Genomic DNA, 56,700 nt, shown 5'->3' on the forward strand with positions numbered 1-56,700 from the left:
GCCATTAGGATGTACACATGATGCTCATCAAGGGGTGCAGCTGTCTCCATACTGGAAGTGCAAGCTACAGGGAGTGAAATCCTGGTCCCACTGAAGTCAATTGGTGTTTTGGCATTGACTTCAGTGGGGCCAGGATGTCAGCCCGGCTCTCTGATAATTTGCAATTCAACTCTCCTCCTCTCCTAGCCAACATCCCCCTCCCCACAATGGCCCCTTGTAGCTAGCAGAGGCTAGGGCAGAGGCTGGGGAAAGCCAAAATACAGCCTGTCAGAGACTTGGAAATTGGAGAGTGCTGGAGAGCAGAAATAACTGGCTGACCTGAGATGTTCCATCGCTTTTTCCTGGAGATAGTTAGGTTATGAGAAATAAGGGGAATGGCTGTTTTTGTTTTTGTGTGCTATTCCAGAGAGGTTCTGAAAGTGTGTGTAGTATAATATATTGTAGAGTTTGTGGGGACTAGAGGCTAGATGACACTACTGGGCCAGTTTTGGCCCAGTTGCCTCCTGCTTGATATTTGGTACAGCCTGAACCAAAGGGGAATTGGTGAGGGGGAGATATTGCTGTGCTGTTTGTATCTAACCTGAAATACAGGAGGTCTCCCACCCCAGGCCTAAATCTTGTATAGTGTGTCCATCTTGTATGTCAGTCTTGAAAGGGAGTTAAGATGGGAATGGTGTTAAGATGGGTACTACAGTACACATTGCTCTGCTATATTGGATATATTTTGGTTTTGAAATTTCTGGTTGATTATTTTCTTACCTTTTGATCTTGGGGGACGTTGCTGGTTATGTAACTGGATTATGTCAGTCGAGTCTCTGTAGGATTCTGTGGAAATTATGCAATTCCTATGAGCAACTACTACGTTGTGAAGGATAACACTAACTAGACTGGTATTTGGTTTGGAATGTTTCTCAGGATATAGCATTCTACAACTATTCCTAGGTTATACCAAAAAAAAATACTCTCCAGAGAACTTTAGGGAAAGATATTCAAAAGTGGCACAGGATTTTGGGGCATCAATTTTTGGGTGACTGATTTGAGACACCTTAAAGGAGCCTGATTTTCAGAAAGAACCAAGATTCCATTCTCTTAAAATCAGCATGTGTTGGAGGTTGAGCACCTGAGTATGTAGTCACCCCAATTCATAACTCACTTTTGAGTATTTTAGGATGATTAGAGTATATGTTATCCAGCCTTTCTGCCTTATTCTGCCACCAATGCTATTACCTTTTATGGCTTTCAATATAAGGAATTGTATGTGGTTCAGGGTCAAAGTGAGGAAGACAGCAAATACATTGGTCACCTAGTTTTGTGGTGACAGAAATTTCTGTTTTTATGCTGCAGTAGTTCAGATAATCTTCCTCTTTTCTATGGATGTTGCAAACCCCTTACGTTGCCCCAGCAACTTCCACTGAGGATCCTGCATAAATATTTTTCTTGTAGCATCTGTTGCTGGGACACAAATAGAGCAGGGACTTTAACTAATGCTCTGGCCCTGACAAACAAATTACCAAGTTAGGTGCCAACCTTGTCTTCGGTGCAAAGTGATTGGCTTGGCTTTGAGTGGTCAGTTGATCACAGGTAAGGTGAATGGCTTTCCTGTTACCCTTGTACTGCACTAAGTACATGCAGCTACAAAACAGAATAAACAAAGCTATTTTGAATGGACAACAACCTGATCAATGCTATTAAGTCACACAGCTATGATGCAGAATTTTACTCCACAAGTTGGGCCTGGATTTGCAAAAGAGCGGTAGATGGATAATTTACAGTCACCCACACTTCAGTTAGAGAAGAAACCACAAGATTTTAACATTACTAGAAAGAGAAATATAGAAGTCCAGGACTAGAAGGTGAAGCAGCGATATGTTACTAACATTCTGTTGAGGGTGCCTAAAATGTCTGTGAAGCTCCCTGGGTAAACACTCTCCCTACCGCAAACCCCATTGATTCTGTATGCTTCCCTCCAAAAATTCATCAATTCCACATTCATTCCCATATCTCTCAAATCCATCAGTTTCATATTCTTATCCCCCTCAAAATTCTGTACTCATTCATTCTGTATTCTTTCTCTCCTAACCCAGCAATGCTTTGTAACCCAATGGTCAATGTGCGTTATGTGTCCTTTCTGTTCCTGATCTGCAGAGGATGTGCATCTTTTACAGCCCCCAGCCCTCAAGCCTAGAACCTTAGCTCACACCGTAGAAATTCATGGGTTTTTAAGCTCTGGAGATCCTTGTTTCAATCCCTGGAGTTGGCAAGATGGCAGCAGGCAGGTGTCTGTGTGTCCCTAACCTCTGACTGCCAGAACTGGGGACTGTACCACAGGGGATGGATCACTTGATAATTGCCCTGATCTGTTCGTTCCCTCTGAGGCATCTCGCACTGGCCACTGTTGGAAGACAGGCTACTGTAGATGGGCCATTGTCTGTCCCAGTATGGCCGTTCTTACAACTGTGGGGTAGTTGGGCAGGTGTGTAATGGGATGGGTTGAGTGGTCAGTTGGGACATGGATCTCCTTTGGCTCTTTAGGTGAGCAGGTGAACCCCTGATTATTGGCAGATTTCCCTGGGGGGCTGGCATCAGGAAGAGAAGCAAATCTTGCCTAGCTGGGTGATGGGAGGCAAGGAGGAAAACAGGGATCCAAGCTCCCTCTCAGTACTTTGGCTCTTTAAGCTCCAGGCTGGGGCTGTGCAAGTAGGCACCACTGAGAGGAGGCCTGGGTATGCAGTGATTGTAAGACTCGCTTAGTGCAGCAGCAGCTTGACTACATTGTGCATTCCTTGTGCTCCTAGTGAGGCAGGTGCAGGATGGAGGAAGGGTGGTCACACAGGCGCCGTCTTTCTCTGGGCGCTGGGGGTGCTCAACCCCACGCTCCGCCCTCAGCCTGCCCCCATTCCCCAAGCCCCTACCCCTGCCCTGCCTCTTCCCACCCCTGCTCGGCCCCAGGACCCACCCCCACCCCACCCCACCCCTTCCCTCAAGCCCCCGAGGTTCTCCTTTGTGGGAGCAAATCACAAGCGTTGATAGGCCTCCTCCAGTTCATCAGTATGGGGAAGTATGATCTTTCTGTTGTTAGCAGGGCAATCCAGTCACCACGTACAAGCAGGAGAATAAAAATAGTCACTGAAAAAAGGATTAGGACTTAAATTAAAAAAAGAAACACAAAAAAATCCCCAAATAAAACAGCCAACTCTGCCTTTTTGTTCCTGGGTCTTACATAGCACACAGCTTGGTGGGACCCAAGACTCAGGGTCTTTGTTCCTTGGCACCATTTAGGCTAAAGGAGGTGACGTTGAGACACTCCTTTTAGTGATTGTATTGGTTGACTGCAGAACGTCCCCCAAATTCCTTGTGGCTGACCAAACTCAGAATATACCTGTATATAGTAAATGCCACTCTGTTGCCCTATTTCCAACGTAAGCAATTCTGCTGCAAACTCAATTTCTAACCCACCATGTGAATATAGCAAAGGTAGAAGTGTTATTTTCTTTAAAACAAAAGGGTCACTAGACATTTTAATGAACCTACTTTGTGAAGAATCCAAGCTTAATTCTAGAGGCCGAAGTATTTCTAGATGCATAATTGGTGATTTTTGTTAAATAGCTTAACATTCGGGCATTTTCTTTATATCTGAATAAAATGCAGGGAATAATACCATTCTTCCATATTTTCTTCAGTTTTGCTACTAAAACCCCCTGAAGGGTGGAGGAAGAGAAATCCAGGCCAAAGGAAATTTACAGATCAGGGTCTGCCCCTTAATACACATAGATCAGCAACAAATTCATTTCCAGTAATTAATCTACATCAAGGAACTGCTAAGACTCCTTAGTAACAAGTCATTATGCTTTGTCAGGAACAAGTTCCTGGAAATTCAAGCTTATGCTAGTCCTGTCATTTAATAGGAACTTTATCTTTAATATATCCCATCTGTGGCACTTAAATGTTTGCTTTATTTATTTATAGAATTTCTTTAAATAAACAATGTCTGAAAAGCCTTGATTAACTAATTCATGGTGAGAGGGTCAGATATAAATAGCATAAACAGCCCAAGAGGTACTTGAATTAATAATTCTTAGTAAGAAGAGAACAGGAAACTGAGGGAGAACTTCATGGTAGGATACAAGAACAATCTCCAAGGCACTCTGCGAGGAGGCTTTGGTGTCACTGGAGGATTGGGCTCACAGAAAGAAGTCCAAACTGTTGCACATAGAAAAAAGCCTTTCAGATTTGATGGTCTCTGATTTAATTTTTTTAGAGGTTTCAGTCAGCAGCCTCCTTTCTGTGGTCTTGGTCTCCTACCTTCAGTTTGCCAGGGAGGTGAGTACTTGTGTGCTTATTCAGTGGCTTGTTCAGACTCTCTCCTGTGGATGTGCATTGTGCAGGTTCCATGTGTGGTCTCTCTGCTCTAGGAATTCAGTCTCACCTCCACCTCTTTTTCATGGGGACCCATTCAATCCAAATCTGGCATCAGCCAACATAATAGAACACCTTATGGGGGGATGGAAGGACAGATACTCCATCCTCGTCCTAACTCTCACCTCCCTCCACTCCTCCTTGCTGTCTAACCTGTTGGGATGGCAGCGACAGGCTGGCCCAGTTTCTTCTGGACAGAGTAGCTGCTCTCATTTTCATTTTGACTGTCCTGCATCCACCAGCTGTGGGCCTGTGGCTTTACAGCAGACCTATGGCCTTGCAGCCTCCCCTCTGGAGGCAGCCCTGGAGCAGCAAGACAAGGCTTTTGTGAACAAGGAACCAGCCAGAGTTTTGTTGCTGATTTTTTTATTTCCTTTCTGCAATGTTTATTGTGTTCGAGATGACAGACCCTATCCCTAAGGAACTATCCCCAAGCAGGAGTTTGCAGGTTCACATTTGTTTGTCAGTTATATGCCGCTAATGTTAAACATGTGTAAGCAGAGTCAGGATGAGCTCTACCCTGACATCTGGTGGTGAATTATGGCGAGTGTGGAAAAGAACTCCAGGGGCTGATCTTGTTTGCATAGGCACACCCACCCGCCTGGCATGAGACAACAGCAACTGAAAGTGGTTACTTTGGATGGGGTGGGATCCCCAGTTTCTGTTATTGGGGCAGGAGGAATAAAGTGGTGTTACTCTGATTATGTGAATCAAGGACAATGAAACTGTTTTATGACAGAGGGTCTCACCATTACCTAAGTAGCACTCGCTACACAAGGAACATGGGTTCCAAAACCCACTGAACTGAGAGTGGATGGGGACAGATATTTGTACCTGATGGTATGGGCCCCCTTTGATAGCCTGAAACACCAATTGCACCATCTCCTTTCTCCACTGTTGAATAGCAGAACTAATTTTGATTCTATTGAGAGTCTATTTACAGACTCTGCTATTCAGAATTCACTTTGGACCAATGGTGCACCAGCACCGGGGCTCTCCTACTACAAGCTGAAAGAGCTAAAGTTACTAAGAGCTGAGATCACTGAGTGCTGTGTTAACCAGTGGGGGAGCCTGAAGCTATATTGCTAAGCGGTTGGCAGAGCGGAGCAGTTTGCGGTCCACGGAATGGTGAGTGGAGCAGTTTGCGGGACGGATGGTGGAGCGGCGCAGTTTGTGGAACGGTTGGAGCGGCCCACGGAACGGCGAGCGGAGCTGAGCAGTTTGCGGGGTGGCTGGAGGAGCAGAGTGGAGTGGAGTGGCTGGTAGAGTGGAGCCATTCGTGGGGTGGCAGGAGCGGCTCACGGGGCAGCTGGTGGAGTGGAGCAGCTCGTGGTGAAGGCTGCAGCGGAACCCCACGGAGAGGCAGGCAGTCGGCCTCGGATCACGTAAGGTGCCACTTAACACCCTGTGTGTCCCCTTTTCTCCCCCCCTTTCCACCCAGGCTGGGGGGGGGGGGGGTAAAACCCTGCAGATAAACTTTTGAACTCTGGGGCTACACTGACCAGGGGCAGAGACTTTTGGGTTGTTGGACTTTTGGGACTTTGGGTTGTTGGACTTTTGGGATTCTTGGGTTGCTGGTCTCAAGAAACTTTTGGGGTGTTGGACTTCGAGGACTCTTGGTGATTTTTGGGTTGCTGGATTCAAGAACCAAAGGGAAAGGACACAGCCCAATTTGCTGGGGTGGGTCTTTTGCTCCTGGTTTGTGTTATGAATCCTGTTTGTGGTGTTTTTCCAATTTAATGCTGATGTCGTTTACCTCATGTTATTAAACATTTTCTGCTATACTCAGACTCCGTGCTTGCAAGAGGGGAAGTATTGCCTCTTAGAGGCGCCCAGGGGGTGGTATGTAATTGTCCCAGGTCACTGGGTGGGGGTTCGAGCCGGTTTTGCATTGCGTTATTGAAACGGAACCCCTAGATACAGAACCCGGCCCTTGTTGCTGCCAACTCAGATGGGTGTACACATGTAACTACAGGGTTGTTCTCAAGGCAGGCTCTAGGTTTTTTGCTGCCCCAAGCAAAAAATTTTTTGGCTCCCCCCCAGCCCACCAGTGCCCCCCCACACCTCCTGCCTCCCCAGCAGTGGGTTCTCTCTTCCCCCACCCACCCACACCCCCTGCCGCCCCAGCACTGGGCTCCCCATCCCCAAATGTGGGATCCGCTACCAGCACATGGCAGCCGAGCCCTGGCCCAGCCGCGACTGTCCCCATGTGGGTGGAGCTGCTGGGCGGCACGGAGCGGGAGTACTTCCAGGTGGCGGTGTGGCTGCAGGGCTGCGTCGAGAACACGGCCCCCTCCCTGGGATTTGCGGCGTTGCTGGTGGCCGAGGTGGATCAGTTCATGCTCACTGCCCTCACCCCTGACGTGCTGGCAGCCCAGGACCTGGAGAGCCCCCGGACCTGCTGCTCTTCAGCCTCACTGCGCCCTGGCCCAGCCCCAGTGGGTGGGAAGGCGAGGATCTCCGGCTGTGGTGCTACCTGCTCAACACCGACAAGCCCAGCCGGCCACTCACCTCCTCACACACTCCAGGAGCCCCTTGCTGCCGCAGCCCGGGCTCAGCTCCAGGGGACCCCGCTTCCTTCCCTCCCCGCTCCTCACACACTCTGGGAGCCCCTCTTGCCACCGCAGCCCGGGTCCTGGAGCCGAGCCCAGGCTGCGGTGGTGAGAGGGGCTCCAGGAGTGTGTGAGGAGCCGGGGAGGGAGGGAAGCGGGGCCCGGGATGCAGGGGGGAGGAGGAGTCCTGCTGCCGCTCCGAGTCTCCCCAGGGCGGCGTGGCGTTTCCCCCCTGAGTGGGCTGTGCAGGGTGCTGCCGGGCTGTGCAGGGGGCGCGGATCCTGGCTCGCGCGCTGACAGGGCCAGTGGCTTTTTGCCGCCCCAAGCGAAAAAAAAAAGGTGGGGGGGGCGGGGCGGCGGAGTGCTGCTCCTTAGAAAGTGCCACCCCAAGCACATGCTTGGAGGGCTGGTGCCTAGAGCTGGCCGTGGTTGTTCTATAAAAGATGTCAGGGAGCTGGCTGAGCTAACCTTGTAGTCTGTCACTAGTAAGCCCGCTGCAGCTCTAGAGTGCAGTAGTTTAGAAATAATAAAAGCTAATTGTTGTTCAATTGTTATAAGACAGCTAATTTACTATGTGTATGCATTGACCCAGCTGGTGAGGCCGTGCACTCAACTTGATGGCATTTCTCTGTCTGTGTGTCTAATGCAATTTTAAATGTCACCTCTGATCAATTCCAAAATGTCAGGGAATGTTCTAGGCATCAATGGGCAGAACTCTATTACTTTCGGGGGGAAACTGGAAAACCTAAAGCGGGGAAAATGGGGAACATATGGAGGCCTTGTCATCTGTTTAGCCAAGCCATGGCTGCAAGCTCTTCTGCAATAGTCTACTACTCAAACACCTTCCAGCATAACAGCAGTCCCATCTCTTCACTGCTCGTCCGCTCAGTAGAATTTAACATGTTGACACCCTGAATGATTTATCGCCCTGACAAACAATAATGGTGTGTTTGGAGAAATGGGGTGTGGAGAATATGGGGGAAGGGCAAACGGGGATGAAGGGGTACACATATAGCCCCTGGCAAAAGGAGAGAGATTGGGGGACCCTGGTATGGGGAGAAGGGAGAAATGGGAGGAAAGAAGGGAATGGGGAACACATAGAGCCCATGCCATGGGGAGAAGAAGGGAATGGAGAGCATGGAGGGAAGTGGGAATGGGGTGCACACTGGCATGAGGAGGACCATGGGGAATCCTAGTATAAGGGAAAAGGGATGTGGGAGGGGGGCACAAAGAGACTCTGGCATGGAGAGAAAAGGGGAATGGGAGATACAGAGCTGCAGGCAGGAGGGAGGAAATGGGAGAGTTGCAGAGAGTCCCTGTAATAGAGGAGTTGGGAGGGGGCACACAAGGAGGTTGGGGGGTGGAAAGGAAGGAGGCCCTGCTGTGTGCAAGGAGCCTAGTCCTTACAAGCTCCGACGTGTGCGATTCCCCCAGGTTATTTTGACTTGTATCTAAAAAACAATCACCAGTCCTAGTCTCTAGGCATACGTGAAAAATACAATCCCATAATAAACCAATCCAACTGTTTATTTTCCCTCCAAACTAAAAAATAGCTAGCTAATGAGGAAAATAAGCCTAAGCAATACCCAACTTCATCCACAAATGCAAACCTTTAGCACATACCTCTCCATAAGGCCCAAGTTAATAGACCGTGAACTAGGCCTTGTAGGTCAACAAGTTCAGGCTACTGCAGTTCAAGGTGGATAATATGTTCCAGCACTGAGGCCCCCATCACCGTGGTAGTATGGCAAGACAGGTTCTAAGTAATTTAATGTTGTATAGGCCACCAATGCCCTAAACTACCGAGAAATCAACAGGCAGTGCAGATAATGAAGCACAGATGTCACGTTCTCCCAGCAAGATGACCTGCTTGATAAGTAAGCCATGAGCTTCAGTTTCTGATCATTGATGTAACTGATACATCTGCCCAGTGCTGAGGTGCATCAGCACTTGTAAAGTCCCTAGTAACATGTCAGCGACAGTGATAGCCAATGGAAGCTAGTCTAAAAGACCTCTAGTCTCTGTCTGTGTACAGTTGTGCTTCGCAATAGTCCCCAGACAGTAGTCCCTTCTCTTGGGCCTAACACCTGGTCAGAGCACGCTGACCACTTCTCAGACTAATTCCCAGTGTGTAGGGCAGTTTGCAATAGCCTTCTTCAGGCTCCAGGCCTTTAGGAGCCTGAGCTAGCTGCTCACTGTTTGCTCTGACTTGTGACTGCAGGACCCCTGCCCAGTCCCTGTTGCTTCCAACAAGTTCTGCACAGTTCTGAATTTGGCTGTGAGTGTCAGCCATTGCAGCCATGCTACACTTGTGGCTGTCTCCTGCTGCAGTCTGTGCCCCTGCTTGGCCTCCTGCTTGCCATGTAGCTCCTCAAAGCAGCTTCCCATGCAGTCAGCTTCTCTGCTTTGCTGCCAGCTCACCGTGCAGCCCTTGCCTTCTCCCACGGCAAGGTCACTTCCAGGGTCAGGGTTTTTGCAATCATTTCTGCACCATGCCCTATTGGCTCCAGGTGGGGGGATGTGCCTATATGTCTGCTCTGGAGGGTCATAGATCAGCAGAGAAGGCATTGACGAGGGAATAGTAGTTACCTGCTTAGCAAATTCATCACAACTGGTGTAGGCCCATGCAGAGTGCATTGCAGTAGCCTAGCTTTGCGGTGACAAAGCATGGATGAGAGTAGAAAGAAATGGCTGTACTCTCTTAGCCAGAGGGAGATGGACAGAAATGTTCCTGGTCATTGCTGGGGTAGGAACATTTACTAGCAGCTGGCGATCCAACAATATTCCCCAGCTGTGGACTCTTGTAGGAAAAAGGGAGGCACACATGCTGTAAGATGGACTATATGGGCCAAAGGTATTAATGTAACCTAGTCACTGTTCAACATTAAACAGTTTTATACAAGTTTTGGGGTTTGGCATACACAGACTGCAGACTGCTTAATGCCATGGCAAACACACCATTAAACGTCCTTTTAAATCTTCTATTAAAGATACAGAAAAGAAGGAAAAATAGTTACAACATTTTAAATGTAAAATATTAAATAAGCCTTTCATTTTAACAACATCCCTCGTTCCCTTTCCCTTTTGGGGGGTGTTATAGAAGGACACGCCCCATTTGACCATCTCAAAGATAGCATGGTAAAGATAAGTGAGTAAAGATTGGCTGGAGCAGTCACTGGTACTGTTAAAGTCTGATCCTGTTTCCTAGAAGACAAAACGAGACAGACACACACAAAGGGGGAGAGAAATGAACAGCAAAGACAGAAATGTAGCTTTTGTCTCTGGTGTTGACTCTGAGGCTATGTCTACACTACCGTGGTAAGCTACGCAACTCCAGGTACATGAATAACGTAGCTGGATTCAATGTACCTTAGGTCGAGTTACCGTGGGGTCTACACCACGGGGGGTCGACGGGAGAAACTCTCCCATCAACTTACCTTACTCTTCTTGTCGTGGGTTGAGTACAGTGATCGACTGGAGAGCAATCTGCTGTCAATTTGGCGGGTCTTCACTAGACCTGCTAAATCGACCACCGGTGGATCAATCTCAGAGCGTTGATCCTGGCTGTAGTGTAGACCTGCCCTGAGTTGCAGTCTCACTGCTGGAGAAACACGGGCATAGCACATGGTCTTATCAGCCACTGTGAGATCTGGTACAGTTGTACCAGCATCAGGCTGTTAAGGGCTTTGCTTTTAGTTGCCTGTTTCTGGTCACTGGCTTGCAGCAGTGTTGAAAAATATGTATTCTTGGCCTGCTAAGCCAGACTCTTATTAGATAGAAGGGAAAAAGGAGAGAGACAGGAAAGAGAAGAAATAAGGTGGGGCAAGAAAAGGACACATGGGAGGAGTAGTGGGACAGTCTTACATTCCACGCGGTGTTCGGGATTCGGCCAGTAGAGGTGGTGGAGTCATCTGGCATGATGTTGAAGCTTGTTCTAGTAGCCAATGTTCTTCCCCAAAGGAATAGCCCATCCTGTCTTTATTTTGCCCACCAATTAGGCTAACTTTCTCACTCACCAATTTTGGGTCATTGATTTCTGGTTCCACACTTTTCTTGTTTACCAAGCATGAGCTCTACACAGTCCTTGAGTTACTTCAGTACGCCTTTTTGGTTGGACTAATTCAGTCTTTCTGTCTCCCTTTCATACCTTTTCCCATCAACATTTGTTTTTATAGGTTCTTGTGACATCTTATGAACTTTCATGTATGTTTTACGGTAGGACCAATTTGTAGGCCCAATTATCACAACACGCCTGCCTCCAGCCTACTAGCATCACCTTTGTTTTATCTGCATTGAGCCTCAACTCACTAGTTCCCAAGAGTCTCAGACCCTGGGTAGAGCATTCAACAACAGTGACTGGATGGGATGAAATAGAGATACAGAGATGAAGGTGATCGGAACACAGAAAGCATCACAGCCACACTTCCTCACTAACTCTCTCAGAGGCTTCTCTCATGTACACACATTGATCAGAAAAGCAAACAAAATGGAAGCTTATGGAGCTCCACATGTGGCTGCCTTCTGGGCTAATGAACAACTGTCCAAGGCTATCCTTTTAGTGTGTTCAGAAAGAAAGGAATGAAACCACACATATGCAGGCCAATTCCCTCTTGTCACAGTGCTTAAGTGACACAATAATACTTCATAATCAATGGTACTGAAGGCAGCTGACAGATCTAACATCAGCATAAAGCTCTATGAGATTTTTTTCCATGTTTCTGCACAGTTTTAATAAAACTGTATTTTGGATTGTCTTGTTGCTTATGGAGTCAGGCTGTATGTAGAAGAGAATGGGTAGAGCTGAACCCAGCTATATACCACCTAGAATGCTCTCAGGCCTTTATGGAATTAGTTCAGAGGCTGCCTGGCAGAGCAGGGACCAACCAAGTCCTGTGTTGGCTGTGCTTGGGCCTGCATGGAATGGTTTCATGATGGGAGGGAGGCAGGTGGAGATGAGTCCAGCAGACCACTGTTTTGGCTGCTCTTGGGGCTGCCTGTAGTCAATCAGTGAGTGGCTTGACAAGTGACAGAAACAGTGATCTGAGCTTTTAAAGCCATCACTGAAGGGTTGGGCTGAAGCGTTGTGGGATTGGATTAGAAGGATTAATTGTTCAGTTGTAGCTGTTACCTCAGCACTTACTGTCTGTAGTGGCAGTGCAATGACGCAGAGAGCCAGGGTGGACGGTGTGATGGTTAGCCTTGTTCAGAGCCAGAGCAACAATGCCAGCAGTGGTGGTAAGAGGTGTAATAATGGCAGTGTACATATGGTGTGTTACTTCCGCAGTGGTTGCAATGTCATAACTTTCTGGTGTATACACGTCCTGTGTTGTTGGATTGTTTGTTTGGTAGTGAGAAAGAAAGTACAGCATAATTCCTGAATAAGTTCTTTAGAGGGCAGTCCAGTAGGAAAGTATCTTTTCCCTCAGGGTTTGTAAGATCTCGTACCCAAGATGCACCTTCAACTTTGCCCCTCTCTGAGAGGGAGATAGTCCTGGGGCCTTGGTCTGACAGCCCTGGGTGTGGTTCTGGTACTTTGGAAGCAGCTCAACACTCATGCAGAGGCTCTCAGCATTGTCTCATTGCTGTTTCACTGCTTTGGTGGCCTGCATCTTCTCCTTGGCAGTTTCTGCTCTTGTGGGTAACATAGTATAACACCATCCCACTTCCATTCTCCAGCTGCTCCCACAAACCTTGTTCCCTGCTCTCTCTCAGTTATTGTTGGTCCAGCTCCTCTGGCTACCTTCTAGACTGCTCTTTCCTGCAGCAGAAACTGCTGCTCAGGGGCTCCCTTCGGCATCTTGTAGCCCAACCATATGGCTACACAGCTGCTCTCCTTTCTCATCTTTGCTGTAGGCTACCTCATGGCTGCTTCCCTCACTAAAAAAGCTGCTCCCGCTACTCCAGCTCTTTCTCTGGTCATTTCTTTGGCCTTGCTGCCTGGCCAGCCATTCTCAAGTTCCTCTTCTGCGCTCCCTCCACCCTCTTTCAGTTCACATTTTTGGTCCCCAGTGTTCTTTATATGTCACTTCTTTTTGGTTGTTAATCAAAGTGAATCATACAATTCTTTTTATTGTCCAAGTGCAGCTCTGTCCTTTTCTGCCAGATGTTTGTGGGAAAGCGTGCACTGGAATTAGCCAGCAGGCTTATTACATTGTAATCCAAAGGCTTTAAAAAGTTGATTTAAGTGTTGCACATAGTTGCATATTAATAATCAATGCAGTGTTGTTTAAGAAGTATATTTATTTCTACTTAGCAGCGACCACATCTGATAGGCACTGGTTACCAAAGCAATTTCTGTGTCTATCACCTGATAAGCCCTATGCAGTGGGAGGTGCCTTGAAATGAGGTTACATATCTTGTTCCTACAGGCATGAATTGCAGAAGCAAGTTTATAAAGGTTCTACTAATCTCTGGCATGTGCTGTAATAGAGGAATCAATGCAGAGGACAAGACACACAGACTCAGCTGATTCTCTCCATTCTGAATTGTCCAATTGGTAGGTTCAATTTCTATATTATAATTTAAATGTAATTCAGTGTGTGATGGAGAACCAAAATAAAGATCACACAAAAAATAATTCATGTAGGAAACTGAACATTCTGTGGGATCCATTCCTTTGGCATGAATAATTGTATAATCTCATTTACATGATTCTTTATTTCTGATGTAAACAATGTTGAGTGAAAGAAAAGGGAGGGACTCCAAGTTTGTGTGGAGTACAGGTAACTTTGGAATTCAAATGAATGACCTCCCTTGAAATGAGGTACAGTTTGAAACTAACATTTGTCTCTCAGTTTCCTAAGCTGAACGTTTATTTACAATTCAAAGATATGATAGATGCTTCTTGTGTGCAACTGGTTTTTGCAGCACTGCATTTTCCACATTGATGTACCTGCTTGTTTCAAAACACTGCATTACTACAATATGTACGGCATTTGTGCCAACACTGTTATATTTTAATGTTGGGCTTGCTGAACTATACGATTACAGTTTTGACTAATGTGGAAGGTACTGATTCCCTTGAGAGCTATTCCTAGCTCTAAATCCAACGCTATGCTCATTATTTTAAAGCATCATTTTCTGTCAGAGTGAAAGCTTTGTGTATTGATAAAGTTGTGAAAATAACATCGGAAAGATGAATGGGTGCTCATTATGAAGGCTTCTAAGATTTCTTCACATTATGGGTATCTTCTGGTATTTTATTAAAAGAGTCAAAACATTGTGAATGAGTAAATTCCTATAATATTAATTGTCAGTTTTTGCTAGTATGAAGTGTATGCATTTTATGTTTAGTCGTATTTGTAAACAATATTATAAGTAATATCCGTATGTATTGCCAATATGCAAGTCTGGAAAACAGCTGACAATTGTGTTTGTTAACACAGCTGTATTTGGGGAGGCAAAACTATAAAAGAGTAGTTGTCTACCAAAGTAACACAACAACTAGATCCTGAGCACTCTCACTGTCTTTGAAATCAAAGGCAGCTGAGGCCACTTGGCATCTTACAGGGTCTGACACTTAACATGTCTTTTCAGAGAACTATGCTACATTGGAGGCATTCCTGTATGTTCAGACATTGGATATACAAAGTCTCCTTCACATGGTAAAGGTTTGGAGAACTGAGCCCACAAAGGTATATCTCTTCCCTCAGACCATGGAAATTATTATCAGGGTCAAAGGAAAGTTGCAGCAAAGCTGTTAAAGAATTACAGGAAAAGCTATTTTATCTAGAAAAGTGATGTTTTTGGAAGGATATTATGGAAATAAATCTATTGCGCAAGTGGTGTTCCAGGGAACTGTTAGGTAGTTTTTACTTTAAACATATTGTACGTTCCAAATATATCTGCAAAAGTGTGTGTGGTGAAAATCATATTCCCCTGTAAATATACAATACTGCCACATAGCCTGAATCCTACATCACACTATTTTAAGAGATTCCACAAATGTTTGAGGGTCCAAAGTCAGGCTGCCTCTGTCCCTCAGCCAAGATATAGGAGTTATTTGCCCATTCTTGCCGTTCTGGAACCATGGGCCTGACTCTTTGCACCTTACACCTTGTGCAAACACTTGTGCCCAGTGGATGTAATATGCTGCTAAATGAAAATGGTGGCATTTTACATCTGCTTTGTTCTTACACTTTGCATGAGCGTAAATGATAGCACAAGGTATAAGGTATTGGAGAACCGAGTCCATATTGCCAGGTCCATCGTGTGTCTAGACAGTGCTAATCTGATCCAGCTTTTATTGAGGTCATTTGTAGATTTGCCATTGACTTCAATGGAAAATGGAAGCAGAATCAAGATTTTGTTTTTAATTTCTGAAAAAAGTGTGTTTGAAAAACATACTTCTCTAATTATAACTCAACGTGTGCTGTATGTGAATCAGGAGCCCACTGAAAACTGATGCCAAGGCACATACAATGAGTTTTAAGAATGCAGTGATACGGCACAGTGAAAAGCAACACAGTGGCTAAAATTATTTGGGGAGAATTTGCCCTTGCAATGCGACTATTTTTGCACCCACTCTGCTGGTGCAAATTGATCACAAACCTAAAAGCCCCTCCAGGAAATACCCTTGGAACAAGGAGCCTCCTTTGCAATCTAGTTTTCACATCTGGTTCCATGGGACCCCTGACGTAGGTGGTTTGCCAGTTCCAAGTTCTGGCCAGTGCACAAATTAGGGCAACTGCTAGTTGTGCATTCTCTCCCCTCTCAGTCCTGTTGACTCTAGCTTGGTTATCTTTTCTTTGGAAAATGCTGGTATTCAAGTAGTGTGAAGTAGGCTTTGAAGTTAAACTCTTAATGTGAACAAGGAAGTGCATCAAGCCTATGGACTTGTCTGCACTACAGAGTCTTTGCCAGTACAGTAATGTCAGCAACACACCCTAGTGTAGATGCAGTATATGCTGGCAAAAGAAGATCTTTCGCTGTCAAAGCTTTACCACCTGCCCAAATGACATTAGCTATGCCTACAAAGCACTATTCTATCAGTAGAACTGCATCTCCACCGGGAGTTTTGCTGGTATAGCTATATTGGCTGGGGTGAGTGTTTTTTTTTTCCACACTCCTACCCAACATAGTTATGGAAGCAAAACTTTGAAGTGTAGACCAGGTCCTAGTTAATCCTTTTCTGTTACAGTATTATGCAGTATTTTTGCAAGGCAAATCTTCCTTAATTTATATAAGGAAGAATGTATGTTAAGGGATATAAACTTCATTCTCTAAAGATGAAAGCTTAGATCTTTTAGTAAATGGCCAATGCTACCTCTCAAAAATTAAGAGAGTTGTGAGTGCTTATGATTTTCCATTAATCTTCAAACCCTACCCTCTACCTGCTGCCATATCACCCTCTTGTCACTCGCACACACGCACATCACCCTCTTGTGTGTGTGTGTATGTGTGTGTGTCTCTCTCCCCCCCTCCGAAATTGGAAAGAGAGTTTGAGTTTGGACAATTTCTTAATCTAGGTAATATGTACAGTTCTTAGAAAGCAGATTGCTACCTTTATTTTTGTCATCTTGTTTAGGTTTACACTTGCTTAACAAAATGTCTTTAAAATAAGTAGTAAAACAATTGTCATTTTCATTGGGATAAATGTGTTATGGACACAGCACCAGCAGTTTCACAAAAACTCACTTGGAAGAAAACATTTCCGGATTTGGAGGAGAAGGAAAGTTGTTCTGAACTGCTTCATGCCTATGTAATTTCCAATATTCTTGATAGCCTTCCATTTCATTACTAGATCAGAGGGTGTTTTTTCACCTATCTGACTCTTAGTCTCAAATGATGAACAAATAGGTCCAGATTTTAAAAACGATTTAGGTGCTACTGTGCTCAATGTCACAAAACCTAACTCATTTGAAAAAGGGATTTAGGCACTCAGTAGTCTGACATACCCCTTTGAAAGTGAAATTTAGGTCCCTAAATCAGTTAGGCATTGCAACAATGAGTGCAGCAATGCCTAACTAGCTTTAAAAATCTGGGCTATAATGACTAATGGGTATAATATTTGTATCTCTTCTTTCCCTGGAGAATATGGGGCTATGTTTCCCTATTTAGGAAGAACCCACAAATGGCAACAGTTTTAAATTATTACCAAACTGGACCTCAGTTGTGGAATGAAGTCAATGGCACTACTTACATGCATAAGTGTTTTCAGGATCAGGGCCCCCAGTTGGATTCAGACTTGAGGTAAGCTGGAGGTGGAAAGCTCTACATTCCCTTACCAGTCCCCCGAATTATCCAGCTGTCAACCTGAGACCTTTAAAAACAAGATTTCAAACAAACAAACAAACAAACAAAATGAGGAACAAAGAGAAGTGTTTTGATATTTACTGTGTAGAAAAAGCAGATTTTGAAAAATCTATGAAATTTGCCTAAAATTGCCTGAGAAGAGATTGCTTTCCTCTTTTGAATCTAATTAAAATTGGCTGAAAATGTTCAGCTAATGATCTAAATCAGTGGTTTTCAACCTGTGGTCCGCTGACTACTGGGGGTCCACAGACTATGTCTAAAATTTCCAAAGGGGTCCACACCTCTATTTGAAGTGTTTTAGGGGTCCACAAATGAAAAAAGTTGAAAACCACTAATTTAAATGGTCTCTAAAAATTGCCCACAAATTATTTGTTTTTATTACAGAGTGATGGCAGTGACGCTGTAAAGTTAAGACTGAGATGATGCTTTAGTTCTAAAAACTTATATTTTCTGTCACTTCTGAATCTCCCTAAAAAGTATCGTATAAATGGAAACTCTAATATTTGCTCTCATTTCAGAATTGATTTTCGTTATCACATTTAAAAAGTCTGAGAAAAATCCCCTGGCTGCTATTGAGCTTACTAAATTTGGAACAAGGGGGGAAAGAAATCTAGCAAGAGAGCTAAATATAAAACTGGTGCTTTTCGATGTGCTCTGAAAAATCAAAACCAGCTTTGATTTACACTTCAGGCTTGGCATGAGCATAGCACTAGATGAAGAAAAAAATGCAGTAGCTGAGTTTGAAGATATTTGACGCAGTCAAGGCTGATTCCTCACTCTGGCACTGCAAGTGCAGAAGGTGGGGGGCTCGCAAGGACTCTAAAAATGAATACTTGCCACTCCAGGCTTGTATTAAACTCCCAAGGTTACAGCTTTTCTCTGACCTTGGATGGGTAGATGCTGCCACCACCTAAGTGCAGAACCCCTTTCAGAGACCAGGAAGGCTCACCTGGGAATTCCTTCCTGTGGGGTGCCCTCAAGCCCTTCCCCCCCCCTGCTTCCAGGGAAGAGCTGAGAAAGGAAAAAAAAATCAGCTGTTGCCACCAGCTAATTAAACAACATGTGCACAAACCTCTTAAGACACAAAAATCCAATTCTGTTCTTACAAAAGGTAAATTTTATTAATAAAAAAAGAAAGAAAATACATCTGGGAACTCAGGCTATTGCTAGGTTTTAAAAAAGCATCTACGAGGATTAAGCACCAAGAATAGTTTTCTTGAGGTCTAGCTTAAAGGTTATGAGCAAAACAAAAAGTACCTGGGGTTAGCACAGAGGCATCCACTAGCCATAGACATTTCCTGATCTACTTACTTATCTGGGTTTTTAAATGAGTAGTTTCTAGGTATGATACTGATGATTTTTTCATACCTGGCCCAAGCTCTTACAGCATCGCTCTGTCCTGTCCGCCTCTCTCCGGAGAACAGCAACAGACAGACAAAATTTTATTTTGAAATGAAGTTTTTAAATTTTCCCAAACAGACTTGTTTTTTTTTTTTTTTTTTTTTTTTGGCATATTCGTTTCGTAGGAAATTTCAAAAATGTTTTGAAATGTCAAATTTTCTTACAAAACAGAAATGCTGAATTTTGACCAGCTCTAATGGTACGGTAAGCTGTTATGGCTGCTTAGTTTAGTTGGATTGTACTTATTCTCTCTTCTGAGCTGTTGTCTGGATTCTTCTTCCTAGCATATGCATAATGTGCCTCTGGTAGCATGTTGCCTCTGGTGGCATACTGATTCATCACCGAATTTGGTCCACTGGTTGGCTCATCAGCTTCCAGGCACCGAGCCAGGCACTGACGGGGAGTGCGACGTAAATGCTGATCCATGCCCTCCTTGTCTGTATTGAGCTAGGATAAGGCTATATTTGCAAATCTCCACAAATGTATACCAATTACACCATTTCCCTCCTAATAAAGTATTTTGTTGGGGAAGTGCTGAGCCATGCTGCTCATTTTGAATTCTAGCAGGCATTGTGAAGTCTCTGGAACTTTCTGGTACTGTATGTAATGGGAGTATGTCTGCTGCTACACCCATTAAGAGGGTACAGTGTGCACTCCCTTCCTTGCACATCTGTTTGGGCCATGTCTTCACCTCCTCTTTGGATTCCTTAATGCCTAATCCTGCACAGTTCTTGTGCTTAGGTGATTGCAAGGGCTGGGGCTGAGGCTGACACCACCCTGCATGAGGAGCACAAGAATTGGAGGGTCCTTGTGCCGTACTCGCTGTTATGCATCAGCGCATGGGGTTGGGTGCAATCTTGGCCTTCATAAGAATACAGAGATATTTTTCATGCTTGGATAAGCCAAGAACTGTTAAACAGCTTTTGCTCAACATTTTGGAACAAATTCACCTTTTAGCAGAGACCAATCTTGGGAAATATCACAAAAAAGAGTAATTTTTTCATAAACATAAGAACGGCCATACTGGGTCAGACCAAAGGTCCATCTAGCCCAGTATCCTGTCTTCTGACAGTGGCCAATGCCAGGTGCTTCAGAGGGAATGAACAGAACAGGTAATCATCAAGTGATCCATTCCCTGTCGTTCACTCCCAGCTTCTGGCAAACAGAGGCTAGGAACGCTGCTGTGAGCAACTAACACTGTAATGGCAGTGCCAACATAATCTAACTCTCATATTAGCTTATGAGGCAAATGCTATAAATCAAGCTGCAGAACTAGCATACTATACAGTCAGCAGCCTGTATGACTCAGTTTATCATCCCCCTGTACTGTTATCTCTTAATTGATGTGTATCTTTATCTGTACTCCAGCGATAGTACTGTGGATGCAGGAAGAGAGCACTCTGCAAAATCCCACTCTTTCTTTTTATTTCTTGATTTAGAATCGTGATGGGCCTTTTGCAGTTGATCCTGCTATCTACTTTCCTCTCAGTTTCCGTGACATCAGAATCATGTAAGTCTCATGCTACAAATATGTGACTGTCTGTTCTACAGAAATAGCTTGAATGTCACCAAGTAATGGACACTTTACTTAAAACTAGCTGCTTTAGCTTAAGCCACCAAACACAGTTTATAATTAGTCCCAGATAGTATTGCCTAAGGTTATTGAAATACATCAACCACTGCCCGTCTCTGAGATATTAAACTAAGGGTATGTCTTCACTAGCAGCGCTTTAACGTGGCTGTGTAGTTGTGGCACCAGTGCTCAGAGAGAGCTCTCCCAGAGCTATAAAATACCCACCCTCACGAGGAGAGTAGCTACCAGTGCTGGGAGCGTGGCTTCCAGTGCTGGGGCACTGTCTACACTGCCACTTTACAGCGCTGAAACTTGCAGCGCTCAGAGTGGTTTTTTTTTTTCACAGCCCTGAGCGAGAAAGATGCAACGCTGTAAAGTGCCAGGCCTAAGCTTCCTTCATCTGCTTGTGGTAGCTATGCAGGTGGAAGATAAAGGTGCTTTATGAATGGATAACTGGTATTCTGGGCCCCAGTTCAACAAAATCACCTAAGCACATGGTTAAGTTTCACTGAAGTCAAGCATATGCTTAAGTGCTTTGCTGAACTGGAATTCCATTTTGTGAAAAATGTTCAAGTTTCACAAGTGGCTTCATTCCACATTGGAACAAAACTGAGACGTCTCAAAAATTATTTGTGAAAAACAGAGCTCCTCTTAGAGATGTTCCAGTTTGTGTAAATAATTAAATATTCCTTGGGCCAAAGAGTGAGAGTGTGAATGTAGAACTTGGTGGTTAGGGCACTCACCTGGGATGTGGGAAACCCAGGTTAAGTTCCTGCTCTGAATCAGGCAGAGCAGGGATTTTAACCTGAAACCAATATATTGCCACGAAAATTTTCAATTTCACTGAATTTTCTGGTGAACCATTCCTGACCATACTTTTGACTATTTGATTCTGATATAATTCTGGACTTCTCTCTGTCTCACATAGTTCTATAAATAACTTATTACATCATTCATAATAAGAAAAATTTAGAAGGAATTAAAAATTGAATGGTGCTAAATTAACCCCTGTGCTGACTCCAGAAAGTCTGCTGTTGCTAGTGTTCCATAATTTAAATATGAGAGTAAGAATCAGTTTCCTTGTGTGTTTGTTACTTCATGGAGCTGCTAATCAATTAACTAAAACCATAAAGCAATCCTATTGTCCACTATAATGTGCTCTGGTAATTTAGTTTCATACCAAATCCAGCCTAAATTCCTTTTTCTAGCTCACAGGAAACATGTTGCACTCACAAATGCAATCTGAACTTGAAGTGAAGCATTTGTAGCAACGGCAATGCTGTATGCTCATGTGTTAATGAGAAGAGTATGTCACTTTGGATTTGCACTTATGTACTAAAAGCTAGTCCACACCTGAAAATTTCATTAATTCAACTTAATACTGATTTAGTTAAACTGATGCAACACCCTGTGTAAATGGGGTGGAATCTGAGTTACTACAGAGAATTCTTTCCTGGGTGCTGGCTGGTGAGTCTTGACCACATGTTCACGGTTTAGCTGATCGCCATATTTGGGGTCGGGAAGGAATTTTCCTCCAGGGCAGATTGGCAGAGGCCCTGGAGGTTTTTCACCTTCCTCTGCAGCATGGAGCACGGGTCACTTGGTGGAGGATTCTCTGCACCTTGAGGTCTTTAAACCATGATTTGAGGACTTCAATAACTCAGGCATAGGTTAGGGGTTTGTTACAGGAGTGGGTGGGTGGGATTCTGTGGCCTGCGTTGTGCAGGAGGTCAGACTAGATGATCATAATGGTCCCTTCTGACCTTGAAGTTTATGAGTCTATGAGCGTGGTTACTCTTATATCACCTTAAACCTGGTTTATAACAGTTTAGTTTCCACTTGGTACAACTGACAAAAGCCAGGTATCAACTGATATTGGAGTGCCCCCGTCCCCAAGTTGCACCAGTTTACCTAACTTGGTTTAAAATTCCACCTTTAGTTAAACAGGTACAGTTTTGTGTGTAGACATGGTTTAAATTATACCTCATCATACTGTCCCGTGATGAGTGTCCCAAGATATAATGCATTAATGATCATACAGCACTGCTCCTTCTGAAATTTTATTGCATTTTCCTATTAAATATGTAAAATGTCAGATACTCACCGGGTGAAATTCTGGCCCCTTTGAAGTCAATGTCTAAACTCCTATTGACTTTAATGGGGCCAGGATTTTACCCACAGTTTTGCCATGTAGTTTTTCTCCAGCCAGCATTGGGAACCTTTTATTTTCTTCTTTTCCAGTTCATGCAATGGAAGACGAGGCTTTGGTTGTAAAGTGTCCCCAAGACTGTCAAAATAGGACTGTCAAATGGTATCACACACAAACTAACCAGCTCATTCCTGCAGAAGAGGGTGGACGGATACATTCCTCTGGGCGATTTCTTTGGTTTCTGCCAACATCAAAAGAGGACTCAGGAAACTACACTTGTGTTACACACTAGTAAGCAAAACATTGAAAAATGCAAGTTTTAAGGCTATAATAAGCATAGATGGATAGTTATAATCCCAATCTGTATAATCTCACTTACTTTCATGGTATCCATCTGAATCCCTGAATCTTTTATATACACCAATTGCTATTTTTATATGGTCATTTCCCCAACATTTAACTGCAAGAGAAATATAGTATCATGTGCATATGTATAAAGCAAAAATAACATTCCGTAGAAATTGTAGGTTATTTCTAGCTAATCCTTAGAAATATTCCACAGCCCTCTGTGTCTGATCTGTTTTTATTTTATTTTTTTAAAGTTCTAATTATACAAAACAGTCCACTGTGAGTGTGATGGTGTATCTACACAAACAAGGTATTTGTTTCCCAAGTCAGATACGTTATCCAAACGACACCGGAACGTTAACTTCTGGAAGAATTGTTTGCCCTACGATTGACAATTATGAGAAGGCTACTATTGTCAAGTGGTATAAGGTAAATAAAAACACTAACCACATCAATGAAAATCAGATTATTATTCTAAGTTACGTACAGCCAAATGACGAAAGTGTCTTATTTTTCAGGACTGCAAACCTCTCCAAGGACCACGTGAAAAATATTCAATGGGAGGGAAGTATCTTTTTATTAAACGTCCACAAAAAACTGACGAAGGACATTATACTTGCCATTTTACCTGTATACACAGTGGAAATGTATATAATGTATCGGCGACAAGAATCTTTATAGTTAAAGGTAAGCTGTTCATATTGCTGCTTAATAAGATGAGGATCACTACCTGCCTTGCTACAAAGTGAATTATGTATATAATTAGAGAGAAGAAGGTTATCCACTAATTCGTTGCTCCTTGATGATGAAGCTTTTGACCAGCTGCTTACAACAGACTTTTGTGGATGGAGAAAGGTGAGATACAGAGCCAGGTTGGGCTCCATCTCATAATAACCTCTCTGCCTTCCAACACTGCCTTGGCCCTGAATTGTGCTTTCTGACCACATTAAATCTCCCAGCAGCAGCCTCTGATAACACTGGCTGTTGGATGTGATGACAACGTTGCTGTTCTTGGGGCTATTCTGGTTGTGCTCATTTCTGGAGGCGAGAACTTGCTTGCTTGGTTCCCTCAGTGGAGTGCCACAAGGTTCCATTCTGTCCCCTTTGCTGTTTGGTGAATATATAACAGACAACTCAGACAAGATTGAGGTGATGAATATGCACAGAGGGAAACGTTTTGAGTTTTGTAGATGCATTTTGAGTTTAGTAGATGCATGAGTCTTCATTATTTTGAAAGTGTGGGGGCCTCTCATGAGACAGGAGTGGAATTTGGGGTACACTTTTGATTGCTGTCTTATCAAGAGGGCCCATCATTATGATCATGGTCAAGGACAGAGCTGACTGGACAACAATTCCATTTTGCAACAACATTTGAAGTTTTGAATTTGTTTTGTTTTTGATCCTCATTGGAATGTGGCATGGTGGGGGGTGTCTTCTTCCTCTGAAGCATAAGAGATGGCCACAGCTGAGGATGGGACACTGGAGAGGGAGGATAGGGCTCTGAGATGGTACCAAGCATTCTCTTCTCTCTCTGGTGCTTGGCTGGTGGGTCTTGCTCACATACTCAAGGTCTAACTGATTGTCATATCACTCTCACTCACTCATGCTCGGCACCCCAGTCGGGGTATGGGCTGCCAATCACAGATCTCCAGAGTCCTTTATCCTGGGCCATTTGCTCTAGCTGGTTCCAGGTATAGCCCATTTTTATGCTATCAGCCTGAAGGTCGCGTCGCCAGGTGTTTCCTCATCTCTGCTGCGACCTGCACCGTCTTTCTTGACTCATACATGGTCCTCACATTCCATGTACCAATGGTAATCCTCCTGGTTGCAAGAAGGGTAATTGGCTTAGTGGCTTCCTCACGACTTTCACTACCCAGTGTCATGCGTCTTCGACTTGAAGACCCTTCTTTTTCCAGACTAAAGGTCTCTGTTATCTCTATTGTTGGTGTTTCTGTAGCAGGTTGATTTTTTTACGGGGTGGAGTTGCTAGCCCCACGCCCAACCCTCCTCCTTTATCCTGACTTGGGACAAGCAGATGGCCCCAAAGGACCTCTCTGGTGGAGTTGATTGTCATATATAGGGTCTGACAAGAATTTTCCCCCAGGTCAGCGTGGCAGCACAAATTGGCATATTGCTTCTCCAGCACCAGGCCTGGTTCACTTGCTATGATCATTTGGGCATATCTCACTTAATTAATTCCCTGCCACTGTAGGGGTTTCTGGCACCGGTGCACCTCAGTTCTTCATATTTTCTGATTATGACACACAATCATTTAGAGCAGGGGTCGGCAACGTTGGCACGCGGCTCACCAGGGTAGGCACCCTGGCGGGCCGGGCCAGTTTTATTTACCTGCTGACGCGGCAGGTTCAGCCGATTACAGCCCCCATTGGCCGCGGTTCGCCGTTCCGGGCCAATGAGGGCGGCGAGAAGCGGCGCGGGCGAGGGATGTGCTGGACGGGGCTTCTCGCCGCCCCCATTGGCCCGGAATGGTGAACTGCGGCCAGTGGGGGCCCCGTTTGGCCAAACCTGCCATGTCAGCAGGTAAATAAAACTGGCCCGGTCCGCCAGGGTGCCTGCCCTGGCGAGCCGCGTGCCAACATTGCTGACCCCTGATTTAGAGAGTCGAGGTAGATAAGGTAATATATTGTTGTCATAACTATAAAGGGAAGGGTAACAGCTGTCCAGTGTACAGTACTATAAAATCCCTCCTGGCCAGAGACTCCAAAATCCTTTTCCCTGTAAAGGGTTAAGAAGCTCAGGTAACCTGGCTGGCATCTGACCTAAAGGACCAATAAGGGGACAAGATACTTTCAAATCTTGGGGGGGGGGGGAAAGGCTTTTGTTTGTGTTCTTTGTTTGTGAGGCGTTAGCTCTCGGGACTGAGAGGGACCAGACATCAATCCAGGTTCTCCACATCTTTCTAAACAAGTCTCTCCTATTTCAAACTTGTAAGTAAATAGCCAGGCAAGGCGTGTTAGTTTTCCTTTGTTTTCTCAACTTGTAAATGTACCTTTTACTAGAGTGTTTATCTTTGTTTGCTGTACTTTGAACCTAAGACTAGAGGGGAGTCCTCTGAGCTCTTTAAGTTTGATTACCCTGTAAGGTTAATTTCCATACTGATTTTACAGAGATGATTTTTACCTTTTTCTTTAATTAAAAGCCTTCTTTTTAAGAACCTGATTGATTTTTCCTTGTTTTAGATCCCAGGGGGGTTGAAACTGTATTCACCAGGAGTTGGTGGGAGGAAGGAGGGGGAATGGTTAATTTCTCCTTGTTTTAGATCCCGGGGGGTTGGAACTGTATTCACCAGAAGTTGGTGGGAGGAAGGAGGGGAATGGTTAATTTCTCCTTGTTTTAAGATCCAAGGGGTTTGGATCTGTATTCACCAGGGAATTGGTGAAAGGTTTCTCAAGGCTTCCCAGGGAGGGAATGGTGGCAGCGGGACCAGAGCTAAGCTGGTAGTTAAGCTTAGAAGTTTTCATGCAGGCCCCCACATTTGTACCCTAAAGTTCAAAGTGGGGATACAGTCTTGACAATTGTATTGGACCAACTTCTGTTGGTGAGAGAGACAAGCTCTTGAGCCACAAAGAGCTCTTCTTCAGGTCTGGGAAAGGTACTCCCAGCTTCAGCAAAATGCAAGGTGGAACAGATTATTTAGTATAAATAGTTAGCACCTATTCTGAGGGACCATTCCATATACATTCACTACATACCCACAATCCTTTAGGGCGTAGCAAGGCCCCAGATGGTCCTGGTGAAAGAATAGAGTAGGGACCCCTTCCTAATTCTGAAATCTAAAATTTTGCTTACTTTTACCCTCATGGAAAATCAAAACATATCCATCTTATCCATAAATACACAAATGCAATATGCAGGCTATGTCTACACATTTTTGCAAGTTATCTACACATTATTTACACATTTGTACAAAATTCTTACTGGCAGTACAGTGCTAAAATTTTATAGTGCAGGAGCCCTGCAGAGATGATCTTATGTTGGTAGTTCTTGTGTGTGATGTCACCATAAGATACAGCATCCATATTTTAAACCTAACATTTTACCAGTAAATAGAGGCTAATGGGAGAGTGTAGCGAGGTGAAGACTCAGTGGCACAGCGCCTCCTGCTGGTCATCTTGGGAATGAGCTCTTCCAGCCCAGAGCGCCCTCTGCAGACCGGTGTCTCACCTGTCACTGGCCCCCGTGTCCCTCCCGGATCCCGGTGCCCCTTTTCCTGGGGTTCTGCCCCCAGCAGTACCCCCTTGCTGGGTTTCCCCTCCCAGGGGAACCCCGAACCCTCTATGCCCACCTCGCCTCAGTGGCTACTGCCAGTCATCAGCTAGCCCCCGCTCACTGAGGCAGACTGCAGTCTGTAAAGGCCACTCATCATCGGCAAGGGGGATTTGGACTTGCTGCCTCTGTCTACTTTGGGCTGCACCTCTCCAACCCCAGTACCCGGTTATAGGCCCTTAACAAGGCCTACAGCCTGGGGTTTTATTAGGCTGGAGCTCCCCAGCTCCCTCTGCCCTTTCCCAGCACTGCTCAACCTCAGGTACCCTGCTAGTACCCTTTGTGGGTCCCTAACTAGACCTACAGCCTGGGGCTTCGCTAGGCTGGAGCTCCCCAGCTCCCTTTGCCCTTCCCCAGCACTGCTCTACCTCAGGTACTCTCCTCAGCTTTCCAGACAGCCAGGTCCTTCTCTCTCAAGAGGTTAGATAGAGAGTGTGTGCTCTTTTGGCCCACCACTATGATTGGGCTCTAATTACACTGGCTACTGCTGTGTCTGCTTTCCCAATCAGCCTCTCTTTTCCTAGCTGCAGCCCACTCCTGGGCTGTTCTAACCCCTCCGGGCAGGAGGGGGGTGTCCAACCCACTACAGAGATCTGTGCAAGAACAATTCTGAGACTTCCCACATTAGTAATAAATACACATATTGTATCAACATAAACCACACATAACTCAGTTTTGATATGCCAAAATTTAAACTAACAAATCACACCCAAAGCAGGCATCTAGTTAGTCAAAAAGCCCAAGAGCTTGAGTCAATATTGTGTTACTCCAGATTCAAGTTGGTGCAGCTCTACTGGAACTAAAGGAATGGAATTGTTAAAGGGGAGGAATGCAATGGGGAATTAAGCCCCAAATCCTGAACCCACACTTTTGCCAAGGAAACACGTGGCAATTTGCACACTAATAGCATTTGCTTTGCATTCGCCAATCACATAGCTGGGCATCAAATGCAAACAAGAGTTATCACCAATTTACAGACCACTCAGGAAATTTTGTGGTCTCTGTGTCCCAGAAACCAAACACCAGGATCCATGCTGCCATTCAGTTAGAAAACCAAAACCTAGTATTAAAATAACTGCCTCTTCAGCACTTTTCAAAGTTCATGATCCCTACTCCATTTTCCATTACTGTCTAAGTCAGGCCCTTAAGGTCTAGCTGCTTCCATACAATAGAAGTGTTACCTGACCTAGATAAAAAGTCAGCTCCCACCAATATCTGTAACATCTTCTACGTACTTCTAAGATACACTCACTAATCAGATAGGGTTTGATCCTATCCCAGATGGAGCAAGATTTACTGGTATGCTTCAGCTACTTTAGGGCCACTCCAGAAACCCAGTTTAGCTGGCTGGTCAAACCAGTTTGACTATGGTTTTCCATTGTCAAAATGTTGCACAGGAGCTGGAGTGCACCAGTGAATCTAGCCTGGTTAGGAGAAACACACATTCTAACATGAAAACTGATTAATTCTGATCAGGGCTCGCTCCTCATCTCCCCCCTGAAACCTCTTCCCCAGCCTCCACCCCCTAGGGCAGGGGTGCCCCGTCCCCCGAAACCCTTGCCCTGGAGCCGCTCAGCTCAGCCACAGTGGGAACCTCCACACCCCCATCCCAGCCTGCACCCACTGCCTGGCCCCCAGCAACCTCCAGTCCGCTCTCCCATACCTTCCCATTGAGCTCCTCGTTGTTGAAGTAGCCACCACCGTGGCCTCTGCCTGGGCAGCAGGCCCTATGGGGGATGGGCACTGAGCAGCAGGTGTGGACTGGGTGCAATGTGAAGCTTCAGCAGTGCTCGTGGTGCCACCAGGATTAGCTCCAAACTGGCTGCAGCCGCAGCTTACCCATACTGGGGATGGGGATCCCAGGGGGAGGAGGTGGGAATGCTTCTCTAGTGACCCAGCTGGGGGCTGCTTACTACTCCTCAGAGCCCCCACCAGCTGGTAGGTAGCTGCCTAGTCTGCCTATGTGTAGACTATGGCATAACTACAATGGTGCCTAAGGTATAGGTGCCTCTGCTGGTTGGGCCCCCATAACCTTGAGGGCCCTAGCACGACTGCAACACATGCATTGCATCATTGTAGCTACACCACTGCTTGAGGCCTTAGTGTGCTGATCTAATTCTGGTTGTTGGGCTTGGTGTAGGGGTGGCTGGGTGGCGTTGATGGCCTGTGATATATAGCAGCTGCAAACCCCTGACTCCAGCTTTCACAGAGTCTTTGGCCTTAAACTCTGACTCTGTGAAAGCTGGAGTCAGGGGTTTGCAGCTGTGCACAGGTTGTGCCTGCACACTGGAAAATGTGGACCTATAAATATGTCAGTAGCATTATTACTGGAGATCTGAATTGCCACCTACCCCAAAGGAAAAGTGCCATCACTGCTTGTCACGGAGTATCGGGGGACTCAGGGCCCTGCACCCCCGGCTTCCTGCGATTCACCATGACTCTCAGCCAGCCAGTAAAGCAGAAGGTTTATTTGGATGACAGGAATACAGTCCAAGACAGGTCTTGCAGGCACAGACAACATGACCCCCTCAGTTAGGTCCATCTTGGGGTCCCAGGGCATCCCAGCCCACCCCCCTTTGGGGGGTCAGAGCCATCTCTGCCTCCCAGCCATCTCTCCAGCCCGCTTCCAGCACTCTCCCTTCAGCGACCCCTCCCACAGCCTTTGTTCAGTTTCCCGGGCCCCGGAGTCACCTGGCCTCCAACCCCTTCCTGGGTTCTCATGTTACAAGCTCAGGTATGTTCCCTGGGGCAGACTCCCATCCCCCGATGCAGACCATCCTAGCCACACTCCCCTGTCAGCATTCACACACCACAGTAAGAACAGGCCCAGTTCGTCACACTGCTAAAAGGTCAAGGAAAAGGAGTCTACCAAGCTGAAGTGATGGACAATAGTCCCTTGCTCAACTGCCTGAGGGAATTTCCCATCCAGTCTTTAAAAAAGATTTAAATGTTACTAACGAGCGATGTAAACAGGTGAGAAAACATGATGGTGCATAACTAATTTTTCTTCTTCACCAAGTAGCTAAAGCAACATGCTTTAGAAAGTATCAAGAGGGGTAGCCGTGTTAGTCTGAATCTGTAAAAAGCAACAGAGGGTCCTGTGGCACCTTTAAGACTAACAGAAGTATTGGGAGCATAAGCTGTCGTGGGTAAGAACCTCACTTCTTCAGATGCAAGACTGAAGTGAGGTTCTTACCCACGAAAGCTTATGCTCCCAATACTTCTGTTGGTCTTAAAGGTGCCACAGGATCCTCTGATGCTTTAGAAAGAGACTCTTTCTTCTTTCCCCTTATTTATGAATATTGATGTAAAAATGCAACAAAAAATAATAAACAACCTTTGCATGTAATACAAATATGCAGATTTTCTAAAGTATGTTGTCATGGGAGCAAAGTCAGATAATTCTAGTAAATATATGGACCCACTGATGTTCTGGTGTTAGCTTGCATTTCTGCCTCTGCAGTGCTAAAAGGTTAGCACGGCAAACTATAACAAGAATGTGGTAAACCTGTCTGATACTTGCTTTCCTTTTGCCTTAATTTCAGAAGAAGTTTCTTCACCTATGTATTCCCAAATTCAATATCCAACAGACAATGCTGTAATACAAGTGGAGTTTGGTATGTATCAACTTCTTGTCTTAATAATTTTTAAATTACGTTCCGCAGTGGGTTGCCTAACTCGGGATTGATAACAGAATTAGTGATAGAATTCTTCACCTTGAGGTTACTAGACTTCCATAGTGACAGAAAGTTATTTCCATTTAGTGGGTTATTTGGGCATTAATTAACACTCTTGGGGCCATTCTCAGGAGAGGCCAAGGAAAGATCATGTAAACTAAGCTCTCCTCTCACCACTAGACATATTGCTTCCTAATTATAGTTTGGGTGCATTGTGCAGAATGTGAGGATAGATTGTATTGCCTTCTGTGCTAAAGGATTTCATTCTCCTGGGTTGTCATTTTAGCACCTTTTGTGCAGAGCAGTGGGTTCTGTCTGGGTTTTCTGCTCAGTGTCCCCATTTGGTTCCCTTGTTTTAAACCTATGATCTACACTCCTATTCCTGCTCCCCCCTCATTACTATTTGTCCCCTGTATTTAGTTGATCCCAGTTCCTGTGGCTGCTCCCTTGATTAAGGGGATGGACCTTTAGTTCTAGGTGGGTTCTGTCCACCTTTCCAGGACATCAGATAGATATTTTGCAAGCACTTAATTTACTTAAAGAAATACAATACTCTAAACTCTTTGCTATAATGAATCTATCATTCCCTATTTTCAGGAATGTTAGAATTCCTCTCTCTCCCTTGCACATTACCAGTTTATGCCATGAAGTATAAGATTTGTTAACCTTATTTTAGGCCTTGCCAACACAAACTTTCACAGATATAATTAAATCAGTTTTAATTCACATCTTCCATTATTTTGATGCAAGTCAGTACAACTCTTATTTTGGAATTTTGCTTGTGTCAAGGATTATTTACAAAATCCCATTGACTTTTGTTTAGGTTCTCCTGTGAACATTAGCTGTGGAGCCTTTCTGGGGATTGGGAAGCAAAATATAGCCGTTGTTACATGGGAGGTTAATGGAATCAAAGCTGAATATCTTAATACTTCAAGGTTTCATGAAGACCATCAATTGTAAGCACAGCACCATATGAAATAGTTTTCATATTTTGCAAGCTGTGCCTATCCATTAACAACTAACAGTAACAACTTTCTCTACTAGTTTTATGAGAGGAGATCGGGGATATTATGGAGAGTCCATTTTAACTATTGAGGAAGTAAAGGAAGAGGATCTTCTGTCGAATTTCACATGTACAGCACTAAATGAAATAGATCATGTAATGGTCACGGTGACATTACAGCTGAAAGTGCCTTGTAAGGGTAAGGTACCTTTCAATTTTTATACAGTTTGAAGAATCAGAAACATGTGGTTGTTTGTTTCAGCTGGCAAAAGTAAAATTAAAAAGTACCATCCCTCCCACTGCCACCCCATATTGTCAAACTATACAACACACTATAATATGGAGAGTTTTGTTGGTGGATTTGTGGAGATCTGGTCTTGAAGCTTTAGGATAAAATCCTGGCAAAATTCCCATTGACTTTGCTAGAGTCAGGATTTCACCCTCAGAGTTTAGTGCTCTGAGGCAGGGGTTCTCAACCATTTTCTTTCTAACCCCCCTCACCCCCCCACACACATGCTATAAAAACTCTCAAGGCCCAGTTGTGTCATAATAACCGGTTTTCTGGTTTTCTGCATATAAAAGCAAGGGCTGGCATTAGGGGGTAACAAGCAGGGCAATTGCTTGGGGCCCCATGCCACAGGGCCTCCCACAAAGTTACTTTGCTCAGGCTTTGCTTCAGCCCCGGGTGATGCGGCTCAGGGCCCTGGGCTTCAGCCCCATGCAGGGGGGTTTTGGCTTTCTGCCCTGGACCCTAGCGAGTCTAACACTGTCCCTGCTTGGTGGACCCCCTGAAATCTGCTTGCGGCCCCCCCGGAGGGCCCTGCACCCCTGGTTGAGAACCACTGTTCTGAGGGACAGGATTCTGCTCAGTGTAAGTGTGGAGTGTTGCATGTATAGTGTAAATGAGAGATTCAAAATGACATGCTGCTAGGGTGACCAGATGTCCCGGTTTTATAGGGACAATCCCGATTTTGGGTCTTTTTCTTATATAGGCTCCTATTACCCCCCACCCACTGTCCCAATTTTTCACACTTGCTGTCTGGTCACCCTACATGCAGGAGATCCAATTCTGCATCATGAGAATGTCGCTGCCAAATCACTCTTTCCTTGTGGCAAGATTAACCTTCCTTGAATCTATGCAAAGCAACTAGTTGCCCATGTGCTGAGCACAACAGCCCCATGCAGCCTGCTGTTCACCACAGAAGGACCCCAGGATCAAGATCTGAGTCATAGATCAGTGTGTGGCATAGCTCTGATACAAGTCTCCGTTTCTGTTATCAGCAATGTTCAAATACTCTTTCTATCGCTTTTTGAAAAGAAATGATTGCTGCTAGTGCAAGACAAAGTCAGGAAACACAAAATCTTTAAGAAAAAAAAAGTTGAAGGTTGAGTTGATAGTTCCTGTAGAGACAAAGGACTGCCCTTTCCCTCTCTTCTATTCTAGTCAGGTTCTTATGTCACCCTCATCACCCTAGTAACTGCCCACCTTCCAGAAGTGAATTAAGCCATGTGACTTGCATTCTCTCCCCAAGGGAGAATTGTGTGTACAGTGGTTTGCTTTTGTAGGGTGCTACTTTGGGGGTGGTTGTTATTTTTGTGTACATGCTGCTAAATGTGGTATGTGAGAGAAGGCAGGTTGAAGCAGTGCACCATGCACTTGGAGCAGAAGGTAGTGAGGTTTGGGATGGTCCTTAGCTCCTGGGGGAGTTTGTTCCACAGTCCCAGACCAACCCCCAAGAAAGTTCTATGTCCTAAACAGGTGAGCTTGACTTTTATAATAGAAAGTTCCATTGTGCCTGAGGAGCAAAGCTTTTAATTATGGTCTCCATTCCAGAGCTTTGGGTGGTCTTTTAGGCTACATCTACATTGCACATCACTGACGGCAACACGTAGAGACACTTCGCATTGAAAAGCACACCATGTCCACACTCTGGTGTGTAGCTACATATGTCAGTGAAAGACTCTGGTAGAGGGGAGGTAGTGGGAAAAGCCTTTAGCAACTCTGCACTACAAGAGCTTTTCACTGCGGTGAGGCACCTCCCCCCACCAGAGCCTTTCCTCGCTGCCAGAGTTTTTCCCTGTGGTGGAGCAAAGGCTCCGGCAGCGGGGCAATGTCAGAGACTTTTCCTGCTGCCTGGAGTCTTTCCTCATGGCATGGAACTGCTGGAGCCTTTCCCCACTGCTGGACTCCATACCCACTGCTGGAGAATTTTCCTGGGTTGGAGAAAGGCTCCAGAAGTGGGGAGGCAGTGGGCACTACACAGCTAAAAATAGCAGTGTAGCTGGGGAGGCATGGGTTGAACAAGTAGAGATCTGTGTAGAGTATGCATTCAGGTACGTACCCACACCCTTCAGGTTTGTCTTTATTCACCTAAGCTGTGCCTCACCATCTACACTGCTATTTATACCTGTGCTCTGGGGACTATGCGTGTATGTACACTACACCCCACCAGAAGAAGAGTGCAGTGTAGACACACCCTTAGATATGCTAAGTGCAGGTCATTGAGTGCCTTGGAGATCGGACCTTGGCCTTGACTTGATAATCTATGGGAAGCAGGTTTGATATGCTCAAATATCCCATGTTGCTGAGGAGATGTACTTCAGTGTCACTGGCGTTTCCAAAGGGCTGATGGCTTCATGCTCAGATATATTGCATTGTGGTAGTCCAAGACATACGGTGATGAAACTGAGGCAAGGCCATCTTCCATCAGGATGGGATGGAATCTCCTAGCCATCCAGAGATGGTAGGAAGTGTTACTCGGAGATACTGCTGTGTGTGAGCTTAGTGCCAATGAGGAATTCACTCCTAAACTATGAACTGGATTGACCTCTTGTGGGTGTGTACCTTCAATCAAAGGAAAGTAAAGCCAGTGGGGCAGCCCCTGCAGTAATGTTGCTAACCATAGGTAATATATGTCTCTATATAATATATATAGTACATGGTAATATATGTCTCTTGTTGTGGTTCATATACAGCTGGATGAAGGAAACAATGACTAGCTGTGTATCTGACTTTCAGTGTAAGAACAATTTTTGTCTCTCTGAATTCTGGGCAATGTATCATTAAGTATCTGGTCCTTGCTGTAGACAAATCCTATTTTGTTTTTATCCATAGGTCATCAATAATAGTTCATGAAAGGCTCTTGAATGTGCCCACTTTGCTGCTGCCAGTGTGTGTGATGTCTGTCCCCCTCTGTCTATTGCTGCTATCGCCAAGATCCCTACTTCTGTCATTCTTGACTACTGGTACCACCTCCAGGAGTGCTTATCCTCTGCTGTAGCTGCCCCCCCTTCCTAATATGGCTCAACAATATTTATGGTGAAATGACAGTAGCTGGCATTTAAATCTAATCATTGATACAGTAGGGATTTCTTGTACCAGATGAATTATAATCTTGCAATAAAAGTCATGTAAAATGTCTCCCTTGTTATTTTTTCCTGAAACAAGCAGACTTTTAAACAAATCCAATATCATCCGCCTTCACCATTTTCTTCCACTGTCCACAACCCTGCGCAGGCCTCCCAGTGCCCTCTGCTACCCCATTGTTAGTGGCTCTTCCCACCCATCCGCACAGTCCCCTTCTGCCGGTGATGTGCTGCCAACATTTTCACAATTATTATTTGTATCACAGGAGTGCTGAGAGACTCTGTGGAGGATTAGAGCCTCATTGTGCTAGGCACTGTACAAACACATTGAAACAGTCCCTGCCTCAGAGAACAAGATGGAAAGAAGTGCTATTTTACAAAAAGAGAACTGAGGTATAGAGGGATTAAGTGACTTGCCCAAAGTCACACAGGAAGTCTGTGGCAGAGCTGAAACTGAGCCCAGATCTCCTGGGTCCCAGTCAATTGCCTTAACTACAAGACTATCCTTAAATACAATGTCCCCCTTAATTTGTATTAGCAGGTGGAAGGGTGACAAAGGGATTAGGGTTGTGCTCACAAACAGGAGTGGGGAGGAATTGGGAAATCTATTCTTCCAGCCGCCCCCCGCCCCCCAGGTAAAACAGAAGTGCTTTCTCATTATCATTGCCAAGGAAGGAGCTGACACCTCTTGGCAAACATGCTTAGATTAGTTTCAGAGTAGCAGCCGTGTTAGTCTGTATCCGCAAAAAGAAGAACAGGAGTATTTGTGGCACCTTAGAGACTAACAAATTTATTAGAGCATAAGCTTTCGTGGACTACAGCACACTTCTTCGGATGCATATAGAATGGAACATATATTGAGGAGATATATATACACACATACAGAGAGCATAAACATGTGGGAGTTGTCTTACCAACTCTGAGAGGCCAATTAATTAAGAGAAAAAAAAAACTTTTGAAGTGATAATCAAGATAGCCCAGTACAGACAGTTTGATAAGAAGTGTGAGCATACTTACAAGGGGAGATAGAATCAATGTTTGTAATGGCTCAGCCATTCCCAGTCCTTATTCAAACCGGAGTTGATTGTGTCTAGTTTGCATTCATTTCAGGGGAAATGTTTGCATTTCCTTCCCTTGGAATATACACAATGTAGTAGATTTGAAGTGTATGTGAAGATTTGTAGGAGGGCCTGGGGTGTCCGTCCCAAAGATTTTTCTTTTTTAGTTTGTTTAATGACTGTGGCATGGTGCAACCCAGTGCCTTCCAAAAGCAATAAATCAGCTTTTCAGACACCTCTTATGTCACCAAAGATCCTTGCGTACTGCTGCTGCTATACATAATAGTATTACAAATACCATACAATCATGTAAGAGAGACAAGGTGACCAACTTCTGTTGGTGCGAGAGACAATCTTTTGAACTTACACAGAAGTTGGTCCAGTAAAACATATTACCCCACCCACCTTGTCTCTAATATCCTGGGACCAACACAGCTACAACAACACTACAGACATAAAACCATGCAGTCAGCTCTGTCTGGGATGATTTGGAAGTATCCAGAAGGGGGTGAACTCTTTCAGTGGCAGGGAAATTGCCCATACCGTCCTTCCACTTTAGTACCAGAATTTTAATGAGGAGCTCCTGGGAATCTCGAGTCCCTTCGACCACCTCTCTGCCTCCTACTCCTCTACCCTCCTCCCCCCGCCTTCACCACCATCTGCCTCTACTTATGTGGTATGGCTCTTCCAGCGTACACTGTATCTTCTACCACTACTACTCCTCTAAGTGACTCTTCCTCCCAAGCTAGCCTTCCCCTTCCATCACTATCTCTAATCCAACCCATACACACTGTTCTTTCTCCCACGTGAATATTGCTCCCTTCCTCCATCCCACTCTCTCCTACTTCCTTTACCCCACAAACACCAGACTCCTTTCTCATGCAATCAACAGGCCCAAACACTTCTACTACAAACACCAAGTCTCATCCCATACTCCACATTCACGGTTTGTCTCTGATATCTTCTGATTCCTCCTCTCCCAGGTCATGAAAAAGACGTTCCTGATGTCTCCTGACCCCTTTTCACAGGAACAACAGGCCGCTCCACTGCCTCCAGATGCTCCTATCTTCCTCTCCTTTGTCCCAGAGAGGGCAATCACCACATCCTCAGGATTCCCTCTGACAGTATCTGACTGTCAGAAGCTGGGAGTGGATGACAGGGGTTGGATCACTCAGTGATTGCAAAGTTCTGTTCATTCCCTTTGAAGCATCTGGTGTTGGCCACTGTTGGAAGACGGGATACTGGGCTAGACGATTGATCTGACCCAGTGTGGCCGTTCTTATGTTCTCCCCATTCCCAGACAAGCCATCTCTGATGTCCTCTGAGGTCAATTCACAGACATGTTTTATCTGGTCTATATGTCTGTTTATGGAGTGTTGGTCTCTGAGCACCTACAATGGCAGGTTATTCCTCACATCTCTTAATCCCCTTTTCCTGCTCCTCTTCCACAGTTAGGCCAATCTCAGTATCTCTTCCTGTTTGCAGACTGAGTGCCTGAATACCTCTTAATTCTGCCCTGTCTCTTCACAGACTGGTTGCCTTTGGCATCTCTCTGTCCCTCATGCCCATTCAGAGATGTTCCACCCAGGACATTTCTGGCTTTACCATCATAGACAGCCCTCAGTGATATCTTCCATTTCTCCCTTCATCTTGATCTGGTGTCTTCTTATCCTCATTCACAGACAGGCTCATAATGTGGAAAAAAAATCTTTTCCTCCGTGCACTCTCTGCTATAGAAAATATTTACTTCTGTAGACACCAAAATCATGCTGAGTGGAAGTGGGCCTACTTCCAGAACACCAGCTTCATTTTTTCTCAAATTCTTGGGAAAGTTCAGGACTGAATCTGGCACTCAGGTTTATCTCTGGAAGATAGATTTGGAAGTGAATTGCAGACATGGATCCAAACTTTGCTACTTGGATCTCTTTCTAATTTTGAGGCAAAAGCCGTTATAAAATATCTTCTGGCTGGTTTCCATTATGCTGTCCCTCTCCAGTCCCCTGATCTATCTTCTTATCACCTCCTGTCTCCTAGTGTTGTTTGGTAAAGAGACAGCAATGCCATGTTCCCACAGCTTTTAGCTGTTACTTAAAAAAGCCCAACAACAACAAAAACCTATTAATGTGCTGTTTTTAGCAGGATGAAGTAAAGTAATAATTCAGTAACGAGAAACACCTAAATTGTCTTGTACAAGGTCTTCACAAGTACCCTGCCCAGAAATTGCACGTAACTCAGTTTCTCTCTCCCACAAGGACAAGAGGCTGAATCAGCCCTGTTGAGAATTGAATCCATAGTTCCAGGAAGCCCAATGTGGAGATTTCTGTCTGATACGTATACTTCATAAACACAGGAAGTTTATGACCTTTTTAACAATCCTTGTGTATCCAGCACAAATACAGATGTCAACAGCTCTTTATAAGGCTCCTGTATTTGCTGAACTGGCCCAATTTTTTTATTAGCTGTCTTTTAGACATTTAGACCTCAGGGCAAAACAGTCTTTATATTCATATATAATATTGTTTATATGATGTCTTTATGTATTGTTGTTGACTAATGAGAAGGATTGTTGCCATTGGATGCTTGATTGTTTTATGTCCCGTGTACCCAGTAGGAATCCTAAAAACAAAATCAAGAGTGTAGAATCCATATCAGATTTCTCTAAATCCCAGCCTTATAGGGACAAAGGATGACGTACTTTCAGCCCCTTTATTTTTCTGGCTTTTGAATGGTTTTTCTCAGGGGCTCATGCTTTTAGGTGGCTTTCCTGCTCTAAATGGCCCCTTAGTGCATTGTCTCTCTCTGGCTCACGTTCTTCTGAAGAAACCATGAAACTGTAAATAGGAATAAAACAAGCTCTTCCATTTCAAATGTTTACTTTTAGCTAATTAATTCAGAGCCAAATCCAGATCCAGCGGCCTACCAAATCTGCTCCAGGCTGTGGAGCTGCTCCAGGAAGGCTGTCAGCCTAATTGCTGTATCAGTCTGTGCCAGATATTTATTCTCTCGATACCTCCGAATCCCTGGGTGGCAGGTAGGATGGGAAAGCTGACCTATATTTTTCTCCTATCTACCACCACTATGCACTGCCGTAGAGCCAGGGCTCCATGACATGCAGATGAGGTACAGCCAGTTCTGCTACATGAAGCGGGGGGCTAGATTTGCTCCCCCAAACACACTATAACTGTAACTGTGCCCTGGGAAATGACAGTGTTTCTTCCATCATTTTTTAAAATGTACATTAGACTGGTGGGGTGAAAGTGAATCCCTAGGCCTCAGTCCTCCAAATGGCGCCAGGTGAATGGATCCCTGTGCCCACATGGAGCCCCATTGACTGCTGTGGCGCTCTCTCTGTGCAAAGTTTCTTGAAGAATCAGGTACTTAGTACTGGCTAGATACAACATGGTCAATTTGCTGCATGAGGATGGTATTAGATTTAAGTACAAACAAAACTTGACAGTGATATAAATTAGCCAGTGAATGTTTGTTATAATGAAAAATGGTGGATCATAAATCGCATTGGAAACTATTTTAAATATTTGGAACTAGAAAGTGGTTTAACAATTTCTGTCTGTTTTATTATTATTATTTTGGCAGAAATATATCTGTGCTGGAAACTTGTATACCAAGGGCCAAATCTTCATTCTTTACTGAGCTAGCACTCCTTTTTCAGTGCAATCAGAATGCTGCCTAAGATTGGAAAGCCTTTGATCCTAAGTTATGGCTCAATGTCCTTGGAGAAGGCTAAGATGTTCTACTTAAATTTGCCTTGTCTATAGCTTCAAATGTAACACAAGAGCATAGGCTCATGAAAGAGAAAGCAAGAAAATAGTTTTTGTTTATAGAATTTAAAGTAACAGATTTATTTGGGCATAAGCTTTTGTGGGTAAAAAAACCTCACTTCTTCAGATGCATGGAGTGTATAGATCAGTGGTTCTCAAACTGTGGGTCGGGACCCCACACTGGATCGTGACTGCTTTTTAGGGTTGCTAACTTTGGTTGGATGAATTACTGGAGGTTTCATCACATGACATTATCTTTAACTAAAGATTAATCTTTAATTCCTGGAGACTCCAGGACAATCCGGGAGGGTTGGCAACCCTACTCCTTTTTAATGGGGTCGCCAGGGCTGGCGTTAGACTTGCTGGGGCCCGCGGCTGAAGCCAAACCCAAGGGCTTCAGTCCTGTGGGGCTCAGATTACAGGCCCCTTGCCTGGGGCTGAAGCCCTTGGGCTTTGGCGTTGGTCCCCTCCCCATCTAGGACAGTGAGGCTCGGGCAGGCTCAGGCTTCAGTCCCCCTCCAGGGTTGTGTAGTAATTTTTGTTGTCAGAAGGGGGTCGCGATGCAATGAAGTTTGAGAACCCCGGCTAGATGCAGCTCAGCATTGTTATTCTGCTTGTATTGAGGGGAGATATAGCAAAAAATACATTAATTTAAGGCAGGATTTCTCTTAGCACAGCTGCTGTCTCCTCATCCCACACTCCCCACCCCATGTCCCCTGATGTTACCTGAGAGGGGTGCGGCTGATGGTGAGGTCCTCTCTGCAAAGCAGCTACAATCACCCCACCCCCGATCTCACCTCTGATGGGAAAGGGCAAATGTTGGGGGCCTTCTTAGTATGGTAGCTGCTTTATACCTTGGAGATAAAAGCTTATAAACCTCACCTAGCCCTGAAATGGCATATGGGAGGCAGGTCAGTGCGGGGAGCCCCCTCAATGCAGTGACTATAACACTCCCACCACACAGTCCCTGACATAACCTCCAGGAATGGAGCTGAAGGTGGGGTCTTCTGGACGCATCAGCTACCACTCACTGGGGGAGGTTCTTTTAATCCCTTTACTCCTTAACATCCTATCCAGAGTCTGTGTGAGAGGCAGAGGACAGGGCCCAGCTACTAACATCTTTAATAATACTGTCTTTTTTCTTTTCTTGGCAGGAGATAATCACAGCACCTACACAACAATAGGGATTCTTGTTTTGTTAAGTATAATAGCCCTCTTGCTCATACTTTACCAGTTTTTCCGAATTGATATTGTCTTACTGTGTCAGAGGATATTTAAACCCTACAAAACCCAGGATGGTGAGTAAGAATTATACAAAAGATAAGGGGGAGGGGGGAAGCGGAAGAGGTAAATTGCTCTGAAATGGCTTAATTGCATAACTGTTTATTGCATCCCATGTACTTTGGGCCTGATTCTCCACTCCGTTACTCCGCGTGAAGTCATTTATACCCAGGCAACATAAGGGTAAAGTGGTAACATTCTGATCTCACAGTGTTGCATGCTCACTTTGCACAAGTGTGAAAGGCCATCTAATTGGCAAGGCAGTAGAGAATCAGGCCCTTTATAAAATATGAAGGCTGTTTCCTAAATTTAGTATGGGAGGGTGTATTTTGATGTACAAATACTAACCTCGAGGTCAGTTAGATTTAGATAGGCTCCCTAACCATCTGCAGTCCCTGTGTAAAGCCCTTTGTTCTCATGGGCTCTGTGTAAGTACTATTAGTATAGTATGAGAAAAAGCATTTCAACCCAAAGAAAATCCTTGTTTAATACTCTAGAGGGACAGTGCAAATATGATAAATAAGGCTATCAATATTAATTGTTGTAAGCGTGCCTAGAGCATACAATGAGCACCTGTTAATAGAAGAACAGCTTTTATAAATCAAAGCAAAAATATATACATAAATAATAGACAGGTAACTGTTTTTTAAAAGGTTCCTTTGAGAAGGCACTTTTTATTTAACAGGTAATGTAAGTGAAGAACTTCATGATATAGTCATTGCTGCTCTATGGCAAAACATAATGAAAATTTTGTGTAAAACCAACCTGTTAATATGCACTGAGTTAATTCTGGCAAGTCTTCATTTATTTCATGCACCTTCTTTTCTATCTAATTTTATTTTACTTAAGGCACTTTTCTTTTGTATGACACCTTCCTTTATATCCCAAAGCACCATACAGAGTTCATTAAGTACATTTACAGTTAAATACAGGTGGGAGACTTAAAAATGGAAAAAAGAAAATGGAGGAAACAGAGTCCCTGTTTAGGAGGAAGTCAAAGGAGGAAAGACCAGTCCAGGAGAGGAAGTAGATGTCAGATTGAGGAGATGGCAACAAGCCAAACATGACTAAGATTAGAGGGGAGAAGGAGATGAAGGGAGAGATGTTTGAAGGAGATGAAGGGCATATTAGGGTGACCAGACAGCAAGTGTGAAAAATCGGGACAGGGGGTGGGGGGTAATAGGATCCCATCTAAGAAAAAGACCCAAAAATCGGGACTGTCCCTATAAAATCAGGACATCTGGTCACCCTTGGCATAACAGAGACAATGGAGAATTTGAAGTAGGCCTTGGCTGTGATTGCGACACCATATCTTGCGTGAACAGGACCTTCACACAGATACATGAGGTATCATGGGAGTGAGGGGTAATTTCCACAAACAGAAAGACTTCAAATGTACTGTCTGGTCCCAGCATGTCAAAGGATGTTACTGGCTTATGATGCCACCAAAGGAACAAATGCTGAAAATTATATTGGATTCATGCTGACATGTGTTGGTTTGTTTAATTCTTACTATATGACTAGTCTGGATTGTTGAATTTAGAGAGACAGTCTTTTGCGCTGTAAATTTCCACACGTGCGTCAGTGTTTGCAGGACCAGGGCCTAAATCATGACATCCATAATGGTAAAACACCAATGATATTGCTGCACATTTTTTTTAGTTTACAAATATCCATAAATTGATTTACAAGCTTCTGCTTAACAGAAAGGTCTAATTAAATCTATTTCAAAGGATTATTTTTTCTTTTCTAACTCTTGAAATAACTACTTTTCATCCACACTAACAGCAATGTGCTTTCCCCTTGTTTCAACTTGCAGATGGGAAGATATACGATGCATATGTTATCTATCCCAAAAATCGCACTAATGAAGCTAATTTTGTGGAATATTTTGTTCACCAGATTTTGCCAGATGTTCTAGAAAATAAACACGGATATAAACTGTGTATTTATGGGCGAGACATGTTGCCTGGGGAAGGTAAGGATCAAAAGCCATTTTGCGGTGAATGACTTGTGGTTTGGGGGCGGTTTGTGATCCTAGCTATTAGCCCACACTGGGGAGTAAGGAGTCTTTTTATGCTCTTGTGCAGGTTACTCTCATTGTGGGCAGCAGTGTGTGAGAGTAGCCTCTGTGGAGCTGCTACTCTCCCTCTGCACAGGTGGGTGAGGAGCACATGGGCAGAGCCACAGGATGTAGCTTTTGCTGGCTGGTGTGCCAGGGACAGTAATCTGCAGATTAGAGGCACAAATTATTTACCACCTTTCTGAAGAAACGGGGAACCATGAACTAGATTTTGACTCTTTTAGGTGTGTCTACATTGGAGCTAGAGGTATAATTCCAGTTTGGGCAGACACACTCACACTAGTTCTGATTGAGCTAACGTGCTAAAAATAACAGTGTAGCCATGGCTGCACAGGTGGCAGGATGAGCTGCCTAGAGTGCATACCGGGGGTCTCGGATGGGATTGTACTTGTGTTGGCTAACCTCTCCTGGTGCTCATGCCACAGCAGCTACACTTCTACTTTTAGCACTCTAGCTCAATTACAGCTTGTGCGGGTTTGTCAGCCAAACCAGAAATTATACCACCAGCTCTAGTGTAGACATACCCAAAGGCACAATCTGGTTCACGGGACAGTGCCTCACAAGCAGACTCAGAATTTGTGGCAAAGCCACAGCTAAATCCAATGTGAGCAGCTTTACAAGAAACCGAAAAGGGAAAAATCACAGACTAACAGTTTAGGATTCAATCCTGCTGCTCTTTCTCATAATTGTATGCACACTGATGTTTCCTGAGGGATAACTTGCATGAGTAGGGTAGCAGGATCTGGCTATAAAGCACTAATCAAATACTCATTGGCCATGTAATAAAGGACTGACGTAAGCACAAGTCTTTGGAAAACTTTGAGGTAAGACTCCAGTTGATTTCAGTCCCTTCATCATTGGCACTCTCTATCACTGAAATACAGTTGCATAGGAAAAGTCAAATGACATGACTAGATTTAAAACAAGGATTGGATAATTGTTGGCTGGTAATCTTAGACAGATATGATTGATAAAATAAGGGCAATAAAATCGCACTCTATAAGGCATTTTCTGTAGGTATGGAGAAGAAATTATTTATCCAAGTACAGTATACTGTTGCATAATTGGTCAAATGCATAGGGAGTGCCACAGCGTGTCTGGCCCCTTTTAAAAGGCTGTATGGAAAGATGAACTCCAAGAAGGGGCCTGAAAAAGAACAGTGGGGAGCTGTTTGAAAACCCTTCAGGAAAGAAGGTAGGCCCAGAGAGGGCAGAGATTCAAATGGGGGGAGGGGGGAGGGAGAAGGGTACACCTCTCCTGTGATTGGAGAACATTATTTCCAGTTGACTGTTGGGAAGGAAACTGAGGACTGCATCCCAGAAAAGGTAATTGAGTGGCTGAAGAAGTAGGTGTGGAGAAGTAGGAGATGACAAAGGTCTGCTTTAAAGATGATGGATTGAGTTATCTCCAATGTTAATAAGTAAACCAGCAGTGGGGTTATTTAACAGAAAAAAGGTTTCTGTGCAGTAATTGAAGAGAAGTATAGTCATGACTGGACCAATAGGTCCATATTCGGCCTGCTGAGGGCACACATGGATGACCCCAGCCGATGATAGGAGAATATTGTCTTCCTGTGAAATGTCAAATATTGATCTCTGATAATAGCAGGATCCTGGACTTTGTGAATCAATGGTCAAATCTGGTTTGACAAATCCTATGTTCCAAAATGAAATTTCAGCTCTCAGATCTACAGTAGTTTAGCTGTGATTTTGTTAATAAAAAACACAGCTATTGCATGTCTCCTTAGGATTTGCATATGTTTGTAGACTAGACAGCATGCTTCTTGCACTAGTATGGATTTGTCTGTGTTCATTTTGTCAGCCCAATTCTGATAATATTCACAAAAGCCCACACCATGTCCTTGAACTCTGTACACAACTTCTACTGAAATGACACACACAGATTAGGAGCAAAGTATGGCTCTGTGTGTGTATACTGGATCATTTACCAATTTTTTTTCTTTCTTCATAAAACTGGATCATATTGTTCCATCTATTTTTAAACAGAATTTCCCATAGATTGTGGAGAGTTCTGCATAGAAATGACTGGTATGATATGGATCACATATCCAATGCCGCAACATCCTTGTATCATTCCCAGAATCCCAGGAGTGAGTAGCAAAGGAGTGAGATCCTATTAATCTGACTGTACCATATGTCTGCATTCCTGAAAGGAAATGTGTGAGAAGCTGATTATGCAGTTCAGAGCTGCATATAGCCAGCCAGTTCTCCATGAGAATCAGTTTGAGAACCTCTGATATAATTCTCAATTATCCATTGAATTTTACCTTAGGTTTTCAAAACTATGTAGGTTTCAAATAAAGAGAGCATTTGAAATAAAACCCTTGATTACTGTATGCTTTTCAGCTTCCATTCATAATGAGAGACTAATTCAGATTAAAGTGAGACAGAGGTTATTTTCAATGAAAATATATATTGAGCGGAGAGAGGAGTCTGTAAAAGAAATCTCACAATCTTGTGATTTTTTTTTTTTTGCACATTATTAGATGCAGCCAATGCATTAGAAATGAGAATACAGAAGAGCAGGAGACTGATAATCATTCTAACACCACAGCTAATTCAGTGTGAGGAATTTGGTTATGAACATCAGATTGCCTTATACAGTGCCCTCATTCAGAACAACATAAAGGTGATCCTCCTTGAAATGGAGACAATTGGGAACTATGCGGGCTTGCAAGAATCCCTCAGGTATATCATCAAGCAGCAAGGTACCATAAAATGGAAAGAGAAGCACAAAGAATGTCCACATGCATCCAACTCTAAATTCTGGAAACTTGTGAGGTACCATATGCCACTGAGACACAAGCCTTCACAACTCAACCATGCAGTGTAAATAGGTAGTTTTCTTAAACACTGTTACTTTGTCTGTTTGAATTGTCTGCTCTGGTTTGCTTTCTGTAAATATCAGGATACAGATCAGGGGTCTCAAACTCAAATGACCATGAGGGCCACATGAGGACTAGTACATTGGCCCGAGGGCCGCATTACTAACACCTCCCACCTCCCACCGCCCGCGGCCCCGCCCCCACTCCACCCCTTCCATGAGGCCCCGCTCCTACCCCGCCTCTTCTCACCCCTTCCCTGCCCTCATTCCAACCCCTTCCCCGAAATCCCCACCCCAACTCTGCCCCCAGGGGGTGCAGGAGAGGTGTGGAGTGTGGTGGGGGCTCAGGGCAGGGAATTGGGGTGTGGGGTGCAGGAGGGGTGAGGGGTACAGCAAGGGGTCAGGGTGCAGGGTGTGGCAGGGGGCTCAGGGCAGGGGGTTGGGGTGCAAGAGGGGTGCAGCAGGGGGATCAGGGCAGTGGATTGGGGTGCAAGAGGAGTGCGGGGTGCGGCAGGGGGTTCAGGGCAGGGAGTCGGGATGCAGGGTGTGGCAGTGGACTCAGGGCAGGGGTCAGGGTACGGCAGGGGGTTGGGGTGCAGGAGGGGTGCAGTATGGGGCTCAGGGCAGTGGGTTGGAATGCAGGAGGGGTGCAGGGTGAGGCAGGGGGTTGGGGTGCAGGAGGGGTGCAGGGTATGGCAGGGGGTCGGGGTGTAGGGTGTGGCAGGGGGCTCAGGGCAGGGGGTTCGGCTGCAGGAGGGCTTCGGGGGGCAGGGCCTGGCCCGGCGCGTACCGGGGGCAGGGCAGGCTCCCTCCCTGCCTGCCTGTCTGCCCTGCTCCCACCCCGCTCTGGGAAGAGGCTGGAAGGGCAGAAGGGCTGTGTGTTGCTTCAGGCACCGCCGCCAGCAGCTCCCATTGGCCGCGGTTCCCCGTTCCCAGCCAATTGGAGCTGCTGAGGGCGCTGCCTGAAGCAACAGCCACACACAGCCCCTCCGCCCCCCTTTCCCCATGTTCCAGCCTCTTCCCGGAGCAGGGCAGGGCAGGCAGGTACGGAGCCTGCCCTGCTCCCGGTGCATGTCCAGCCGGAGCTGCTCTGGTAAACACTGGGGGAGGGCAGGGGGCTGCGAGAGGCCGCAGAAAATCACCCCGAGGGCTGCGTGTTTGAGTCCCCTGATCTAGATCCTTCTTACTCTACATAAAATTTAAAAGAATGGCAACAAACTAAAATCCTCTTCCTTACTCCATCATTTTGTGAAGTAATCATGTTGTCTAACTGGTGGTCCCTCTAATCTTTGTCCCCTAAACTCTCCTTCTTGTCTCATCTCACTATATCGTATCTAATACTGGTTTTAATTCTGGGTTCTACTATCTTTGTGGGGCTACAGTGACTTGTATCTGATAGCAGGATCAAAGGCTTAGTTTGTAAGCTCTTCAGCTCAAGGACTGGGACTCTTCTGGTTTTGGGAGGCTCCTATAACACAATGAGATGCTATTATAAATAAAATTATAACAACATACTAGTAATAATTAAGAAATGCTTTAGATGCTGCTGTTTATGTATTTTTGAATGCTTGGAATAAAAAATTTGAAATGTGAATAAAAATACATTCTTTATACAGGTAGTGAATTTATTATCTCTGTAATGTAAAAAAAAAAAATGAAAATATCACTCCAGTGTACTTTCATTGTACTGTAAACATGTTTTTAAAATTAAAATTTTAAAGCTAAATTTACAGAAAGATGATTTTAATGAAAATTGCTACATTTTCAAAATCATCAACAAAATTCATTGCAAATAGTTAAATATTGTGGCTGTGCTTGATATTGGATTCTGAAGTAAAATGGGATATTTTGTATGTTTGATTGTTTCAGGTATCTTTTTCTCTTAGGTTCATGAGAGTTTGTAAGAATAATTCCAGATTCTGGTCCAGCAAGATCTTGTAAAATTCAGAGAAGAATCTGTGGGTTTGCTTAACTGAAAATCAAGCAATGACTTCTATCAGCTCTTGCAAGAAGATAGGGGCCTCTTATGTGTGTCCTTGCATGTGAACATGGGAAAGAGCAAGCTATGCAGAAAATAAGAGAGAAATTCTTACAAGCGATTGAAAAAGCATGTTTGTTATAAGGTTCTTCACAGAAGAGCCTGAAAGTCCTTTTTTTTTTTTCCTGCATTGATAAGAAGGGTTTTCTTGTGTGAATGGGTTTTCTTGAATGGTCAGAATGTTGGAAAGACAGCACACTTGTTTCTATCTCTAAATAATAGTTTACTTGCTTTTTTAAGTAGAGCTAGTCGAAAATTCACCATGGGTTTTCAGGTTTTGTTTTGTTTTGACAAAAAGTCTAAATTTTCAGCTATTTTGGTGAAAATTTTTGGTGGAATATTTTCCCCCTGACCAATTATATTTGACAATATGTTTGACATTAATTTGCCTTAGTTGAAAATGTACAAATTCAGCCTGGTTGTAGTTCAGATTTCCTCTGAGTTTGTGCCTGTTTGATTGGATCCCTGGCAAATTTACCCTCCCCTTTACTTTAATATCTATTTCCAAATAGAGAATCCTGCCTCACATACATGACAGATATCTATCCCAAAGTATGTGTTTCATTAGAGTATTCAGAAAGATGTGTTGGAGTAAAATAGAAACATTCATCTCTGAGAACTGATCAGTTTTTCAGTTTGTAATGAAGAGGAGTCAGAGCACCATCTAGTGGGTGAGTGGAATTATTAAATAGAGGTCAGTGTTAGATTGCAGTCAGTTTAAAAAACATTTAATAGAAGTAAATACAGCGGGCCAGTTTCTCAGCTTGTGTAAACTGGAATGGCGTATTGAAGTCAATGGAGCTACACTGATTTACATGTACTGAGGATCGGAGAGAGCAGACAGGGCTTTTGAGGTACTAGGTCCACTAGCTCAGTAAAGAATAAAATACCCCTCGCAAAAGAAAAGTTGTTTGCCTCCAAGGCATGGAAGTTATACGGATGTGATACAATTAGTTGTGCCTTCTCATCTTTGGATATGGTACATCTCACAATGGTGTGCTCCAGCTGAAGCAACAACATAAGGTAGAGATGGAGAAATGAGGAGTGACATACTGGCCCTGTTGAAGTCAATGGTAAAATTCACATTGATTTCAATGGAGCCAGAGTTTCACCTGAGATACCTGCTAACATGAACCAAGTTGGTTTCATAACCTGCGTACTACAACTTACACTGTGTATCCCTTACATGTATTTAATGTGTATAAACCCTTTGTACAAACATGTTAAACACCCAAGGCCTGATTTACCACTGCAAAACTCCAGCTTTATACAGTTGTAACTCCACTGAGCCAGATTCACTGGTATGATTGCAATGCTTTGCATTGCTGCGTGGCACAAAGCAGCCAGAGCATCTCAATGGATCTGGCCACTGATTTCACTTGAATTATGTCAGTAAAACTGCAGTAATACAATGGTAAATCAGGCACATTTTCTGATGTGTATTTTTCTATATACCACATATTTGTCATTATCTAAAAACTATAAATTTGGTACCATAAAATTACAGTTTACTTTAATTCACATTATTGTGGACTCTGTTGTGCAGTAATTGACCACCAAAGGAACTGTTTTCTATGCTGAAGGTAAGTGTAACAGGGGTAAATATCATTTGTGTGGTAATAGTGTCTCTATTTCTCAGCCTTTGAAAAATTTTCATTTTGAAGATAATGAAGTCAGCTGGCCAGAGACTTTTTATAGCAGAGTTAATATACAAAGGGAATTGTATGTCCCCGATCCATTCATATGTTGAAAAAGTTAAACTCTTGTTATAGGCCCATTCAAACAAAATGTTACCAACCCGCATAATATTTGCTGGCTTTCTTAAAGCCGAGGCCTTGGGGAATCATTTTCTCGTGATAATCTCAGCTTTTATTTATTAATTTAAAAAAAGTAAGTTTCTAGCCCAGCTGGTTATGGAGAAAAGCTCAAAAAAGATGAACCTTAAAGGGTCAGAAAACAGAAGGCAAATAAAAAGAACCCATAATTTATTATTTGTTTAAAATCTCATGATTATTAAGCCACTGTCATGAGTTGGGGGCCTGCTTTTAGAACACCTGGGGCTGGCAATATTGCAACAGGCCTTTAAAGTGAGTTAATGCCTACTTGAGAAATGACTGCATGCAGAAATGGGAGGATAGACTAACAGAATACCGCAGGCTAAAGGCAAAGTACTGTTTTTTCCTGTGGTCATGACTCTAGGATGTGTTGCTATTTAAGACGGAAGTTGTTTTGCAACTAAGTTCTCACGTTCCAGTTTTAAAAGTTAGCCCTTCTGCTTAGATAGAAAAGAATCTTGAATAGAAAAAAAAAGATTGTGTGAAAACTCATTTAAAGCAAATAACGTTCACTAGATGTTTAATCAGGTGACCATGGCTGTCTCAATGTGGCACATTTTTCAGTCTGTTTGATTTTCATGATGATCAGATCATGTTGCAGTCCTGAAGCGTGGATATTTCCTATAGTCAGGTTGATTTTCTGTTATAAGGCAGTTGTGTTCTCTGTGGACTCAGAACATTGGACTTGATTCTGCTCTGACACCAGTGTAAATGAGAACTCACTGTGAGATCAAAATCAGGACTATTAATGCAGCCAAGGGTCAGATCTGTGGTCAGCTGTGTGGGGTGTGACAGGCCATTACCGCTATGCATGATAAGTAGGAGAGCCAGACTGAGGTTCTGGATGATATCATAGACCCAGTCACGCTACTAACCATCTTGTACCTATTGTCGTGTGTTTTTCCTGATGGGGCACCCATCCATGCATAGATTCAGCATCAAGCACATGCTCCTGCTTCGGCCCATTCTTCCCCCAACACAGTCCATCAGTGAACCAGCCCAACACCACTGCTCAACGTCTCCCGCAGACTAAAGATTTGTTTATAGGTAGAGTTAGAGCACTGCAAGCTGGGTTGTAAAACTACAGCTCTCCAGCAGGCTGCGCAGTAACTGTCCCTGTGGACCCAGATACTGCACACTAAAAATTCCCTAGTGCACTTTGAGCTACTCTGATTTGAAACAGCAGTATGCAAAGCACACTAGGGAGTTTTTAGTGCTCAGCAGCAAGGTCCACGTGGACAGTTAGTGTGTGGCATCTTGGAGCGCTGTAGATTTACATCCCAGGATGCCATGTGCTAACTTGCTGTAGGGACATGCCCTAAACCAATCCTTCCCTACAATGTGCCACAGCCCGGTAACCCACCAAGAATCTATACCTATCCTCAGCCCCCAGGTACCTCTGTTTCTCAGGCCATGCCAAAACACCTGATCCCTTCTCTTTTACCAGTCCTTACCCACATCCTAGCACTATTGTGTGTCTGTTTCCTCCCCCGGAACACAATCACCTTTGTAAATCTAACCCCTGGCTCTGTAACCCTGACCCCCTCCCAGCAGCCTACTCAGGGTCAATTGAACCAATCTATCTCTGGCAGCCTTGCTTCTATATGGTATCGTAAATGCAAGGTCAGAGCGGGGTTGGCTGACCCCGTCCCAGCCCATCTTTCCAAGCAGGCCCTGCAGCCTGGCACAGTGCTCCAGACATGCTGTGATTACTGCCATCAACCCAAAAATCTAAAACACAAAAATGAGCAGTGGTTTGCAGAGAACATCCCCTAATGCACCCCCCTTCTCCCCACATTATAGATAGAGCATGTGTCTTCCCTCTCTACACAACATTAAGACTATGAGGAAACCACATAGACACAGTTGTGTTCCAAATAAATGTTTTTAACATATATATATACAGTGTTGCTCCATACCATAAGCACTCAGTAGCTTTTGCAATAGAAGATGGGGAGGCCCACTACATAGCTTCCCAACTAATTAAAGGGGTACTTCCCAATTCCTATACATTGCAGGTATTCCGTGTTGCACTACTATATTATGCAAGATGCAGCATGCCAGGAATATCCCATTGACCCACCTGGGCTTATACTGCAGTGTGCCACAAGACCGATGGAGACACCTCCACTGAATCTTGATGCCAAAGGCTCTCTCACTATTACTGGCTGAGTGGTTTAGTGGGTATGATGATAATGGCTTTTGGCTTCAGTCTGAGAGTTGACAATGGCACCATGAACCATGATTGTGTGGGATATTGTCCACAGGTGCTGAATTTCAGCTTTCCCTGGGGTTGCTTTACCCCTGCTCCGCCCTAGGCCCTACCCCACTCCACCCAAGGCCCACCCAGGGCCGGCTCCAGGCACCCAAGCACATGCTTGGGGCGGCACCTGGTAAGGGGTGGCGGGGGGAGCGCGGCGCGGCATTCCGCGGGGGGGGGGCGCTCTGGCGGCACGGCGCTGGGGGGGCGGGCTCCAGTTGTGCGGGGCTCGGCAAGGGGGCAGCGTGGGCGCGGCGCTGGAAGGGGGTTCTGGCGGCGCTTGGCGGGGGCAGGCTCCGGCGGTGCGGCGCTTGGCGGGGGGGTGGGGGCAGCATGGGGCTCGGGGCTCGGCGCCTGGGAGAGGGGTTCCGGTGGCACTCGGCGCAGGGGAGGGGAGGGGTGGGCTCTGGCGCGTGGCGCACGGCGGGGGGGGGTGGCGCGGGGGGCGGCGCTCTGGGGGGGGTTCCGGTGGCGCTCGGCTGGGGGGGGGCGGCGCGGCGCTCGGAGGGGGCTGGGGGGAGGCGGCGCTTTTTTTTTGCTGCTTGGGGCAGCAAAAAAGCTAGAGCCGGCCCTAGGCCCACCCTTGCTCTGCCTCTTCCTGCCCTACTCCTCCCACCCACCCAGTGTCAAACTCAAAAATGTCTCGTCACACACATCTGTTTCTCTGGCTCATGCCAATAACTCTCACATTCACCCTGAAGTTCCTTCCCACCTTGTGTCTTTTGAATGGACATATTGCTGCCACTCACCTATTAGTGGCCCCCATGTGGTTCTCCTGATGCAGGCCATGGCAGGTGACAGGTGTCAGGTTTGATCCCTCTATGCCTACAGTGAGATAGGCATGCAGCCACTAGGTTGAAAAGGCCAAATAGGCACTCAGGGGATTCTCTTTCAGCAAGGGGCCTGAAAGGTGGCAGGTGCATCTGTGCACATGTTCTGATGGTTCAGGCTAGGACTGCACCTAGGAATGAGCCCCAGATCCTATGGCCTTGGCCCTTTGCCATGGGGTACTGGTTGTCTTTTGAAATGTCAATAGGTACTGATAGGTGGGAAAATAGGTGCTATGGGGACTTTGGTGTGGCTCTGAAAATGTCAGTAGTGCTTAAGCAGTTGACTTGGTCACCTATCTGTATCTTCAGGTGCCTAAATACCTTTATACATCTGTCTCTGTGCCTACATGGTAACGTTTTACCAGTTAAACCAGTATAGTTATACTGGAATGGTTATACTAGTCTAACCCTCTGTGGGGAAATTCTTATTCTGAAATACAGGTGGCTTTTTTTTTTATTTAGCTTAAACCACTTCCCAAATGATGTAAGCTAAAACTGGCCATCTTATACTGGAATGTGTCCATACTGGGTGTTATGCTGGTATAACTATATTGGTTTAATTTCATATCTTATACTAGTATAACTTTCCTGTGTAAACAAGCCCTGAGTAAGTCACTTACTCTGAGGCCATGTCTACACTACAAAATTATGTCTACCTCAGGTACGTTGGCATACAGCCGCTGCAGTTATTACATCACTTGTACATTTCAACACTTTGCACCTTGTATCAGCAGTGCATGTCCTCACCAGGAGTTCTTATATCAGTGCAGAGAGCAGTGCACTGTGGGTAGGTATTCCACTGTGAAACTTGCCACCATCCAGCGCAGGGTGTTTTGGAAAGTTTTTGAAAAGTCTGATGGGGGGCTGAAACAAGTTGCACTGGGGTAACTGAAAGCATGCTATCAATTTCCCATAATGCAGTGTTCTCCATCCCATAATTTCATCTGCCTCCCCCAGTATATTACACCTTCTTTTCAAAAACTGCACAAACCTGCATGTCCCTCCCCACTGCTTGCCATTTCTGACAGAATCATGGAGCTTGCACAGCTCTGCACTATTGTCAGGAGCATTGCAAGCACAGGGTGCATGATCCTCCAGTATTTGCAGAGCTACAAGAGGAGCCATGGGGAACATGACGATTTCTTGGAGGCTAGGTTGCTGTGGCACATAGAAAGAAACAATTCAAGGTTGTTAGTGGCATTCATGAAGCAGCTGGAGATGGAGTGCCAGTTTTGGGCCCAAGAAACAAGCACTGACTAATGGGTCGTGCAGATTTGGGATAATGAGCAGAGGCTGCAGAACTTTTGGCTGCGCAAGACCACATTCCTGCCAAACTTGCCCCAGCGCTTTGGCAATGGGACACCAAAAATGAGGGCCGCATTAACAATTGAGAAGCGAGTGGCGATTGCACAATAGAAACTCGCAATGTCAGATTGCTACCGATCAGTCAGGAATCAATTTGAAGTCAGGAAATCCACTGCAAGGGACATTGTCATGCAAGTGTACAGGCCCATTAATCACCTCCTGTTATGCGGAACTGTGACTCTGGGCAATGTGAAGGACATGGTGGATGATTTATGCAGCAATGGGGTTCCTTAACTGTCGAGGGGTTATAGATGGCACGCATATCCCTATTTTAGCACCAGACCACCTCATCACAGAGTACATCAACAGAAAAGGCTACATTTCTATGGTAATGCAGGCACTGGTGGATGACCAGGGACACTTTACTGACATCAATGTGGGCTGGTCAGGGAAGGTATATGATGTGTGCATCTTTAAGAACACAGGACTGTTCAGAAAGCTGCAAGCAGGGGCTTTTTTTTCCGCAACGGTCAGATTACCATTGGGGAATGTTGAAATGCCAGTAGTGATCCTGAAGCCCCTTGCTACCATGCTTCATGAAGCCATATATTGGCCACGTCAACAGCACCAAGGAACACTTCAATTATACGGGCTCAGCAGGTGCAGGATGACAGTTGAATGTGCCTTTGGTCATTGGCGTCGTTTTCTTGTAAGATTGGGCCTCAGTGAGAAAAATATCCCAATGATTATAGCTGCTTGCTGTGTCCTGAATATGTGAAGCAAAGGGGGAAAAGTTTCCGCTGGGGTGGAGGACAGAGGTGGAGCAGCTGTCGGCTGAATTTGAACAGCCAGATACAAGGGCTGTTAGAAGAGCTCAGTGCGGAGCTATCTGGCTCAGGCAGGCTTTGAAAGACCATTTTAATAGTGAGCCAGAGTAGTGTGTGTTGTTGTAGTGTGCTGCACCTGATCTTGCTCCTTTGCAGCCTGGTATGAATCTTGCAGTGACTGCTCTGTATGTAGGAATATAACATTGTCAATGCACCTATTAATATTGTCTGTGAATGATGTAATGGGTTCTGTGACAAAATGAAGTAATAGGAAATTGGTGGGTGTCAGACCAGCTCAGCACCAGATTTATTTAATAATAATAATAAAGATTAATTTTGTTCCAAAGATAGAATTTTATTCTGTAACATGAACCAAGCAATTAAAAAAAACATTGATAAATGAAGGGAACAGAACTTATGAAGGGGAAAGAAAAACTCCATTTCAGGTACACATACATCAACAATGGCTTTCACAGGTCATGATATGTGAAGCTGTGATTGTCTTTAAAGTCCCCCTGGGTGGAGTGGTAAGCATGATGCTCTGACTGCTGAGGTTACATGGAATGTAGAGCGGGGGGTATAGGGAGGTCCTAATATTACAATCTCTATAGGCTGCAGAGGGGGGCGAGCACAGGATTGCTGAACCTGCAGATCCACCAAAGTCTGCAGCATCTCTGTTCTCTGTCTGAAAAGCGCAAACATGTCATGCTATACCTCCTTCTCCTTTTCCTGCTCCTTTCTCCTCCCGACTATATCCTTCTCCAGGCTGTCTGCAAGGGTGATTCTCCAGGCCCTGGTCTTGTTTTCTGATGCAGGACTAGCTTGTAGGATCTCCAGGAACATGTCATCCCAAGTCCTCTTCTTTTTCCTCTGTATCTGGCTTAGTCATTCTGAGGGTGTGGAGGGGGAGACTCTGAAGGCTACAATGTCAGCAGCTGCAGAAAAACATACAGGCACCATTGTCAGTAGGGTGACTAGATGTCCCAATTTTATAGGGACAGTCCTGATTTTTGGGTCTTTTTCTTATATAGGCTCCTATTGCCCCCAACCACCTGTCCTGATTTTTCACATTTGCTGTCTGGTCACCCTAATTGTCAGTGTATTTGTGACGGAAACTGAAACTTAAGATACTGAACTCACTCCCCTTGTTCCCCAAAAGTTGCAAGCACCACATTTTCACTTCTGCTTGGGATTGATAGAATGGGGCTGGGAGGACGGCAGAGTGTTAGGGAAATGAGGGTGGAATAGCTTGTTGACATAATTATGGTTGTATAGGGAAATAGCACTGAATACTGGCACCATTTTACACAGGAGGTGGTGATTTTAGCTGATATCTCACTCCCTAGGATAACAGAGGTAGAGAAAGCACAGCCGGTGCTGGAGTCCCGATTCTGCCTGCGCCCATATGCTGCTATCCTGTGAATTGCAATGGTGCCTGTTGAAGTAATTGCTGAATGGTGTGGGAATGTGTCATAGCACGGCAGAAGAAATAAGGCAGGCCTCCCAGAAACCTCCAGCAGAGACCTACAGAGTA

General features: G+C 44.8%; 1 protein-coding gene across 5 annotated transcripts; it reads left to right on the forward strand.

The window, feature by feature from the left end:
• Positions 1–13,334: 13,334 nt before the first annotated feature.
• On the forward strand, positions 13,335–49,551 carry IL1RL1 (interleukin 1 receptor like 1). 5 transcript variants are annotated; one of them, XM_034758019.1, is made up of 12 exons: positions 13,335–13,464; positions 20,063–20,133; positions 22,438–22,636; positions 22,948–23,122; positions 23,212–23,380; positions 30,526–30,597; positions 31,481–31,613; positions 31,702–31,859; positions 41,018–41,161; positions 42,964–43,122; positions 45,734–46,084; positions 47,941–49,551. In XM_034758019.1, the coding sequence occupies exons 2-11, from the start codon at positions 20,070–20,072 to the stop codon at positions 46,078–46,080; spliced, it is 1,620 nt and encodes a 539-aa protein (XP_034613910.1). In that variant the 5' UTR covers positions 13,335–13,464; positions 20,063–20,069; the 3' UTR covers positions 46,081–46,084; positions 47,941–49,551. The 5 variants fall into 5 exon arrangements, with proteins under 5 accessions (XP_034613910.1, XP_034613909.1, XP_034613912.1 ...); XM_034758018.1 differs by lacking the exon at positions 47,941–49,551 and having other exon boundaries at positions 45,734–46,254; XM_034758021.1 differs by lacking the exon at positions 47,941–49,551 and having other exon boundaries at positions 30,529–30,597; positions 45,734–46,254.
• The last annotated feature ends 7,149 nt before the right edge of the window (positions 49,552–56,700 follow it).

The sequence above is a fragment of the Trachemys scripta genome, chromosome 1, assembly GCF_013100865.1.
Source record: "Trachemys scripta elegans isolate TJP31775 chromosome 1, CAS_Tse_1.0, whole genome shotgun sequence".
Lineage (NCBI taxonomy): Eukaryota > Metazoa > Chordata > Testudines > Emydidae > Trachemys > Trachemys scripta.

Excerpts from the sequence above, each read along its gene's own strand:
- IL1RL1 (XM_034758019.1), top strand. The coding sequence starts at position 20,070 with ATGGGCCTTTTGCAGTTGATCCTGCTATCTACTTTCCTCTCAGTTTCC. Across the intron at positions 23,123-23,211 it reads CTATTGTCAAGTGGTATAAG|GACTGCAAACCTCTCCAAGG; the intron begins GTAAATAAAAAC and ends CTTATTTTTCAG. Across the intron at positions 30,598-31,480 it reads TGTAATACAAGTGGAGTTTG|GTTCTCCTGTGAACATTAGC; the intron begins GTATGTATCAAC and ends ACTTTTGTTTAG.